General features: G+C 40.2%; 2 protein-coding genes across 2 annotated transcripts; one reads left to right on the top strand and one right to left on the bottom strand.

The window, feature by feature from the left end:
• Positions 1 to 15568: 15568 nt before the first annotated feature.
• PER2 (period circadian regulator 2) lies at positions 15569 to 50167 on the top strand. Its single transcript, XM_059822509.1, has 22 exons — positions 15569 to 15954; positions 16540 to 16608; positions 19699 to 19853; positions 20367 to 20488; positions 22119 to 22320; positions 23914 to 23965; positions 25340 to 25482; positions 25822 to 25900; positions 31507 to 31613; positions 32219 to 32372; positions 32788 to 32896; positions 33239 to 33370; positions 34851 to 34947; positions 35226 to 35382; positions 35465 to 35592; positions 37148 to 37321; positions 37585 to 37845; positions 39286 to 40133; positions 42562 to 42748; positions 43284 to 43476; positions 46527 to 46677; positions 47744 to 50167. The coding sequence occupies exons 1-22, from the start codon at positions 15581 to 15583 to the stop codon at positions 47891 to 47893; spliced, it is 4044 nt and encodes a 1347-aa protein (XP_059678492.1). The 5' UTR covers positions 15569 to 15580; the 3' UTR covers positions 47894 to 50167.
• A 13842-nt stretch (positions 50168 to 64009) lies between these two features.
• LOC132317711 (transcription cofactor HES-6-like) lies at positions 64010 to 66619 on the bottom strand. The gene is given in 4 exon segments (XM_059822781.1): positions 64010 to 66171; positions 66269 to 66355; positions 66427 to 66513; positions 66515 to 66619. Coding segments are annotated over 4 exon segments (879 nt in total). The 3' UTR covers positions 64010 to 65571.
• Between the last annotated feature and the right edge of the window lie 5091 nt (positions 66620 to 71710).

The raw sequence follows: 71710 nt of genomic DNA, 5'->3' as shown, positions 1-71710 counted from the left end.
TTGTTCTGGACTGTGGAGGTTGCTTACCTCATTAGTAAGACACAATGGAAAAGAGCGAGCCTTTTGCCTAAAGTAGAAGAAAAAAGTAATATCATTTGGTTTTGGTGGGGTTTTGGCCATTTCAGGTGTTTATTTCAAGGTATGAGGGAGAATGCTTTAGTTGAGTAGTTGGCATAAGTGTCCAACATTGTGCAGTGAAAGAGTGTGGCCAGTCCTATGCTGTGAAGAAATAAAGTGTAGTTCAGCTTGGCCTAGTCCAGAAGGTAAAGGCATGGAAAGCAGGATTTTGGCTTTTGTGCACTTTCTTCAGATTCAGCAAGTTTTCTGGTTTAATTTATGATTGAAAGACTACATGGTTTTGTTGGGCTTTTTGTTTATTTGTCAGTTGGTAGGACTTGTTGTAGGCTTCCTATATTTGTTTTAACACATGAGTGCTATCTGTGAAAGTCTAACTAATCTTCATTTTTACAGCTTACTCTTACTCCTCTTGGATTTCCACAGAGAGGCATTAAAGAGACAGCATATTGTGGCAGCTCCTGGTGTAGTACCTTAGTTTTCCACTTTTTTTCCCCAGTTGTAAGATTAAAATATGTAACAACTCAGTTTATAGAATCAACTTACTTGAGCCTGTCCCTGGGCAATACATTTTTTAGTAATAAATTTCCCCTGTGAAGAATCACATTTTTTTTGAGTAATCTGAGATTTTGATGGAGTTTAGCCATAGTATGAGAATAGAGTGAAATGGGGAAACTGATTGGAAGTAGAGTTCTGGATTTTTCTTCTACCTCAGACTTTATTATGACCAGGAAGTGTTTGGTTTAGATACAGACTGATAAACCAATTTTCTTTTTCCTGGGTTCTTGCCACATCCTTATTTCTCTAACATCTTTACAATATTAAAGTGTGCTTTACTGCAGAAGAGCTTTTTTAACTCCTTGAAGTCTAAGCACATGAGCAAGTTACTATGGGATGAGGTATATTTGGTGTAGTTTAGAAGCAAGTAGTTTACCACTAGCCAGTAGAACAAGTAAATTATCACTAGTCTAGATCAACTGTAGTGTTTTACATAGGGTTGCTATGGTTGGCCTATGTTAAAAGGGAACATCATGTTCTTAGCAAGGTGTTGTGTAATATTTGGCATGAACATCCTGTAGACACTGTATTATACTCATAACGTTACCACATCATAATTACTAGATAATCAGGTGTTTCTGAAAAGGAATTTTTGTGTCCAGTTTTGGTTGCATGGCCTGGAATTCCTCTATGAAGGATGGTGGATTACAGAGATTTTTAACTGGGTTGTCGTGCTGCATTCATACTTTCCACGTTCAGTTATATCCCTACTGTGCAAGTTTTAAACTGCCTGAATATTTATTATGTTAACCTAGCCTGTCAAGCACTGAACAGCAAATGGGTCAATTAATATCTATATTATTCTTTGTGATAACAGTTTTATTACTCTGAAGGGCTTTGACTTGCACTTTTGGGTACGGATGAAGTTGGATACAGAAAATGGTGGTCTTGAAAGTAATGCTGCTGATGTTTTGTGTACTGTGTAAAAGGTGTCTGTCCCCTCTCCTGCTTTAACTGCTGCCTTAAACTTAACCACTGCTGTTAATGTTGCATGTGTTGTTGGTAGTAAGGCAAACTTTTTGCTTGCCAGTTGTTGGTTAGTGAACAACAACTCCACCTTCTGACATGTAGAGGGTTTTTTTTTGGGATTGTTTCTTTTGTAGGTACAGGTGAGATACTTTCTTCTGTGAAGTGTGTTTTTAAAGGGCATGGGAAAAGAGAAGGCAGCAGACAAAACCACACTTCATGAGCTAATGGTGTTGCGATCTGCTGCTGGGATTTCTTGTGGCCCCAGGCCACTTTTGTGAAATATAGTATGGGAGAAAAGATTAAAATGAAGGGTCAGATGGTTTGGGTATATCTGCAAAGGCTGTGGCAAGGCTCTGAAGCTACTCTTTAGAGCATGTTCTGTTCATGCTGACAGTGAGCCAGCAAACGTATGTAGTAGGAAAACACGCAAGCACATGGGAATCCACATGCCTGAGCATGCGCACAGTGATCTGGTACTCTAGTAAGTGGCTTAGTAGATCACTAGGCATGCTTGTGCGGCATGCTTGTACTCTGCTTGCCAACAGTGCTGGAACATGGGCAGATCAGGCCTCTGTGCTTCTCTGTGTTTCGTATTTCTAAGAGGCTATCCTTTAAGTGTAGATAGGGCCTTCATGTCTGAAGGCCTGCACTGGACTTGTACCAATCCAGTACAGAATCCTCTTACTTGGTCCTCTCTCCCTCTTGAAGAGTTCCTGAGGGACAGCAGCCGTGTACTAAGTTTCATGCAAGCTGCACAGCCAGTGGCTCTAAAGAGCATGTTTTCCCTGCTTATCCACATACACAAGTGAGGTGATGAGAATTTTTTGTCTGTGAAAGCTGTCGTAAGGTCAAGAAAAGTTTTTGTACAGATGTTTTCAGCTGCTGCTGAAGTAGTGTGGTAGTCCTAGAGGAGCCTTCCGATTTCTCCGACTTTTTTTGGTAGTCTGATTTAGACAACTTTGCTTGTAGGATACAAAAAGAAGTGAGGCTAAATTTATCTTCGTCCAGATACGTAATCATGGAGTACGATTTTCCTTTTTCCTTCATTTTCTCCCTTTAGAAATCAAAACCTTATTGGGGGTGCTGAAGGGGTAGAGACTCAACATGCTGTTTATGTAACAAGTGGACTGAAATACACAGAGAGCATGTTTCTTGGGGCAAGAGTATGAGGTTATTCTGCAGATCGTGTGAGCAGGCTGCAGAAGTTCGGTGCAAGCGGTACCAATGTTCATCCTGAAAAAATGTGACAGTGGGAAAGAGAGCTCATTTGTACATCAGAATGCCTGGGAAACACTTTGGCGGTTTGCTTCCAGCTGTTTTTGAGTGTACCGTGGTAGTAATTAATGCTTTATTTTTCTTATGGATAAAATAGTTAGAGATTTCCTTGTATAGATGGCTTTTAAAAGTAGAACTGGCTTTTTAAAGTAGATCAAAAGCTATACTGCCTTTCAAACATCCTGTCCTAAACCAGAAGCACTTTGCCACACCTGTAATTTTTCATAATTGAAGCTTAGGGGGACAAGATGAAGTGGTGAGGATGTCCAGTGCTTCTCTTTTTGTTGGTTTTGCTTCCTATCCTCCTTATTCCTTGCAGCTTTTGTATCTTAGTATGGTTTTTGTGCTTGACCTTGTTACATGTACTTTTATGTTTCTGCTACTTAGTTTCTTTAATTGTACAAAGATCTTCAGTCTGTAAAGCACCTCTTTGATTTCAATTACATCTCTACCATGGGTTCCTCTGTGACTTGAGCTCTTATTTCTCAGTACTAATTTAGCCAATTCATAGGACAAGTACATTGTGTTTGTTAGGTTGCCACACTTTGTGGAGTGTATTACTGATGCGGTGGGGGCCGTATTAGTAATAGTCAGATAATTTGGCGTAGAGTCTTCCAGAATGGGACTCCCTTTCTGAGAGCAATCTTTAACTGGCTATGTACTGCAGCAATGTCTAAAGAGCAGCATTAGCCTGGAACATTTGTAAATGTAATTACCTCATGGTGAAATTCTGCCCCCCTTTTTCTTTTTTTAAGGGAGGGGAGCAGTAGGCCTGCAAATATACTGCTTAATTTTGACTAACGATCTCCTGCTTAATAATTTCTCCAGTTCCACTCAGGAAGAGAATAGCGTTTTCTGTTTACAAAGAAAATGAAATGTCTTTTTTAAACTCATACTTAATACAAATAATTTTAGTTCACCTTTTAAGAAGGTACCTATTGTAAGACTGGAAGGAAGGATATCTAGAAATTAGCATGGGGCAGGTAAAGGAGACTGTTTTAGCTTGTTTGCAAGATGTCTTGGCACAGGCTGCAATAATCTTGTCTGTCAGGGGCCTATGCCTGTGCTCACTTTTCTTCTTCTTCTTTATGGTAAATACCTGACCTGTTGGCAATTAAACTTAGCTCTGGGCCATGGCTTATTATTCAAGTTGAAGGAATAAACTTGAGAAAGACAGTTTCTGTTGGCTCTTGGGGACGATCAGTCCAGATCCACTGTGGAGACTTGAGCACAGGTGCTGGGCTTAACAGAACAAGGAACAATTACCTGGAAGGGTAAAGTAAGCTTTGCTTCTGGTCTGGCAGAAAACAGAACAATTCCTGCTAGATGATGGAGTGGCTCTGACTGCTTTAGCGGGGGGAGGAGAAGGGGAGATTACTTTAGTACTTGGCTTCTTATAGTTACAGGAAAACAAATGAGGAATCGGGAGCTGGCCCAGGTTGGTCAGCACAGCATAGGTGAGATTGACCCTCCGTGATGTGAACTTGATAAGTGCAACAGTGTGCTGGTACCGTGCTATTCATAGCAAAACTGAGTTGGCTTTGTCGTGTTACCTCAGGCTAACTTTTTGCTATCAGTTACTCCACGGGGAGAATAAACAGCTTTAAAAACAACAAACCCAATCTAAAACTGGAAGGAAATTAAATAATAGTGGTGCCGTGGGTGTTTCAGGAATAGAAGTGACTGGTGGCATAAGCTTAGGTCCATTTAGGAACCATCCCTTGAGGACTGAGGGATTTATTTATTTCCTGTTTGGTCCTCTGGGACATAGTTAAGGAAGCTTCTTTCTGAGATTTTTTTTTTTAACAGATATAAGGAAAAGAAGAATAAGTTTTAGTAAGCTGGGAACAGCTTTTGCTTTAAAAATGCATACTTGTATTTTGGAATATGAAACTAGTCTCGTTCACGGTATCAATACTTTTACTCAGTTGAATTAGTTCTCTGAAGAGTTTTTCACCTGCTAAGGCTAGTTTGGAATCTGTATTTCAGTGGTGAAATGTTTTAAGATTGTAATCTGTGGAAGAAGAAACATAACTTGAATTCAAATATATGATCCCAAATTTTATAGTACCTAATACTCATTCTTCAGCTTGGATGCTGTCAGATGAGTGAATAGTTGATATTGAAGTATACTGTGTTGATATCTGTATTATCTCAACAATGTTCTAACAATAAATGAAGATAATGGAGGTGAAATTTTGGGGCGTTTCTTATGTTTATAAAGGGAACGGAATTCAGTGAATAGTTATTCTGTGCATTGCTCAAGGAACCAATTTCGAAGTTAGGTTACAATAATAGTAAATATTTTTATCAGTAAAATTTCGTGCATTTCCTCTCATTTTGTATTTGTAGTTTTTATAACTGTTCATCTGTTGAATACATATTTTACATGGTTGGACTTGTATTGCATTATTAAATGGATTTGATTTATATTTTATAAATTTTTATCTTGCTTATAAAACTTGGTGTGTTTTTTTTTAATAGGAATATATTGATGACACTTTCAGATTTGGAAAGATCGTGATTAGTACGTTCATTAAGGTGAGTGTCTTATGCTGTCCCCGAGGAAGTGATTTATAGTATCAGTTCTTTCTCAGTGAGTCTGAACTGATTTTTTTTGTTGTTGCTGCTTTGTATGCTTACTTTGAGCTGTAATGTCAGAATGCTGAAAAATAAAAAGATATTCAGGGCATTAAATTTTTTTAAGACCTGTTGTACGAATCATGAAGCACGTGGAAATGATGTGGCTTCTCTAAATTTTTAGGAAACTGAAATTTAGTGTAGAGTCCAGTATCAAGTGCTACATCTGCATTGTTTGCTGTGCAGAAGTTTATTAATAAACTTCCAGTCTTTTGATTGCACTTGCAGGTGTTTTAAAAAATCTTAATGATGAGGAAAATTCAGGGGTCCAGAAAATAAAGTAGCTAGTGTTACTCAGATAGTCAGGATGATAGCTCAGGAGCAGAAAGGAAAATGTTATCCTTCTAAGCTTTGATTTAAAAAGCAGGTCATAGCTTCCAACAGTATTTTTTTGTCAGTTGTGCTCTACTTTCTAACAGGCTGATACTATTCTAATCTCTGTTTGAGAAGTTGAACACATGGCATCAGAGATACTGACTTACGCATGTTTTTATGTTTGATGTGCGAGAAGCTGATGACAGAAAAAGCTTATTACAACTCAGATGGGATGTGTGGTAGGTTAAGACGGCAGAATAGATGGTCAGAATTATGGAAATATTTTGAAAATTAAGAAAAGTTGATGGTTATTGCAGCGAAAATAGGAGACAGCTGAGCATTTAAAGGCGAATGGTGGAGGGATGTCATCTGTGATGCAAAGAAAATTTATCCAAGGGGTTTTGTTATGTGATCTGATGATGGGATAATATTGGCCTATACAGAAAAGGGAAGGATAGCAGTTGTAGGTAGTGCTGTAATATTGCAATATAGATGAAATTGTAACTGCGATTTTGAGCATTAATACTATAGTGTCTGATTAGTCTAAATGATTGAAAAAAAAACCCTGTTTTTCTATGGCTACAAAATGTGATCTGAGTAGGTTCTTAAAGCTGACAATATTCTCTTTTCAATGCTGCAGGTGTGACTTCAATTCTCTACAGAAAGTGAATTTGGTTGGGATCTTGTAATACAGGTGTGTTCCCTAAAGCAGGTTGTTCATTCTTTTCTAATACTTGAAGTCTTCTGTGCTTAGAATAGGTATATCTCAGTATTGAAGGAAATGTTGTCGAAGTTTTACATTCTTCATATACTGATCAAATTAGACTTTCTTCTGTGGAAAATACCTTCTTAAGAGGCAGTATATGGATGAACTCTTTTAGTTCTTTGGGATTTGGGCATACTCAGTCACCTGTACGTTTCCTCTGACGAATAATAGAAAACCAGAGGATTAGATTTAACTGCCTCCAATTCTACTAAACTGATCAAATACCTCCTTTGAATGACTTGTATTTAGTTCCAGATAAAAATCCTTTTAGTGTAGATTTGTCTTAGCTTTCAGTTAAATTGTAGAAAGGCTTATCGTGAGAACTAAGTAGTTTACAAGGACTGTTTTTTCTTAATGTCTTCCTAAATGCATTAAGTAGATGAAGCCAGTGATACCCAATTAAAATAGTACATGCTGTTACTGCAAGTATCTTCTTCAAACCTAGACTTTGTTGAACCTTTTTTACTTTTTTATCTACGAAAATGTCATGATGGAGGTCCTAGAGAAGTGCTATGCCACTTCATAAATAGTCAGGCAAGACCTTGTGAGTAATTTCTTGTAGATGTTGATTAGTGAAGGTAGAAACTTAACTCCATTAAGGAAATATAGATTACAGGGAGATGAGTTAGTGTGAGGGAATTGGAAGAGCTGTCTTTAAACCAGGATTTAACTAGTGCTGAAAGACATTCTGCATTTTCAGTGTCCAAGCTAAAAATTGTGAAATCTGCAAGTAGCTCTAGATACGGCAATTTCTAACAATTCTTGTGGTCAGAGATAGAGAGCTTATAATCTAAGTCCTGATTTAACAATTTGTGATAAAGACAGAGGCAAAATGTTAAAGAACCCATGTACACAGATTTGTATCATAATCTGAGACTTGTAGAACTCGTAGCGGCTTTGCAACGTTATGCAGAATGGAATGTTGTGAATAAATTCTTCCCTAAGCCTGGCCAACACAAATATACTTTTAGCAGTTGGTAGACGTGCAGCATTTTAAATTGAAGCATGTTAACATGGGCTGTCTTCCAAAATGGTGAGCTTGGGACTTGAACACTGTTCCAAACTTTTGTTCCAAACATTCCTTCTGCATATTCAAATGAAGCACTTGAAGTGATGTAATTGTTTGCCACGCAAATGTCGATCCTCTGAACTTCTGATTTTTATTCTACTATTTTTTTGTATTACATGGCAGCGGCATACAGCAACAGACTTAGTTTCCTAGCTTTAATAGAAGAGCTTTCAGATTTTCTTTTCCTGCTGAAATTCCCAGTGTCTTTCTTGGGGAAACTGTTTTTATTAGGAAGAATAATAGTGTTGATGGACTTTGTTAGTATGGACTTCTGTATGTAAGGAGACATTTTTACTGTGAGGGCGAGTGAGCACTGGAACAGATTGCCCAGAGAGGCTGTGGAATCTCCATCCTTGGAGATATTCAAAAGTCATCTGGAGGTGGTCTTGGGCAGCCAGCTCTAGGTAACTCTGCCTGAACAGGGAGTTGGGAGCTGGACAATATGACCTCCAGAGGTCCCTTTTGACCTCAACCATTTTATGATTCTGTGAATTGAAATTTTGTAACTGTCTGGTAAACTCTTTAATGCTTATACCAAGCCTACAGTGATGTAGTTGAGTTTAGATCAGGTGTTAAAAATGGTATTCTATCCAAACTTCTTAAGCACTTGGAGCTCCTGTTGACTACATCAGGCATTTTGCTCTATTATCTATCGGAGAGGTTGGCCCTTCATTCTTAGTGGCTGTGTCAGCCCATGCGGACTATGTACATACTATGCATGTACATAGTATGATACCATACCAATAGTGAATCAGAAGGGTTATTTTATGTAGTGTAGAAGATTCTGTTATTTTAAAACTCTAAGACCTCATTTTAGACCAAAAGTATTTAAAATGCAAATTTGTATCTGATTCCTCTGCTGGATGACAGTTTCATGTTTAACCAACATTTGTCTGCATAGGCATGGCATAACTGTGAGCATCTCTCTGGTATCTGTTTGAAGAGGACACTGTTGGGGGGCCCAGGTATTTCTTTTATATTTTATAGTTATAGAGGTGTCCGGACTCTGTAATGGTCAAAGATTTCCCATAGAAGAAGATGAGACAAGAATTAAATGCATGTGGGAGACTCTGGACCTAGGCACTTCATGCTTTTGATGCTAGCTGGGAGGGAGCTTGATAAACACTTTTACCAACTTTTCATAGAAAAAACAGGTAAGAAACGTGTATAATTGTTATGATTCATGTTAGTAGAAAGGTGCTTCCCCTTCCGCCCCCTTAGAGCTTATGCAGAAAATACATTGTTCTGTGTTTGTTTTCTTAGAACTGTGATTTCAGTCATATATATACTTATTCAGAACTATTTTTTGGGTATAAACTGGTATTTTTGGGTATAAACCTTATCTGAAGCTAAAAGGTTTTTAGCCTGAAACCATACTTACTATATTCCAGTTTGAGTTTCTTCACTGAGGAAACCATCTGGTTGGAAGCATCCTTACTATGGATGCAAGGGCCCTGGCCTGGTGCTTATGCTGACCTCTTCCTGTATAGGTGCTGCTATAAATTCAGGGTGGCACTTGGATGGCTCTGAACCAAGGCTATGTCTTGATCAGTTCCTCTGTTGTAAATTGGCAGCTGTAAGCAGTGGTTAATTAGGATCACCTTTGTAAAGATATTAATAACTTTTATTTAAATAACAGTCCTGTGTTCAGGATTCTCTTGAACTGAAAGGTGAATCCTTATCAAAAAATTGTGAACTGAATGCTGTGAAATTCAGATTTTTATGGAAGTGCTTGTGATATTCTAGATACTGTTGATAATTTTATTGACATAAATAGAAAATTCTGAATTACACCTCATTCCTTGTTAAGAAAAAGAACAAAACTTGTTTATGATGATTTGTGGTAAGAAGAGGAATCGATAAAAAAAGTTTTGTTTGTTTATTCAAAAAGTCTTGCAGGAAATTATTAAGCATCTTGTGTTACTTTTTTCTTATAGTGAAGTCAGAGAATAATGCCATCTTTTTCTTTTTTCCCCCTCCCCTTCCTAGAAAGTGTCCTAGTGAAGGTATTCTGTTAATTGTTCTGTCTCTTGCCACAAAAAAAAAATCAAGCTCGCAATGTTGTTCTTGGTGAAGCTGTACAGTTAGACAAGTCACTTCTTGGATTATTGTTTGTTTTTCAACATTTTTTCCTGGTGTTTTGCTACTACCAAGCATTTAATTATTGTCTAATTGCACAGGGAGAATGCATTCATTGTAGATGTTAATTTTCAATTTTCCCTAAAATTGCATGATACGATTAAATCCCTGCTAGTTATTTGGCATACAAATGAGAACTTTTACCACTTCACAAAGCAATCATCCAGAAGATATGTGGAAACTCTTCTTGCTGATAAGATCTTCAGTAAAATTGAATCCTAACCATTAGGAATTTCTCCTCTTGGTGCTAGTACAGTTGAGTCTCCAAATATTCACATGTCTAATGTATAGTCATAAACTGTTGTGTGCCTCTTGCTTCATTTGTGAATATTGCTAAGTTCATACTAGTTGCAAATTTAGACTAAAATTTTCAGATGTTCTCTTCTTACTCAGTTCTTGAATTAGGTAATTTTGACTCTGGATTTTTTTTTTGTTCTTTAAATGCCAGTACTAGACATGATATTTTTTGTGTGAAAAGAAATCTGGAAAAATCTGTTCTCTGAATGTAGTCAGGTCTCTGCTAAAACAGGATTTTTGAGTTTAAATGCCATAGTTTCAAAAGAAATTTGGCTCCTTGGCTTTCTACAGTCCTTCTTAAGGGGGTGTTCTGAAAGCATAAAACTATTATTTCTTCAAGCATTTGTCCATACGTATTTTGGCACGTTTTTCTGGGAAAACTGAAGTTCAGGCTGTTTCCATTGTATTACTGTAGGATAAAGGACCTTTTGTAGCTAAGGAATAACCAGAAGACATTTTCTGCACATCTAACCTGGTATATTAATGCCTACATTTGTCCTTAGTGCTCAGGGGACTAATGTTGCCTTTTTCATACACTGCATCAAGACCTTAAAGTTCTAGTTTTTGCCAGAGTGGCTTTGGGAGGTTTGCTCTGTCTAGAAGAGTAGAACATTTTTGTGAGCCAGCTGCCTTAAAATCAAGCTTAACTGGTGCCAATTTAAGATTAAAAAGAAGTTTTTATTTACAGAGTCAAAATAGACAACATCCCATAAAAGTTTAGAAAGATGTAGCAGAAAATAAAGAAAAAACGGGCTTAATGTACTTCTCTCAAGATCAAACCTAAAAGAGCTCTTCCTCTGTTTCCTTGTGACTGGCTGCACTTGCTTACTGAACTTGGTATGAGATGCAATTACCTTCCTCAAAGGGTGGTAACAGGAGAGAACCTCGGACTGGGAAAGCATGCTAGCTTTTACCCTTTCATTCTTGTTTAGTTATTGATTGGAAATTTATTCAAGCATATAAGTGGGATGAACATGTGCAATTTATTATGGCATTTTGACTGAGATTAGTTTCAATGTTAATTAATCTCCCTGGGATGACTGACCCTCTGTGCTCCTGAAGTGTTTGCATGGTGCTTGCGTATGCATGCAGATGTTCCACTTAAGGTCTTCCTCTGTCTGAGACTAAAGTCTAGCCAGATGCATCAGTTCTTATCTAAAATTACAGGCACAGAGCATGGTGTAGGGTATTTGCCAGTCTGTTCTTTTTTTTTCAGTTATTCCAATCTCTTAATAGAAAAACTCTCCAAACTTATGGCATATATTAACATTGCTGCTCTTGGGTATCTTGGCTATAATAAATAAAAATTTATTATACAAGCTCTTATTTTAGAAACATTCCTCTTCCATCTTTCCCCAGAAGGTCTTGCAAGTCTACCATAATCTTTTTCTTGTTCCTTCCTATTTATTCTTCCTGTATTCTTACCCTGTTATGTGCCTCTGGCACTGAGGCTTTTGAGATTTTGAAACAGAAGAAATTTTGTGCAAGACTGACTTTCAGTGACATTAATCTTACAGTCCTGCCTAAAACACCATTCCACCTTAAGGAGTTGAGCCAGTTTTTATTGAAAGATACCTTTAAAAGGGTCAAACTTGTATCTTCTCCGTTACTGGGATACTCATTTTTGTTTCTGGCACCATTGTTCTTGGGCTCCAAATTGTAGTCACTGTAATGTAGTTACGTAGGAACTGCATAATACTTACTGTGGGCAAAGTTTCAGAAGCTCCAGCATGTTGCTAGTTAGAGACAGAAGTAACACAACTTAAGTGTTTCCTGACACAAGTTTCTGCCAGGTATCAAGAGGAAGAAAATTCACATGTTATCTCCTATAGGCCAGTGCCTATTTCTTTTCTGTTGGTGATTCTCTTAATTTGAACTCATTGCTTAAAATAAAAATAACTTTTAAAACTCTGAAATCTTGACTGTCATTGAATTACTCAACTCTTGTTCAAGGAGGTGCAAGAAATTTCTCAAAAGTTATTGGACAGTTTACGTATATATTGGGAACAATTCCCTCCCACCTAAGGAAGCGCTATTGAAGCTTCCTACAAATAACTGGCAGAAGCTAGCCTAGGTGTCAGGGAAAGAAGAGAGGAGACGAGACAATAGGTGATGTTTGGAGGTGGAAAAAATTACTCATCAGTGGTTTAACAGCTCAGAATTTCAAACTGTAAGACGCTACGTGCTAGCTATCGCACAATCTCATTGACACTTAAACTTCCAAAGATTACGGAAAAGACTTTGGGGAAATACTTTTCCAAGGAAAGGTTGTTCCAAAAAAATACTTGCAGGCAACTCTTGAGGCTGAAAGTACTACAGCATATGTAATACTCTTTAGCTTCAGAATTCGGGAGAAGAGGTTTCTCACGCTTAAAGACTGAAATACAAAATGTTTGCATTCAGAGTAGGAAAGCTGTGGTACAATCATTCCCATAAATAGCACAATTTTCCTGATATATGTGTTACTGTAATGTTGGACTAATTAGAGAATTTAGGGCTATGCTAAGAGTCTTTCTTCTGGCAGTTCATGCTTATGACACTATCAATAGTGATTTATATGGTTTTCTTTAAGGGATTTAAGTACAGCAGCCCAAAGTTGTTGTTTAGAGAGCTTTTTTCCCTACCTCTAAAGAAATAATGTAACATAGTTTACTAGCAGGTAGTGTTGTTTTGGTTATGGGAGTATGTTTTTTTTCTCTTATATCTAAAGCTCTTTCTAAGTAGCATTTGGTCAGAAAAATAGGAGGAACCCCCTACCTTAGGTACAGAATATAGTATGAGGAGTGTTTGATCTCACCTTAAATTCTTGCATGTCAGACCTCCTTTTCAGGTGATGCTATGGCTGTCTTTTGTTCCCTGTCAATCACGATGAATTCATTCATAATTTGTGTAGTTTTGATGTGCATAAGGCCTTTATTTGAAGTGGACAAAATGCTGCAGGTGATCTCCAAGGTTACCTTTAACCTTCCCAGGGAGGGCAAAAAGCCATCCCATTGCTAGCTGAGCAGTTTGCTGGAGTACCTTTATTCACTGAATCCTCTATAGAACTTTACAGCCTCGGTGCCCTCTGAAAAATAGTAGTACAGATGACACATGAGAAGTGGCTTCTTGAGAGCATGTTCAGTTCTTTAACCAGACAGTTGCTCTTTTACCGCTACTGCAAGTACTGCGGCAATGAGCATTTCCTGGGTGAGAATGGATTAACACATTTATAAACCACTCCTTACCTTTGCAGTAACAGGACGTTTGTCTCGTGTGCTGTCCATATAGGTATTCCCAGTGTCACCTTCTACATTCACTCTCTTGAGCCCTTTGACATTTTCAGTCACTGTCAGACAAAATGAGTCATGGCTAGCCCTGCGTTGTTAAGCACGGACCGTGGTACGGCAGATGATAGCATGGGTACCACTAACCATTCAGGCTCATTAGGAGCATGTGTGGCAAGAGTGGACTATGTACAGGGACAGAACTTCATTAAAATGTCTAGCTAAGTAAGGCAAGTGAAAGTGTGAGGTCTACCTACCAGAGAGATTAAATCAGAGATGAACTGTGTGATCTAGTTAATCATTGCCCACCAGAGTATATGCCGTTGTGAAATAATACTAGAGTTTCATCTAAGAGTAAATATTATTTTATTGCATGTTCCAGTTATATAATCTTTAAGACAGAAGTGGCTTACTTAGTCCAGAAAAAACTGTTGGAGCTACTAAAGTGTAATTTACTGTCTCTATACTATTGTTCAATACAGCGGCATAACACGATGTCTGTTTAGTCTGGATTAGAGTACCTGAAGTGAATACCTGCAGAAGTGAAATGTCGGTATATTTTACTCTACCCAAAGGGTTTTTCTTTATTATTACCTATGATGAAGTACTAGTGAATAGTCTTGTAAAACAAATAAATAAAAAATATTTATGTTTACATTCCATTACTGATGGCTTAAATTAATGTCCTTAAACTACACTTCCTCTTTCAAATGAAAACAGATATCTTGCATATAACTTTGGCCAAACGAGGAGATGAGTAGTATTTTCTTCTGAAAAACTCAAAATAAATGTAAAATGTCTGGAAAAACAGCAATTAGGAGGGTAAGAAAATAGTTTTGATTTTTTTTTTGGGGGGAGGGGAGTTAAATCATACTGTGTTTTAAATGAATATTAAGTTAAGGTTTTCTATTACAGGCTTTCTCAAAATACATGTATATTTATTTGTGTTTAAAAGGAAGCTGCTGCAGTTAATATTAGCAGAACTTAGTTGCAGGTTTTTTCATTGACTTTGTTATTCCAGTCAGACGTTTATTAGTCAACAGTTGTAATCTTGAGTATTTTAAAGGAACAAAGAGGAAGGAACAAACATGATTCTGTTGTTTTAAAAACAACCTTTTTTTTTTCCTGATGATGAATCTTAGTTCATGATTTTGCAGTATTGTTATCTCTGTGGGTTGCTGAAATAAATGAGGAAATGAGTCAGATTAAATATTTTATTCATAAAGTTGAACTGCTCTCTAGTACTTCTCCTTTGATGGCTCTTCGATATTAGTATGTTCTTAATTCACTTCCATATACACTCTGATTTTTGAGCCCGGTGCATTAGAATTTGCTTTGAAAGCAGGATTTTTTTTGTTTTAAGCTTACTTCTCTAATAATGCAGAATTTTTACACACACCCCCAAATTGGTGGTAATCAGTGGATAAAATTATTCTCAGGCTTATTTGTGTCTTAGAATTTTTGTTCTTGATAAATAGGCGGGTTTGTGTACTTAGTTTCCCTGTTCCTATTGTACGTTCAATCTATCTACCTACACGGCTCTTGTACAAAGAAAGAAATGAAGAATTGGTCAAAATGGCAGAACTGATCTTAAAAGAAAAAAACACCATTATGTATGAAAAAGAAAAAAAAAACAACCCAAACAAAAAAAAAAACCAAAAACCAAACAACCCAAAACCCAAACAACCTCCAAACAAAGTAAGGAATCCTCTGATGACTGAATGGAATCTTTTTGTTCATCAGGGTAAACTGGAAGCCAGGGGAGTGGTTTTGCTGAAAATAATAATAGCTATTGTCCAAATCCAGGCAGTAAAACTGTCAAGTATTAAGTCGGAGGATAGAAAACAACTGAATATTTAAACTTTTAAGGAGTTTTTCATGTTTATTCCACTTCCTCTTTTTGTGTGGGTTTTTACTAAAAAATAAATACCTTTTCTATGATAAAACATTGTTAGATTTGTGATTATATTTAACTTCAGTATTTCAGCAGTGAAAAGTTTAATATATTAACCATGAATATCAATTTAATTTCATCAGTCAGTGAAAATTCCAGTTTGTAAGCAAAAACAAACAAGAAAATAATTATTTTCTTTCTTCCCTTTCTCCTCAGATTTGTGGGTCTGTACTTCGAAACAGAATTTGTACAGAGAGAAAATTCTGAATATGGCTTGATTTGCTCTTGATCTTGGTGGTGTTTCTAATGAGTGTCCCATGGACTCTATCAAGTTCAGAGGGTTCTACTCTAGCACTGAGGAGCAGAACCCAGAGCAGCAACCTGGTATCAGTGAAAACATTTCTTCATCATTCTCTTCAAAAGAGCAACAGAAAATGAGTGATTATTCTGGACTTGGAAATAACCATAGCCAGATGATAGCTGAAGATTCAGAAATTCAGACAAAGCCTGAACACTCTCATGAAGTTCTTCAGGAAGATATTGAAATGAGCAGTGGATCCAGTGGAAATGATTTCAGTGGAAATGACACAAATGAAAATTACTCGAGTGGGCATGATTCTCATGGCCATGAGTCTGATGAAAATGGGAAAGATCCAGCAATGCTCATGGAATCTTCAGACTGTCATAAAAGGTAGTAGCTAATATTAAATAAATTTCATTTTCATTTTTGTCACTGAAGGCTTTTTCCATTTGAATCTAATTTCTGAATAATAACTACAGTATAAAGTGTATTTTCAGATTGAAGCTGAGTGTTCTTTTCCACTAGTTAACTTGTGCTCTTGTATGATGTAAATTGTGTAATATATTATAACTCGTAAAGAGGCGGTCTCTAGTGTTCTGTGGGGCCAGATTAATTTGATTCTTTCTTCTCATCATTGTGTGTTTAATTGGCCTTACTTATATGTATTCTTGTAAACCAACTTCTATAATTGTACATCAAAAAGTGTTGGTCTGTTTTTATGTGTAAGGATGCAACTGTGCTATTTTCATCTTGTAAATAATAGCTTAGCGTACAGAGTAAAGCTACAGTAAAAGAACCTTCTTAGACAAATGTGTAACAGCTATAGTTTCCATTTGTTGTACCAGGCAGAAGCTTTTAAAGCTTTTTTTTCCCTAGATAGCCAGTCATTAATAGGAAAATGTGAAGCTAAAATGAACTAAAAGTTGTTTGTTAGATTTACTGATATTAACCTCTTTCTGTCTTTCCTGATTCTAGTTCAAGCTCAAATGCATTTAGTCTGATGATTGCAAACTCTGAACACAATCAGTCTAGCAGTGGATGCAGGTAAATTAATGTGCATATATTTTCAGTAATTTGCATGTATGTAATGCTAAATGCTGAAAACGAAATAGTGTTGTGTTTTGGTTTTGTTGTCTTTTGGCTAAACCTGGAGGAGTACACAAGAAAATCCTATCTCTGATTCTCTTCCTGTCCACAGTCAGTAGCATGTCCTATTAACCGCTTGGTTGAATTAGAGCTTTTTGTTGCTGTTCCATGCAAGTTGTGCAATAACCTTTCACATCATCATACTTCGTTTTGATTTGGTAGCTTAACTCTGTAATTTTATTTTTGTGGTTCACTTTGAATATTGCTTCAGCTCTAGAGGTTTGGTTTTTTTGAAGCTTTTCTTTAAATTTCTTGCTCTTCAGAACTTAGTCTGAAGCCCTTGCTGGGGACAACCTAGTAGTGTTTTAACATCAGAATTCACCCACTGAGTTGGATGTGTTCTGATGTCCAGCAGCCATATCATCTGCCTCTCCTGTGTTCCATTCGCCAGGATTCAAGCCTCAAGTCTGTAAGGATAAACCAACATCAGCTGCAGGAATCCCTTTGTATGAACTCTGCTTCTGACCCTGATAGCCTTGAGAAACCTGGTGGCATTGAAGGCTCAAATCTGGACACTTCAGAGTGCCCTGCTGTATTTTTTTTTTTTTTTTTAAAGTCAGCTTCTGATCAGGAGACCAAAACCTGATCCTGAGCAGATCAAGGATATCCAGCCTATAGCATGCTGATATTAGGACCCCTATCTACATGTACCTACCTGAAAGTGTTTCCACCTGATGCAGTTCTTAGAGAAGTGGTAAATTAAAATTACCCCTTTGCACCATTTGGTGCTTGATGAACTTACTGTCTGTGTCTGCCTTGCGGGCACCTGGAGATCTCGTTCCATGCTGTATTTTCAAGAGGAAATTGAGTTCTGGAGTTCATGTTGCTTAGTATCAAAGACAGAGTAAACCAAAGACATTTCTTAATCTTCCTTTCTTATTGATTTTATTTTCTTCACTGCAGGATTTTTGGAGGGTTACTTATTGCAGGTTTTCTGATATGGCTTTATTTTAAATCTCATTAATAGCTCTCTGCTCAGAAATAAATAGGAATCCAGATGATACAGCGTTTTCCCCAGCTGTCAGGCACAGTGCTAGAGGGTTATGGAGCAGAATCTAATCATCTTCTGGGAATAGGAGACTGAGGATATCTAGAGAGTGATCTTTAAAGAGAAAATAAGCTGATAAGCTATATGTTTAGTCTTCGATTCAAAGACTGCTGGGCTTTGGATTCAATATCGGCACCAACCAACTGCTTAATTTAATATCTGTAGGTATCTTTCCAATTCACTGTCTGAATAAAGCAAAATGGAAAGCTCCTATCTTTCTAGAACTTGTTTGGTCTGTCCTCTGCAAGTCAAGCCTCCCCTGTGGTTGGCTACTGTGCCTGATGCTACTGATCTTTGGAAAAACATTTTTGAGTTCCAGGAGGTCCATCTTCTGTATTTGCTGCTGCTGTAGGCTAATTTGGAAAGGTTTCTTTTCTTGCAAAAGAGTCTGACCACTCTCATGAAGCATGCTCGGAGAGTACGAAACCAGCAGTATGCTCAGTTATTTCATAATCTTTCCCCCCTTTCTTCCTCCCTACAGCTAGTGTAGGGGGTTCTTGTATTAACAAGGCCCTGTTTGATTGCATCAGTCCAAACTGTCAAGCCACGTTGTAGATGTGATTTCGATATACAGCATGAACATAATGTTTCCCAAGGGAGTACTATACTCTTTTGTCTTATCCCTTGCCATTATTTCTCAGTACAAAATGACCACTGATTAAGTGAATGCTATGTTTCTCGTAGTACCTTGTGATGTAAGCAAGAACAATGTGTATTCTCTAGCACAAGCCAGCTTTGTCACTTTCCAAGCATTTTTGGTGAAGTACACCCAACACCTGTCAGATGATTGATCTACATGAAGAACTTTTCAAACTTCCCAGAAAAATGTTCAGAAATCCTCTTGAAAATTACCTGGAAGCTGAAGCCACTTTATTGAGCACTTCAGACAGGGCAGTGCAGTTGCTAAAACCATTGTTTCTACAGTGGTTCTTAGGGTGACTTCTTAGAGACTACCAGCCATGACAATCAGGTGCTAAGAGACCACCTTCCTTTTGATGGGGAAGAATTTATTTTCAGGAAGGTTTAAGAAAAGTGCTAGAATTCTTTTGATTGTTGTGACTGATTAGCTTTTAAAATCTACTCCAATGAGAAAAGACAAGGTGATTTTTCATTTTAACTGCTTCCTATCCACCTGCCACCCATCTTTGTCATCCTCCCCCTCCCTTCTCTTACCTCCTTTTCTCTTCCTTTTTGATTTTGTCAGCAGCTCTTAATAATGGGGAGAGATATCAGGAACCGCAAAGGAGGGCAATAATTTTGATGCTGGCACGTTGGCACTGATAATCTCTGTAGTTTGACCTTCTACACTGAGACAGCGCTTGTGAATGTGCACCTGAGAAATACAAATGCAATTTCTCTCTCCAGCCTCCTCTGATTCTTTATCCTACATATTTAGTCAAGTTTCCTTATCTTATTTAATGTATTGTCATGCTTAACTGGGTTGTTCCAAGGATTTCTCCATTTGTTTTGTTAATTTGATGCTCTCCCACTGCCATTCCCTTTTCAGGGACCTTTCTTATGAGAACCTGCTCGAACAGGAGGTGAAGACTTGAATGGACCTCCTGCTTCTCTCCTTTGAAGTCCTTGAACATTTCTATGAGTTTGAATTTGAAAGGAACTAAGGAAAATACCACTAAAAAGGGAGGAGGGAGGCTGTGGCAAAAAAAAAAGTTCTCTGGTGCTTGGGTATATGTACTGTTGCACATACAGGGTACATTTTATAATAAGACTTCAGGTTGTGGTAAATCTTTCATTTTAAATTATTCTAGCTAATTTAAGAATTATTGTAAGATCTGAATGTTGATACTAAATACTGGAAAAGTTAATGTGGCTAGCTGTACAAATTTAGGTATGTGAGAGTATATTTGGGCTTTTATGAGGATGGTGTGTCACTTCAAGCATTCAAGTGACATTTTATTTTTTTGTCTTTAATCTTACAGTAGTGAGCAGTCCACTAAAGCCAAAACACAAAAGGAATTGCTGAAAACATTACAAGAGCTGAAAGCTCACCTTCCCTCTGAAAAGAGAATTAAAGGCAAATCTAGTGTCCTAACAACGTTGAAATATGCCCTTAAAAGCATTAAACAAGTTAAAGGTAATCAATTATGATACTTACCTAGATAATGCCAACCTGGATAAAATTAAACATTTAAAATAGGAAGTTAAATGTGGTTGTCTGTGTAAAGCTAAGTTTATTATGTTTGAAAACTTCACTAAACAGATGTTTTCATTGTTCCCATTTGTTGGCTCTGTTAACTTGTGTTCCTTTGGGAGTTAAAGCAGCTTTCTAGATGCTAGATATTTTACTGATATTTGTTGAGTTAAAAATTAATTTGAAACAACTTACAATTTCATACTACTTGAACTGCCAAATAGACCAAAATATATGTTCACATACATATGGGTATATTAAGATGGGTAAATTTATTTGGGTTACTGATGAGGAAGCTCTACAAGGAAAAACTAATCTGGAGTAGTACCTTGATTTCCCAACTGCCCATTATGTGCTTATGCCAAAAAAGGTTTTGTTCATTTACCACTTCCAGGCTGGATGTTTATTGATGAGATTTTTAATTCTGACTATAAGTTGTTTAATGTTCTCATGTAGCCAATGAGGAATATTACCAGTTGTTGATGATTAATGAATCCCAGCCTGCTGGACTCAATGTGTCATCTTACACGGTAGAAGAAGTGGAGACTATAACCTCAGAATACATAATGAAAAATGCGGTGAGTATGGTGACCCAAGTCTACAGTGTGTACTGAAAATGTTTTCTAGAACTGGAATTCTCAGGCATGCCTTCTTTTTACAAGGTAAGAGTTGGTAGCTAGGCCAGTAAGCTGAAGAAGCTGGCTTTTGCCTTCCAGGGGATGTAGAGTAGAAACTCTGAGCCTTCACAGAGTTTGCCAATAGCACCTTGATCTAAGCTTTTTTCTGTCAGTTAGGTGGGAAGTAAGTAGTCTAAACTCCTTGGTCCTCTGAATTGTACCTCATGCTTAGAGATGATAGTGTGACATATCTCAACACCAATGTGATATAATGCACTGGGAGACATCATTAGTTTTCATTTTAGAACATCTGCTGAAGTTGGAGAGTAACTCTTTACAAATTTTAGTCAGGGCACACTGTGAATCATTTCAGCTTATCCTTATTAGTAGGGGTTATTTGCTGTTTCACGAGTTCTTTGTGTTAGTGTGACTGAAAAGTGATGAAAGTGTTGGAATCGCTGTTTGTTGTGTTCTCTTCTGCGGTATTTGTCTAGTCTTTGCAAGTCGTATAGGCTTACTATGTGATCCAGTGATACTGTGTCGTCTTGTCTAGATAAGAACAGCTATGGCGATCAATGGAGTTTTTATCAGTAAAATGATAGTCTGAATGATATTTTTTTATTATTATTTGTTTTCCGCATTCCCAGTGTTTTAAGGGTGTATTATGGAGTCTTCAAAAAAAGAATTGCATCTAAACTTATTAGACTACCTTCCACTATTTTGTTTTTTCCTGAAGCCTCTGCCTGAATGTATGAAGTTCTGAAATCAATAAAATAATGGCATGATGGGGGATGTTCCCTAGCTTGAAGTAGGTGGGTTTTGCTGTATCTATGAATAGTAAAGGTTGCCCACAAGGTAAAATAATAGGAAGTCTCAATAGAGTACAACTGAGAACTTCAGCCAAATATCATCATCGTCATTGTTCAATTGATCTGAAGCATCTGAGTTTGTGAAACTGGTGTTCTGACGACAGCTCTTAACTTTGTGTATAGTGTTAGTGGATAGAGCACTAAAGGTTATGACGCAGGAAACTCTTCTGTGTCAAGAAGAAAAACAAAGTAAAATGATACAAGTGGAGTGTGTGTATGGTTGTGTGGGACTTTTTTTTTTCCACCTGTCTACTCATTGTTTTACCAAGTGGTGTAGAACACTTTCTTCATTTTTGCAGTGGATGGACAAGCTAACGTAAACAGGCTTTCACAAAACAGTTGAATTTCATGAACGTAAAATATGCCTGTAGCAAGCACAAGGAAAATGTGCGGGTTTATAGCTGGAAGCTCTTTAATTCTTAATTCATAAATTCATTCTGCATCATAAAATTTTAGGCAATGATATTTATAGCTTGTAACCTGGTAAGATGCTAGTGTATTATTCGTATTTCATAGCTCAAAAAGTGTACTGTCTGTCTACTTCATAAGTAGGTTGATTTTTATTTTATTGCTTCCTAAACAGACGTGGTTTAACACTATTTCCTGATTTTTTTATTTTGAACTTATTAATGCTTTTATATCTTAAGAGTTTTTCTAAGAAATACATACTGGATTGAAGAATGTTTTAAACTGTCTAAATAATTTGAGATTTTTGGTTTTAGGATATGTTTGCTGTAGCAGTTTCTTTGATTACTGGGAAAATATTGTACATCTCTGATCAAGCTGCTTCTATTCTCCGCTGTAAGAGGGGTTATTTTAAAAATGCCAAATTTGTGGAGTTCTTGGCACCTCAGGATGTCAGTGTGTTCTATACTTCTACTACCCCATACAGATTACCATCGTGGAATATTTGCAATAGAGCTGGTGAGTGTTCTCAACAGCAGGTATTTCTCTGACCTTATTTCAGTCACGCAAATGCAAGTACTTGAACTGATTTTTAATATCCTTCCATCCTTGTCCATCACTTTTTGAGGGTGTAACACAGATGCATTATTAGAACATCTCTGAAAAATACTAGATGTGTAACACACTTATGAATCAGCAAGGCTTATCTTTTGGCTAAAAGTCTTCTGAATGTCATTGCTTATTGGTTCTTGTGCCCCTTTCGTCCAAATGATGAATGAAAAGAAAGTTAGTATTCATACCAAATGGTAGGTTTGCTTTCCACTTTTACTAGCAATCAAATGACTGCAATTTTTCTTTAAAATTTCTTTTCTTCAGATATAAGGTTGATACTATTCTGCCTTCTTCCTTTTAAAATGGCTATGATTTGAATACTGGACACCTTGATTACAGTGTAGAAAGATGTACTTCAGCTAACCTCACTGTGCATTCAGCAAGTGTAATCATATCTCTATTCTTTTAGCCTTAGAAAAATTACATTAGACATGCTAATGGTGAAGGATCAGACATCTTAGGGCACTTGATACTGGTTTGTGGGAGGATTGTTTCGCTAATGTAGCTACAGCTGTTAAGAACTGAGAAATAGCTGCCAACTATTTTAACCAAATACTTGAAATTCAAGGTCTGCTCTAAATCTTTGAAATTCCAATCCATTGTATACTAAGTCTATTAAGTTAAGTCAGACTGTGAACCATATTTAATCTGAAAAAAATAATTATCAATAAATGTATAGTAAGTAATGCATACATAAAGCAGGTAGGAAGAGACCTTGTGAAGCCTCTAGTCCAACCTCTGGCTCAAAACAGGGCAAGGGTGATTTCTGACCATGTGATCCTAATTACAGATCTTACTCAATTATGCATTTTTTTCTGAAATGTTTTCTGTAATTTTATTATGTTTGTGCATAGCTTCAAATTTCAAAAATGCAGTAAGTAGAACTATGCACACTATCCCATGTATCAGCTGCCATAGAATATAATATCCAAAAGTATTGTGCCATGAGGTCCTTGAAAGACCAGAGCTTGCCTTGAAAAACAGTCTGTGGCTACTCTGGAAAAGGAGGGAAATAGGCTTAAAAGGTGAGAGGAAGCCTTCATGAAAAATTCTCTTTTTTTGGCTGGTGTGGGGGTGGGGTGGAGGTGGGAGGAGGGGTGGTAAGTGGATTTGATGATCTGGCTGTCTGAGTGCCTTTCTAGGAAGAAGGTCCAATTTTAGGGTCCCAGATAATCAAACATTTTTGGTCAGCTCTATAAAGTACAGTGGAAAAGCTGATAAGAGTAAACAGCTCAAACTGGAGAACTGTTTAGATATGTTTTTGGCAGAAGACTTAACAAGCAAGCAGCTGTGATTCACACAGCAGTCTCAGAATCTGAGTGGTATTCAGGTTTAGTTGCTTATGAAGTACGTTGTTTAGCAAATATGTACGCAGACTTCAGGGGACGTAAACTTTTTAAAAGAATTCAGCCTTTGTCATTTAAGGAAAAATTCTTTTTTTAAATATCATAATCTTGTAGTAATTTGTAACTTTTTATGAAATATGTTTAATATTTCTAGAGTCTTCCACCCAGGATTGCATGGAAGAGAAATCTTTTTTCTGTCGCATCAGGTAAGACAACAGTATTATAAAGCTTAGTGTTATATTATGAAACCATGCATTACAAAAGTATTTGACTTTTATAAGAATAATATGGTATGTAAGTTTCTTACTTTTCCATAATGTGAACATAAGGTAAAACATATGCATGTCCCCTAGTTGATTAACTTCTAGAAGCTACGGAGGAAACTGCAAAGTAATTTCAGGAAGTTGTATCTTAAAAGTTAATCAGTGTGAATATTGACCTTTGCACCATAAAGGAAGCTGAAGTATCTCCTACTGCTATGGAAAGTCTTCAGTTCAGGTTAATTGAACTGTTCTGTTCAGCACCTACTACAGAGCCTCCTTCATTCTAGAAGACTAACGTCTAATCTTAAATTTATCTCAAGTGTCCTGTAGAGAAAGATGCATGAGGGTAACTTGACTTGTCTGTTTTGCAGTTGCTAGATGACTCAGTTCCTTTGGTTTTGCTTTTCTTCCTTCTTTTCCTGCCCCCACTCCCTTTAGTTGCTTTTATTTAGGAAACGCTAGCAACTTACTCCATGTTCTTTCTTGTGCAATTTGATTTCATGTTGCTTATTGCCTCTCTGGTAGCATTTCCGAAAACAAAAACTGTGGATCTCATTACTTAATTACTTCTGGAGTAAATAAATACTTATCATTAAGGTACAAGTAAACTTTAAACAAAGTAAAGATAATGCACCACTCCAGAGCGTTGGATTGGATGTAGTGTAAAGATATTGCTGATGTTATTGTAGACTTTTTTTTGTCCAACTAACGTTGGTTCCAAAAGCTTTAGTTTTATAAAGCTGTGTTGTTACAAACTTACTATAACTGAAATATTTTAATTTTTTTGGTCACTGTCTAAATGGTTGTTATTTTCATTACTATGCTTTGGATTCTTGAGTAAGCAACTGTTGTTATAGGTGAGAACTTCTGAGTCTTTGTTCTTTTTAAGTTGGCATAAATATTGAGTAAAAGAAGGTCTTTATGTAAACTGAGGGGATATAGCAGTCTTCATAAAATACAACTATAAACTCATTCCTCTGAAAGGTATAATGTCAAGGATTAAGATTATTGGATCAACGAAATCTGTTTTAGAAAGTGGGTTTTTCTTTTTCCATCAAACTTCCGTTTAAAGTAATTTGTTTCAGGCAATAGAGAGGACAACGTATTCTTTATTGCAGTTGGTATGCAAAGGATGCCATCAGAATTAGGTTCTCTTCTACCAAAAAAAAAAAAAAATTGGAAAGTTAAGTTCTTGGATGCTATTTTAGCAGCTATCATACAGTCCTTGTGTCATAAGGAAATTACAATAGATAAATTAAAACTGTGTTTAGCATAAGATGAATCTGTTGAAATAATTAACTCTGTTTTAATTATTAGTGCGGGAAAGGAGCGTGAAAATGAGATTTGCTATCACCCGTTTCGGATGACTCCTTACCTTATCAAAGTGCAAGATCCGGAAATAGCAGAGGACCAGCTTTGCTGCGTGTTGCTTGCAGAAAAAGTACATTCTGGCTATGAAGGTAATCCTTGAATGCACAAAGACTAATTGGGTTCTCTGAAAGTAAGAACTGTTCTATGTTCTGCTACAGGAATTTCCTTGTGGTGTAGCACAACTGAATTTCAGCCTAAGAAAGCCAACTATATGAGTTATTATCAGTGATCTCTAGTTTTATTAAAGTAAAGATAATTCGTTCTGTTCTCTGTCCTTGCTGAGAGGCTGTGAGCTAGCAAGCTGCTTTCCTATATACTCTTAGGCAGACTTTTAGACTTTACTCAGTATTTAATAGAAACATGTTGCTTGAAGTATTTTATGTAGGCAAAAAACCCCACTTGTTAATCTGCTTTTATTTTTCTCTCAGCACCTAGAATTCCTCCTGACAAAAGAATTTTTACAACTACGCACACACCAACCTGTTTGTTCCAGGATGTAGATGAAAGGTAACTTAAAAAAAATACTCTTTTTCAATTTACTGATACGCAAGCTATCCAGTGTCTTTTCGGGTATTTTAAGGATTTAATTAAGATGTCTGTGTGGGGTTAAAAAATTATGTGACTACTGAAGAGTGTTTAACCCAAGAAAAGTAAATCCCCCAATTTTCAGTAAGCATGAAAACACATACTGTGGTATTTAAGTGGAAAACTGTTGTTTGTCTGCTAACTACGTGTTCTTCCGTTTTCCTTCCATTTGGGCTAAATCTGGACATAATGAATGAAAACCATGGTCAGGAAAATTCCCGTGCTAATAATCATTACTTATATGAGGTTTTTAGTTTTTAGTTTTAAGTTTGAGCCAATTAATAACAAACAATATGCTGCTGTCACTTTCTGCTGGCCCAGATACAACTAGAGGTGTATCTTTTAAATGCAACGTTAGAACTTTTTAAAAAAAAAAAAAAATTTCTGTGTTCTCAGTTCAAACTACAGTCTTCATAGTTCTTGCTGGTTTTGTCTGTATTAAACTGCTCAAATTCTACTGGCTGAAGACTTCACATTGCTTTGACAATCATGGAAGCTGATTGGAGTGAGTATTCTCATTACAGAGCAGAACCAAATATGCTGCCTGTGATCTTAAGGCATATGCAGAGGTTCAGGAACTAAGGTGTAAAGCAAGCTTTCCTTTAGTCTTCTGGATTGCTTTTGCCTGGGGCCTTTCAAAGGATGTTTAGATGATGGAAACGTGAGATCTATGAAAAGAATGGCAGATACTTCAGAGTTAGGAGCATACTTGGCTGAGGAGGAGTCTTAACAAGCTTTAAGGAGAGGGATGCACTTTGGAATATTGTAGTGTTTTGAAGACTTGGCTTGACAAGAGAATTCACTTGTTCCTGAGTTGAAAACACAGGCCACCTTTTCCCTTTCTTTCTCTTCCTCTTCCCTTGTTTTACTTGATGTTTTCTTTATGATAGTTTCTGATATGCTGTATGTGGGATTTTGATTTTTTTTTTTTCTCCTTAGTGAAAACTAATTTGGCTGCAATAGTAGCATCTGACTTCTGAGATTCTCCCCTCCTCTTGTTTTTAAGCATTCCAAGAACGCTAAAATTTTCTTTGTAGGTCTAGATGGGGAGGATGTCTGCAGACTGAATAGCAGTATAATAGACAATTTTAGATTTCTGTGGTATCTTTTGGGTGGGAATCTTCTTGTTTCTGAAGAAATATGCTGTTCTTGGCAAAATCTTTAACTACAGCAGGAGAGAGAGGGATTGGGGGAAGGGAGGTTATTGGGAAGTTTGGCTAAGCTGGAGTCAATAAAGTAAAAAAAAAATTACTGTTTGACTTTTGAGACGATTTATCTGCGGAGAGGTCAGGCACATCAGTATTACTGCAGTGTTTTTATTACAAGAGAATTGCAAAAGGTAGGTGTTGGAGATTACTGTAGAAGAAGACAATGACTAATCAGTGAGGATAAGTTTGGACTTTAAGGTACAGCTATTTTTGACTAACTTGTGCAGACATTGTGGCTTAGTGTGAAGGCTTCCTGCAGGATAGAAGACAACGTAGTGCTGACAAACTGTTTTTTCCGTGGTATGCTTTATACAGTCTCTCTAAACAGCTTAAGTTGACAAAAGAACTACTTAGTCCAGTATAGTTCTGTCCTTTTCATGGATTTTTCTCTCTTCCTCATTCCCACATGTCCTCCAAGCCAACTGCAACTTCACAGGGTGGGTTTATCTTTTCAGATAGGTTAATGGCACAATGTAAAGCTTCCTTTCCTCCACGCGCCCCCAGCTCACTTATTTTCCAATAGCCACTTAACAGAAATGGCAAGATTACTAAATGGAGAGCTTTGCCCTTATTCTTGGGCTTGGGTGGAGTGAGCACGGTAAATCCCTTCTCTATGGCTACTATGGAAGCTTCTTTCCTGTTAGTCTGGTGTTACCACTTATTCTCAAATACCATTTTTGAACACTCACGGTCAGGGTTGATTACATCTTGGTCTGATGTTAGGACTTTGTTTCATTTATTTCTGTTTTTGTGATTTGTGTGGTTGATTTTGCTTTTAGTTATTTAACTCCTGAGAGCACTGGCAGCCAGATAAATGTTTACCAAGATATGCATATGCAATTTATTACTCCTAAGCTCTCCAGGGTTAGGTGGAATACACAAAACAATAGATGCTTAGAGAAAGCGGAGTCTAATATTTAAAAATACACAACTGAACACCTGCTGTTGAGTGAGAATTGTTCATAATATAATGCTGAAACTGTTGCCTGACTTGCATAAAATAAAGTTAATTCTGTAATCAGTATGTGTTCATGGGTTGGAAAAATGCTTATTTGTCCTAACTCTGCAAGTGGATCTCTGTACAGAATATGTTAAGTAAAAATAAATATTTTCCTGAAATTAAGTAGATCATTCCTGTATACATTTGTCTTTGAAATGTATTTTGTTTCTTGACATTTATGATGGCTGTAAGGAGTTCTATATAGTTCACAGTGGAGCGATCTTAGTAAATGAATTTAAAGCAGCTTCCTATTTAATAGGAATAAGAATATAAAGAGACTTATTCACGTTGTTTTGACACTTTAAATGTCATTCTATAAAACACAAACTAAACTTGCTGCCTCTCCTCATCAGCCATTCTTATGCCATATGTGCATTTGCATTCATGAAATGAGTTTATTAACTTAAACTCTGAATTATTTTGAGTTACTTGTTATGAGGAAGCATGATGATGCTGAGGTACTGCCTCTAGTAGTAGACAGTAAATGAAGTATTCTCAAATACAGCATAATGTGATCACAGAGATGATGGTTGGAAGGGACTGCTGGAGGTCTCTGTTCCGTCCTTTTGCTTGAAATGAAACCGTTGCCCAGTTCTAGGTTAGGTCAGCTGTGACCTTGTCTCAATAATGCCTGAAAACATCCAAGGAGAGAGATTGCACAATCTCTGTGGGAAACTGTTCCTATGTTGCACTACTCACTTTGTTAAAAAACTTTTCCTAACATCCAGCATAAGCTTTCCAGACTGCAATCTGGGGCCATTGCCTATAGTTTTATTGTCTGGCATCACCAAGAAAATTTAACTCCATCTTTGCAACCTCGTCTCTCCAGAGTTGAGGGAAGCTCCTGGATCATCCCTTAGCCTCTTCTTCATTGGAACAGGCAAGCCCAGCTCAATCTCTACTCATTGGTCTTATATTCTAGATCCCTCACTCTTCCAGTGAGCTTCGTATCAGTATCAAAATGCGTAGGGGATTTTTTTTTTGCATATTAGTGACTGAATTTGCATCTTTCTTTATAACTAGGTTAATAAATAACAGTTTAAAATTTGATCCCTTTTAGGTTAGGTGTTCTGTCACAGCACAAAGAAATGTAGAGTTTGCCAGGCTTTCGTAAAGCAGGGGGCAAAGAATAGGAAAAATGCAAACCAAAAGTCGTGTTTTCTTCTACTTCTTACAGTGTTATTTGATGAAGTCCTAACTGAAGTTGTTCAGAGTTGATTAGTATTTTAAACTCCTCTAGCAGCATAACTTTTCTTACGTGCTTTGAACTTGGAAGTGTTTTTAAATGTCCATCTGTCAAAATGGTATGATTTGATGAGTTTCATGCCAGTTTCAGCTTTGTAAAATTGTTGCTTTAGATCATCCATAAGCTCTTAAGACTCATTATTTAACTAATTGCTTCAATAATAAGGCATTATTTGCTATCCTCATTTTCCCCTGAATATCTCAGCCTCTTTGCCAGAAGGGTATGTTTGATGTTTTGGGGAACTGATCTAATTCCAGTGGGTCATTGGAAGTGCAATGTTGAAGGCGTTTGTCCCACAACACTTTTGAGTTCCAACGCAACACAGAACCTGTGTCTGTGGTGCACTGCAGCTAAGTTAGTCATTAAAGCTATTCAGATACCTGAGTATCTTTCTGCTCCTGGGCATTTGTCAGTGAATGGGGCTGGGGGGAAGGTATGCAGTGCTTTGAGTTTACAAGATAACTTGTGATCTGGCAACTTCTTCAACATTACTGAGTAGTACTGACTTAATGCATTATTTTTTTTTCCAAAGCATATTTTTGGTGGTTAGCTTTCAGGGTAAAGTACAAACTGACATTTGTGAACTTTCACTCTTTCTCCTTAATATGAATGCTTTAAGTGATTAATGAAAATGATTTCATCACATGAATTAGTTGTTCACATCATCAGAAGTGGTCATTGATAATGTACAGGAATTCAGTAACAATTAATTCTCTATTTTAATTAGTAAGCTTGCTTCCTTGCAGCTCTTCTATGAGTTGAACTCTTAACCTGCCTGTGAGAAATTTTTCTTGAGTCCTAGTCAACTATTCTGTTGCTAGTTCAGCTATAGCAATCCTGTGATACTTACCGTTGGCTTGTAGCCCATAGGTTGGGGTACTATTTACCTTCATGAGAGTTTTACAAGATTAAACTTCATTAATGTGTTGTGGGTAGAGTGAGAGTGCACTTCACTTGTAAGAGAGAAGCAGCAATGTACTTTATTGATATAAAACAGTGAGTTAACAAAGTTCAATGGTAAATGCGACAGTGTTTTAACAAGATTTGGTGGCAAGGTACACTTGGACTATTTACTGCATAGAGGACAGGGTTAGGCAAAACTGTCAGGGAGACCCTCCCGTTGAGTCGTGAGGTTCAGAGAGGACCCCCTTGCTTTCTAAACTCCTCCTCCAGAGAGGAGTCTAGGTGTGGCTGGATCCAGACTTAGTCCCAGACTTGGTCAACAGTTTATGTCTAAAGGATTATATATGCGCAATCAATCCTTTATATCACTTAGCTAAGGTTTCAAAGTTTCAGCATGCTATTAGTCACTTGCCGAGAATCTGTTGTGGCAAGGAATCTCTTAACCTTGAGAGGCGTTCCTACTCAAGGGGAGATCCGGGCGTGCAGCCTGCTGCCGTGCAGGAGAGCTCAAAGGGCTTTTGGGCTGCTCTCTATTTATGGGGGTAAGACGATTGACTCATAGTCATATTTACATACTGACTGCAGATGTTAGTTTATTCCAAATTTGGCTTGAGTCGGACATTGACCAGCACTGTGGTTAGGTGGACGCATTGCCATAAATTAGCCCTTGGCTATCGTGTTGTTATCTGTCTCCTCCAAATCCACTCTGAGCTGGATTCATCCATCATGACCAGACACATCCATTAAGACCACCATTGGTGGCTATTGCTTGAGTAGGATTATGGGAAAAGGTCTGGTCGGGGGCCGGGGGGGCAGCGTGCACACTATCACATAATGCTCAGTTAAAACTAGGGTAAGTATTTATCCTCTGGAGCTAGGCAGCATAGAAAAGACAGAACTGCTGTAGCAGACTGCTTGATTTGGTCTGATCGTGGTGTTCTATAAAGTTACCAAAAAAAACCCCCACTCCACAAACAAGCAAAACCCCCCTTGTTCAAAGAGTACTACTGCTATTAAGTTGGCACTGCTGTTTCCCCAAATTTAAACTTAAAATTATTCATTCTCTTTATAGGAAAAAGAGCAAATAAAACTTAAAATGGAAACATTTTAAAGATTAAATATACATTTATTCCACTTGACTTATTTTTTTTCTTTGTTTTTCTTTCCCCAGAGCAGTACCTCTGTTGGGATACCTACCTCAGGACTTAATAGGAACACCAGTCTTGGTGCATCTTCACCCAAATGACAGACCCTTAATGCTAGCAATTCACAAAAAAAGTATGTAGTCTCTTACTGTGGCAGAAATACCATTTTTTTTCCTAAACATTAATAATAATGACTACAAAGACCTCAGCAAGTAGGAGGCAAAAATTAATTGTGACTATGAATTTTACTGTGAGTAAATACTTTACAACTTGATTCTTAACGCAAATAGATGAAAATGAGAAATCACTCAATTTCATATTTGATATGAAGCATATGTCTGCTGTAAACAAATTGACTGTAAATGAATATTTCATACATAAAGAAAATTTTCTTGAATGCAATGACAGAAGTTGTCATACTTCAAATGGAAGTATTTCTTATTTCATGGAGAAGAAAATAAGAGCCATTCTGGCAATGTTAACTTGTTAAACTTTGAAAATGTAAAGCTGTTTCTTCAGTCATCTTTAGCTTGTTGTGTTCTGAAGGTGGTTTTCTTGACATAGTCCAGTAAATTACTTATTCTGCTAGCCCAGCATTTCTAAGTGTATATACGTATCTGGTATTTGTTCCTTCAAGTATCATCATCTTCCTTTGCAATTCATTGTAGAATCCTGAATCATTAAGTAGAATTGTGCAAATACTAATCTGAAATTTCCTTTTTGAATTGTTCGTTACAGTACTTCAGTATGGAGGACAGCCTTTTGACTATTCACCAATCAGGTTTTGCACTAGAAATGGAGATTATATAACCATGGACACTAGCTGGTCCAGTTTCATCAACCCTTGGAGTCGAAAAGTTTCATTTATTATTGGAAGACACAAAGTTAGGACGTAAGTCAATAAACTGCTGGGACTTTTAAAGATTTATTTATTTATTTATTCCCTCCCCTCAGATTTACATAGTGATCGTTAAGAAAGACATAAGGAATTTTCAGGGGGGAAAAAGAAAATCACACATACAGATTGCTTCCTTTTTAAATTTGGGTTTTGTGATGTAGTAACAGCTTTAAAAAGAAATTTTAAGTCCTTCAAATTCTGCCAATACTGTCAAGATTGCTTCAGAAGAGGGAAGTCATGCTCCAAGTGAGTAAAGGTACATATTTTATCAGATTCAAAGGTTGTAGATGCAATAGAATAAGCATCAGATTCTGTTTATTATATATAGATGGTACATTGAAGTTGTGGTCTCTCTGTGATTGAAGTACTTGCATTTTGTAATGAGCTGGGATATGTTTGGTTTATGCAGGGGTCCCTTAAATGAAGACGTCTTTGCTGCTCCCAACTATACAGAGGATAGAATCCTTCATCCCAGTGTTCAGGAAATCACTGAGCAAATATATCGGCTATTATTGCAGGTACAGCATGTTTTAATGTTACCCTTTTCATTTCCCACTGAAGAAAGGGCATTTATCTTTGTGTGACGTTTTGTTTAGCTGTCTACTACTGTACTGGAATTTCTGGCTACAATCCTGGAAATTACTTACACTCATGATTACCAGACAAGACTCACTGAAGTGTGTTAAAGCTCCAATTGGTATTTTAAGGATTTCATGCAGCTATGGAGTCCTCATAAAAAACCCCAAATCTAAAATAAATCCTTTGTTCCTCACATGGAATTACTGGTAACAATTTCAGTTTTGTTTAAAGCTGGTGTGCTGAGATATGTGTGTGTACATATATTTTTTTGTTGTTAACAGCCTGTACACAACAGTGGATCCAGTGGCTATGGAAGTCTAGGTAGCAATGGTTCACATGAGCAGTTAATGAGTGTGGCATCCTCCAGTGACAGCACAGGAAATAATAATGAAGACACTCATAAGGATAAACCAGTAGGTTTGGGTTTTCTTATTCAAGTATGTGGCACAAAACAAACTAGTAAAAGTGGGGTTTTTACTTTTAGCATAACTTTCAAATTAGGTATGGAAGCAAGTATAAGGAAAAGGTCATCTTTCTTTTTTGTTTAACATGGAAAAAGCCTTTCTGTCTAGGGGAATAAACATTTCTGGTGTAGATGAAGTCTCAGGGTACTGAAGCACAGTTATAGGAATGAAAGTTAATGTGTATAATGAATTTAAACCTGCACAGTGTGTTAACTTATTCTAACGTCCATTATATGTTATATGCTATGTTTCTGGGAAAACTAGCTGGATATTTGAAAGCAGTTTCTTTTGGGAGGGGGAAGTCTGTAGTTACTGTTTTCCCAAATGAAACTAAGAAGACAAAATGCAGTAATACCTGCATAACCAAGTGATAGCTTGACCTTGATCCCTTTTTATGTTGCAAAAAATGCACTATATAGTATTGAATGAAATAAATGGAATGGAATAAAATAAGTTTTAAGCTTAAAAAATTAACTTTACCATAGATTGGGCTATCCCTACATCTAGTTAATAGTGAGATGTAACTTTTTAAATCCCATTAGTCTGAATAAAACAGCAGCGTTAAATTTGTGCCTATGCTTAACAGGACTATTCCATAGGCAAAGTAAATCAGACGAACAGTAATGTGGATGCAGTCAAAGGAACTGCACCTTTTAACGTCTCTAATCATTTTGGCTTTCCTGTTGTTCTTCCCAAATTTTTTGTAGCTCACTGAGTTGCATTTAATTCTGAAAGCCAAAATTTTCCTTCACTTAGTTATATTGCTTTTAGGCTAATTCTCCCAAATACGATTTCTCCTTCTGTGATCAGGCATGGCAGACTGCTGCTCTTGTCAAGGTGGTCACTTTCCTGACTTTCAGTCCTTAAACACTAGTGGCTTAAGCAGCTGAAGTCTCTGGATTTTTTTGTTTAACAGATAACTTACTACATTTCAGAGCTATGCAGAAAAGTAATGTTTACAGAGATCTTGGTTTTGAGGGAAATGGTTATCTATCTTCCCTTCACTATTTCCACAGATAGAGAAGACTGTTACAGTATAGTTCTATAACATCCTGTCAGTGCTTAGTTAGACTTCTAGCACAAAAAGTTCTCAGTCTTAGCAGCAATATTTTGTTTACCAAGTGATACTGTTTTTTTTCTGAAGTCTTCTTTGTAATGTATCTTTATATGTTCCTAAACAAGTCATTCAACCATATTAAACAAAATAGAGTAATGGTGTACAAAAAACATACTTCAAATTTCTTCTCTTTCCAATTCCCAAAATTCTGCTGCTGCACAATAAAATTTTATACAGCAGAATTTCTCTCATGATCAGACTAATTGTAAGATAGAGATTAATTAAGGTTAGATTTAGTCTACTGAGGAATCACGATGCATGATGTTTTATATCAGAATTTTGTAATAACTCTTTTTAATGACCTGCTTTCAGGAGGTTTGTCAAGATGCCCGTAAGGTCAAAAATAAAGGACAGCGTATTTTCACTGACAATAAAGCAAAACTGGAATATAAGAGAGAGCCTTTTGCAGGTAAGACATTAGCAAGTTAATTTAGTATTAGTCTATTGTACTGGTGCCTTGTATAATATGGCAGTAGGATTTTTTCTAGTTTAGTTCTAATCAATGCATAAAACCAGGACAATATTTACACAATGTTCATCTATTAGTGTACAAAGCTCTTGCTTTACAGTGCTTAACTTGTGACCTGTTAAGAAATATGTGTAAATGAGAACTTTTACTGTTGCTTTTAGGGGTCTTTGCAAGGATTTAATGCCATAATTGCATAATAGCAGTATCTCTTTTCACAGAAAAACAAAATGGTCCTGGTGGTCAGGTGAAAGATGTAGTGGGAAAGGATACTGCAGTAACAGCTGCTCCTAAAAATGTGACTACTGAAGAGTTGGCTTGGAAAGAACAACCTGTATATTCTTACCAACAGATTAGCTGTTTGGACAGTGTCATCAGGTAACCAACCAGTGTGTAAATTACTTTTGACCTCTAGTCTTAAGACTTGCATATCTAATATTGTTAAATCATTGTATTTTAGGTACTTGGAGAGTTGTAATGTGCCTGGTACAGCAAAAAGAAAATGTGAACCTTCATCAAGTGTTGCATCACTAAATTCTGGAGTTCATGAACAAAAACCAGCTGATAATGCTATACAGCCCTTGGAAGGTATGTCTACATAACAGCTCTTTCTTGATTTATTTTTGCTAGCAGCCAGTTGGATGTTACTACTCTGCAGAATAATGACAAGTGTAGCTTAGGCATGACCTCAGAGCAGTTTTCTCAGTGTTAGATATTGGTGATCTAACTTTTATTATGAAAATCTTCCCTACAATCAAAATACAGAGTAGTTGATTGAATATCTGGATTGTAGATGCAATAAACTTACTTAAACTGTACAAAATACAGCAGGATTTTGAGTTGTAGGACTTGAATCATTATCAAATGCAAGAAGTTAATTTTGCAGTTGGGACTTGTAAGAGCAACCAGCTGAAGAACCTGGCAGCTAATTAACTGCAACAAAAATATGCATATTACACTTCTATTTCTTTTTTGTGGACATTAAAAAAGTAACAAGAGAGGGTAAAATGCGGCATCGGACTGCTCTGTGTTGTGTGAGGCACAAGAACCCATTTGAAAGGAATGTCCAGCCATTACTGAGGATAGCTATCTGAAAAGTCTGCTGTAGGCAAAAACATTAACTTAATTTGTTAGGACTTAGGTATAGCATTTGATATAGTCCCTGTCTGGATGGAGGGCTGAAGTGAAGAATGTAACTGTTCGGTTAGTACAAGAATTGTGAGATTCTTGCTGATTCAACCTTGTCATTATATGTGGCTGAAGGGGAAGTGTCTAGTGGAGTTTCTCAAAAATTGGTCTTGGGAATGCTCTTGTCTGTGTTTCCTTTTGATGAGCTTCAAAAAGAAGTTCCAATGCAGCTTTTAGAATCAAATTGGAAGGTATCAGTGTACACAGGAACAAAGTGTCCTATAGAAGGAATTGAAATGCCTTGAACTAGAGAGGAAGAAATGGTTGGAACTAGCATGATGCAATTAGGAACACAATTTCTGCTGTCACTTGTAGTCTATGCAGTTCCAGTTGACAGGAGAAGATGTGGGTTTACTAGCTTTTTGATGTGCTGATGACTGAGAACAATGAAGCCAGCAGCTTACTCTCAGGAAAAAGGCAAACTTTAGGTCTTAAATATGTGTTACGCTAAGTATTCCTACTAGAGGAGGAATGTTTTAATGCTGTTTTATGAGGCAGTGCTGTGACCTCTGCTGTATTATTGTGTATAGCTTTCAGGTGAGAGAATTTAAAAAAGTGGATGCTCAGGGCAAAGCTGTTGGGATAACCAGCTAGTGACAGAGGTTAGTGTACAAGAATATGGGAGCTGGGCAGGACTTAAATCTTAGGCTGGAAGAGGCTAGAAACCTTCTTCCAAAATTGTGCCATGAAAGAGTAGTGAAGACCACGAAGGGAGCAAAAAGTCCTTCATTGAAAAGATTTGGTTTGGCTGTATGTGAAATTAGGGGATTGGATTTGGTTGCTCAGAAGTTGTTCTATTCCTAAAACTTTCTTGGTGGAATGCATAAAGTAAAATGTCCATTTTGTATCTTGTCAAGCACAGTTTAGCCTCTACTGTTTTGCAACCCTGGCAGCATGTAACTTGCATTCGCTCTTGTTTATGTTCAGTAAACTACAACTTTATTTCTTTTAATAGATCCTGCTGTGTTGAAGGCATCTGGTAAATCAAATGGTCCCCCTGTGGTTGGTGCTCACTTAACATCTTTGGCTTTACCTGGCAAGCCTGAAAGTGTTGTCTCTCTCACAAGTCAGTGCAGCTACAGTAGCACCATTGTTCATGTTGGAGACAAAAAACCACAACCTGAATTAGGTATGATTTTTGCTAATAAATTTTCTCCAAAATGGCATTTGCTAGCAAGTTTAAACTTCAGACATGTGAACAGCTAGTATCTGCTTGTGACTTACATTTTCTTACAGTGAAAAAGTATTTCTATGGAAATGGAATAAACAGGGACAGAATTTGTATCTTAAACTTACAGCAAAATTATTACAGAATTGTAATAGCTTAAAAATGCATATACAGAGCTTTTTTTACTTCATCTTGATTTATTTTTTTTCCTTCTGTTTCTGTAGAAATGATAGAAGATGGTCCAAGTGGAGCAGAACTCTTAGATGGCCAACTTCTTGCTCCTCCATCCAGCTCTGCACATGTAAATCAAGAAAAGGAGCCATTTAAAAAACTGGGACTTACAAAGGAAGTCCTTGCAGTGCATACGCAAAAAGAGGAGCAGAGCTTTTTGAATAAGTTTAAAGAAATCAAGAGATTTAATATTTTTCAGTCCCACTGCAATTACTACTTACAAGATAAACCAAAAGGACGGCCTGGTGAACGTGGTATGGCAATAGTTTTCACGACAAAACTTGTATTTATATAGGAAGTAAATCCTGTTGAGAGGGCTTTTCCATTTTTAGCTGTATTGTGGGACCACTGTGAATAGTGACAGTTGCATGCTATTTTAAAAGTCCATAGAAAAGTTCTTTCTGGTAAGTCTTGCTTGAAGATTGAGGGTGGAATATAGCTTTTAATGTAACTGACATCTTAGTAACTAATGTTTTAATTTTTATCTGTTCGCTATACTATTACTGTTATGCATTACTTTCAAGGGACAAAAAACATTCTTTAGCATGTTTGCTTTCCTGTATCTATGCTTGTATTCCCTTGCTTTTCTTTTCCTTCTGTCTTTCCATCTGTCTTTTTTCAGGTATTTGGGTTTTTTTTTTGTTTTCAGCCCCTTTGCTTACATCCAGTTTCCCCCATTCTACTATTGTGTAATCGGTGAAACAATCTGATAATTCTTTGGTTGCCTTTAACTTAATAATGCGATCAGTGGGATGGAAATAGCACAGACTAGCTGTAATAGTGAGATTGTTTTATTAAGACTAGGAACTCTGGATGGCATTTTCAGAAATGCTTGATACTGATCTGACTTTGTTCCCATTTCAGTCCTGACTTGACTTGGAACAGAAGTCAGACACTGCTAAGCGTCTTTTTGCAGATTCTTATCTTTCATTTTTTGTTTAAATAGTTATGCAGGTCCTCGATTTTAGGAAACCTGTTTTGGAACCCTTTAATCCCCTTGCATTCTTTATACTTGATAAACTTTCAGCCTATCTAAATAAGCTTTAGACAGACTAAAAGTTTGAGCAGCTTTTAGTGCCAGAGATATTTTATGGATTTCCTCATGTCTGTAATCAGATGAACTGACAGCCTTCACCTAGGGAAGAGTCGCTTGGTGCAGACTTCTCCTAAAATAAGGTTGTGAAGGTAGCATGCTTTTCTCCCCTCAGGAAATTCTTCTCTTTATGTGTACTTTCTCTCCCTCTGCGCTTTTTTTCCTTACCTTTTCAATTACTGACCTGCATGACCATAACTCTCTAGAAATGCTTTCAGTCATGTCTCATAGTGCTTTCATTGTAATTGCTGGAGTAATTAGAAGTTTGCTCCTCTGGGAGCCACTGTTCTGCTGATTTCTGCTGTTTGGGTGACACACATTTGAGCCTGAATTGATCCACTGCTGCTCTCTCTTCTTCCATGATGTGTCAGCATGGTTTTCATTGCCCAGTTAGCTCAGCTCTTGTGCTAGAGGTAAAATTGAACATGACCCCTTCCCAAATGCTTCCATTTGGGTAGGCTAAGTTCAGACCTGTGGTTTTGAGCAACTTTCAAGGGATGACGAGGTGAAAGGGATCCATTAGATTGCAAGTATGATCCTGCAAGTAGGATCCTTCCTGATGGTGTGGCATTTTTTTTGTTTGGTATATTTTTTTTTGCAGGTGGCCGCGGACAAAGAAATGGCACTTCTGGAATGGATCAGCCTTGGAAGAAAAGTGGAAAGAACAGAAAATCAAAGCGTATTAAACCACAGGAGTCTTCGGACAGTACAACTTCTGGAACTAAATTCCCCCACCGGTTCCCTCTTCAAGGTTTAAATACTACTGCTTGGTCGCCGTCAGACACTTCACAAGCGAGCTATTCAGCGATGTCTTTTCCCACTGTTATGCCTGCATATCCACTTCCTGTTTTTCCAGCAGCAGGGACTGTGCCACCAGCTCATGAGACTTCACTCTCTGGTTTTAATCAGTTGCCAGACTCTGGAAATACTTGCCCTATGCAACCACCTCAGTTCTCCACACCCCTCATGACACCTGTCGTAGCTCTTGTGCTCCCCAACTATGTCTACCCAGAGATGAACAATAGCTTACCTCAAACACTTTACCATAGCCAACCCAACTTCCCTGCCCATTCCACTTTCTCTTCACAGACAGTATTTCCGACACAGCCACCCTTTGCTACACCCAGCCCTTTCCCCCAACAGGCGTTTTTTCCAACGCAGCCATTCCATTATAATCCGCCAGCAGAGAGTGAAAAGGCTCCTGTCACAGAGCCACGAAATGAGCCATCCCGTTCCTGCACTCCACAGTCAGTGGGTCCTCAAGACCAGGCTTCACCACCTCTGTTCCAGTCAAGGTGCAGTTCTCCTCTGAATCTTCTACAGTTAGAGGAAACCACAAAAACTGCTGAAACTGGAGCTCCTGCAGGTTTGCATGGAACTTTGAGTGAGGAAGGAGCCATAGGCAAAATCATGACAACTGATAACTGTAGTGTAAAGGGATCCTTACCGGTAAGTATGCTGATGGGTGTTGGGGTTTTTTTTTTTTTTTAAAAAGTCTTCACATTCTTGAACATACTGAAGTTGTTAATATGTAGAGGTGCCTAAAATGGATTCACCGTCCCCTGCTCTGTGTTTTCCTGTCTCTGCTACATCGTTTTCAATCCTTTCACTTGTGGGACCTATTTTTTAATGATAGACAGTAATTGGCCAATATAATTCTAGGAGATGAAATAACAATTGTAGTTAGTAAATTCAAACTTCATCAGACTGAATAAAAAGTGAAATCCAATCGTTAGAATAGTCTTGACCTTTAAAAATTAAGACCACCTTGTTGTTCTTCTAAAGTTACACTAGGAAGCTTGGAAATACATCCTGAAACAGTTTTGTTCCACTTTTTTAAAAAAAAAAAATATGAATATGGATAAACCCATTGAAAAGCATTGAAATAGACTTAAAATAATATGAGCACTTCAGCAAAAAGTTTCGGGCTAATGAATTTGTGCAGGGGGGGAAACAATCTATAAGTGGTCTGAAAGAAGCTGATTTAAAATAAAATCACAACTTCGTTTACAACAAGCAACCAAAGTAAAGGAAGAATGTTGCAGAGCATAACTTTATATTTGTTTTTATTTGGTGCACTAAAACTATGCTGAGCTATTTGGAAACTTCAGGGTTTTTTTTATTTTCTGGCTCATTCAAATTTGATGAATCAGTTTAACAAATAGCCTTACAGAAACTTCAGATGGAGTAATATGTCCATAAAGGTTTCCGTGACAGAAATACGTAGACTAATATTAGTGTTTTCTGAAGGCGCCATAGAGTGTCTTTTGTAAAGGCAAAGTCGCTGATGGCATGGAGTTGCAACCTAAACCTTTTAGACTGGCTCCTTCCTCCCTCCTGCTTTTCTTGTGCTGTGGTTGGTAACTGGTCTCTCCATCTAATGGTGCAATTATAAAGTAGAACTTGGGTTCACTGCTGATAAAAGGAAAGCAGGCATTGGAAGGGCTGGCTTTTACTTTTAGGCATGTCCGAGATCTAAACTACTCTAATTGGTAAAAAGCTTTGTTAGTGTTGATGCTTAGCAGCTGATAAGATTACTTTGTGCAGCGAGTTATAAGCATGTTATCTACATTAGAAGTTATAAAGGAGGAGGAAGGAAAAACTTCTGAAAATGCTTGTTCCCCACAGCGTGGGGAACATTTCGATCTCCATGTTAAACTTTTCTCCCTGCTTAGTTGCCAGATGATTTATTTTACCCAGTATTCTTGATTTTGATCCTTAAGGGGGATGAATGGAGGGAGAACAGAGAGAAATGGATTTTGTTATATCTGTTTTTCTAGAGAAACTTCTAAACTGGATTGATACAGTGCAAAAACTTGTCACATTCTGTTATTACATGCTTGTTATGATCTTGAAAACAAATACATTTGGTTTTCATTTAAAAAATTCTCTATCATACTAGTTGTGCAAATGCCACATATGGAGAAATTTTCAGGAGTATAAGCATCCAGTGCCATATTTGGACTACTGTATTTTGTGCACTACATAACATCTCTGAAATCTTATCTCTATAAGGACTTCTGACTTGTGCTGTGGTGTAACAGTGGATCTGTGACAGTCTGTAACTTACAGTATGCTCTGAGATGCCTCTGCTGGATTAAAAGAAGCTTGATAACAAAACTTAATAGTAATAATTTTGCTGGCATTTTTTTTTTAATTTCCTCCAACTGTTAGTTCCTATTCTTTAGAAACCTGCAAAATCTAACTTTCTGTAATTTCCTCATCACTTACTGGAAAATGAGGACAATACAGGCATTTGTTCAGGAATGTGTTAAGGATAAAATTAGTTCCTTTCATCATTATGTATTTTGCTAAGGTCTGTCAACCTTAATTTCTAACATTTAATCTTCAAACTGACTTGCAGTGAGGTTTTGCTTATGTTAGAAATGAGCGTAGTTAGTGCTCTTTCCCTTAAAAACATACAAATAAATTATCTTGCCTAGGAAGCTTGCATCTGGGAATGCCTTCTTCCTTATCATCATGCATTGAGAGCAGTTACAGTGATGGACTGTTGATGCAAATCCCTTTGAGGTAGATTATAGTAGGAGTAACTGCTAGTATGTCTTAGGTGGCTTGGGTAAGTTCTGACTTGTCCAGGACAGTAGGGGCTGTCAAAACTGTTTAGCAAATGCCTTGCTTACTTCCTCACTAAACTATATATTTTTTTAAAGAGAAATTGAACTGAAATCTCAATCTTACTGAAGGGACTGCTTGTCTGCCTATCAGTCCACTTCATTATTCCTCATTGGTCCTGGCATATGTTATTGGTGGTTGTCTGTCTTTGAATAACTGTAAACACATTAGTTGTTTGGGTTTGTTTTGTGTTTTCGGGTTTGTTTTTAATTTTATTGTTTTCCCCTCCCCTTCTTATCGCTAGGCTGAATCTCCAATGGACGCTCAAAATAGTGATGCACTCTCCATGTCTAGTGTCCTGCTTGACATCTTACTTCAGGAAGATGCGTGTTCAGGCACTGGTTCAGCTTCTTCAGGGAGCGGTGTATCTGCAGCTGCTGAGTCTCTGGGGTCTGGATCCAATGGCTGTGGCATGTCAGGGAGCAGAACAGGTAACACTGGGAGTGAGTACTCTCTTAGCATTTTGGATTTTAGAGTTGGAGCATGAGGTATTGCGAATACCTCTTGAACATAAAGTGCTTTATGTAAAAATCTCTAATGTCTTTAATCCTTATAGCATAGCTTATTCAGGATTTCTTTTTTTAATTACATAATATTTTTTCTATTGTGTTTGATTTACAGTGTAGAACCTTTTTAAGTATGTGTAAAACAGCCATTAAGATATCGTGTAGGTATGACAGAATAATGAAGAGAAAATACCATACTCCTTCATGTTTTATTTCAGAGTTTTTAATTTAAGTAAGCTAATTACTCTATTGAAATTTAATGGAGAATTTAGCTTGAGAATTTGAGTTTTAAAAATACTAATGCAGTTACTTAGGGGTGGAAGTTCCCTCTGTTTAAAAAATGAAATAAAATAGTGGTTGTATCTATACTTTCAGTTCTCTCTAATCTTTATTTTCAAAAGCATTCAGATGATCTATGTATTTGACAATTTATAATGAATCTTTAAATTTCTTTTTAAAGGTAGTAGTGAAACTAGTCATACCAGCAAATACTTTGGGAGTATTGATTCCTCAGAAAATCATCATAAAACCAAAATGAAGGCAGAAATGGAAGAAAGTGAGCACTTCATTAAATATGTCCTTCAGGATCCTATATGGCTTTTGATGGCAAACACAGATGACACTGTTATGATGACTTACCAGATACCTTCACGGTAATTCAATGTCGTAGTCCTTCATGAACTGTATATACAGTTGGGGGGAGCAGGGTGTACAGAGAGAAAGGTATATAGGAATCTCTGTTGCAATAGAAGTAAATTGGTTTTAATGTTTAGTTCAGCGTCAGGAAGAATTCTTGCTTCCTTTATATCTTTTGTATACTACACAAGAAGTTCTCAAAGTAAAAATTATTTGTTTAGGCTTACCTGTATTTTTAGATCAATTACCTGAGTTGAACTTAACTACTTATAGAATCATTTAAGTTGGAAAAGACCTTTAAGATCATTAAGTCCAACTGTTAACCTAACCCAGCCCAGTCCACCACTAAACCATGTCCCTAGGTGCATCATCCACACGTCTTTTAAATACCTCCAGGGAATGGTGACTCCACCACCTCCCTGGGCAGCCTGTTCCAATGTCTGACAACCCTTTCAGTGAAGAAGTTTTTCCTAATACCCAGCCTGAACCTCCCCTGGTGCAACTTGTGGCCGTTTTCTCTTTTCCTGTCGCTAGTCACCTGGGAGAAGAGACCAGCACCCACCTCACTACAACCCCCTTTCAGGTAACTGTAGAGAGCGATAAGGTCTCCCCTCAGCCTCCTTTTCTTCAGACTGAACAACCCCAGCTCCCTCAGCTGCTCCTCATCAGACTTGTGCTCCAGACCCCTCACCAGCTTCGTTGCCCTTCTCTGGACACGCTCCAGCACCTCAATGTCTTTCTTGTACTGAGGGGCCCAAAACTGAACACAGCATTCGAGGTGTGGCCTCACCAGGGCCGAGTACAGGGGCACGATCCCCTCCCTACTCCTGCTGATCACACTGCTTCTGATACAGGGCAGGATGCCGTTGGCCTTCTTGGCCACCTGGGCACACTGCTGGCTCATATTCAGCCGGCTGTCGACCAACACCCCCAGGTCCTTTTCTGCCAGGCAGCTTTCCAGCAACTCATCCCCAAGCCTGTAGCGTTGCATGGGGTTGTTATGACCAAAGTGCAGGACTCAGCACTTGGCCTTGTTGAACCTCATCCAATTGGCCTCGGCCCATCCATCCAGCCTGTCCAGATCCCTCTGCAGAGCCTTCCGACCCTCAAGCAGATCCTCCCGCCCAACTTGGTGTCGTCTGCAAACTTACTGAGGGTGCACTCGATCCCCTGGTCCAGATCATCGATAAAGATATTAAACAAGACTGGCCCTAATAGTGAGCCCTGGGGAACGCCACTTGTGACTGGCCGCCAACTGGATTTCACTCCATTCACCATGACCCTTTGGGCTCAGCCGTCCAGCCAGTTTTTTACCCAGTGAAGAGTGTGCCCGTCCAAGCCATGAGCAGTCAGTTTCTCCAGGAGAATGCTGTGGGAAATGGTGTCAAAGGCTTTACTAAAGTCCAGGTAGACTATATCCACAGCCTTTCCCTTGTCCAGTAAGCGGGTCACTTTGTCATAGGAGGAGATCAGGTTAGTCAAGCAGGACCTGCCTTTCATAAACCCGTGCTGGCTGGGCCTGATTGCCTGGTTGTCCTGTACGTGCCACGTGATGGCACTCAAGATGATCTGTTCCATAATCTTCCCTGGCACTGAGGTGAGACTGGCAGGCCTGTAGTCCCCTGGATCCTTCTTCTGGCCCTTCTTGAAGATGGGTGTCACATTTGCTAACCTCCAGTCCCCTGGGACCTGCCCGGTTAGCCAGGTAGATGATATATTTTTAAGCTGTTTAATAATTTGTAACTACTTGCCTAGAAATACTTGTAGTCTGATTAATAGATCCTGGCAAGTATGCTTAGATCTAATGACGGTCTGTAGCATGGAAAATCTGTACTCTCTGGCTGTTGTCCTTGGGATGCCACATTCAGTGGCATGCTGCTTTCTCTGCCTTGTGGTTTCTTTTCCTGGGTTGTTAACTTCCCCATGTTCATTCTCTGTAAAGTCCCATGCAAATAGGACAAGGAAGTAGAAGGTAAAAATCCTAAGGTTTCTAATATAAAATATTTAAAAAAAAATATATATTCCCTGCTTCAGTAGCAAAGAGCAGCTATAGGGGGAGAGAGGGTGACAAGTCTGCAGATTTTTTTTCATCTTCTTGTTTACATTTCTTGAGAGCAGTGAATGGTATTTTGAAAGGAATAGGAAGTTTCAGTAAAGACAAGCCTTTGAAAGGGAAGGGGAAAACAAGCTTTCAAAATACAGAAGCACAGTGTAAGAGTTTTTCCCTAGATTTAAAAATACCTTGGTATTTCTCGGTTTTTGTAGCCTGAAGGGTTGACAACTATAGATGGGAATTCCAGTAGACTGTAAGAGTAGCAAAGCCTGCCAAAGGGAACATAGTATAAAACAGAGTATTGTGATAAGAAGAGTTAAGCTCACTGTCAGAGTGAGATACCCAAGAAGAGAAGTGTAAAGCCAACCTGTGCTTAGGTATGCTGTAAGGAATAGAAATAATACTGGGTTTCTTGGAACTTGCTTTCTACTGTCATCTTTTATAGAGGTATGCAGCTTGTACATGTTTGGTGTCGTGCGGGGTTTTTTTTAAGTTTCTGAATCAAGGTGGGGCATTTTGTGGAGAGAACTTTAGCTGCTGAAATAGAGCAGTGTTTTCTAAATCTCTCCATCTCAGTCCTGACGTTTAATCCATTCTTGATGACCTTCTTAAAGGTATCTTACTTCTTCTGCTTTAGTGTCTCATATGTGCATCTAGTGTCTTGTTTTGGGTTGTCTTCCCAGCGAAGAGGAACTTGGAACTTACTGCAGCAGAGGGAAACTGCAGTTCTCGGTGGTTTCACTGTTGGTGCTGCCTGAATAGCTCTAAGAAAACTGTTTTCACTGATGGGATTTGAAAAGACAATGAGCCAGCAGAGATGTGTTGAAGTTGTCTGCAAATGCAGAAAGCTGCTGAAATAACCACACTTAATTTTCTTCCAATATAAGATTTGTAAGCGTAACATTCCAGAACAAAAATAGTCTTTAAAAATGTTAGTACTTGACTGTATAACCTTATATAGGCATAAAGCCCAGAAACTGTTGAAGCTCAATTTCTAAATGCATTTTATTTTAGAGATTTGGAAACAGTTTTAAAAGAAGATAAGCAGAAATTAAAGCAAATGCAGAAACTACAGCCAAAATTTACAGAAGAACAAAAAAGAGAGCTTATTGAAGTTCATCCATGGATCCAGCAAGGTGGACTGCCAAAAACTGTTGCTAATTCCGTAAGTTTAAATGAGTTAGTTACTTTTGCATGTATAACAGTACTTAAATTATTAGTTGCCTATGTTAGACTTTTCCATTCCCGTTGCTATGAAAGCTTGGTCAATTATGCTGAGAAAAAAATTAATTCAAACCTCCATGCAGTGGTTTCTGGCTTGACTTAATTTACTGTAAGTCTTCTTTCCAGTGGGAAAGTCAAAGTGGTGGTAAATACAGTATAAGATATTTCCTACCTATTTCTAAATTTCTGTATATCTGTTTGAAATCCTTTATCAACACAGCCAGAAACTTCTCTACATAAAAAAATTGCTATTTTCTGCGTAGTAATTTATGCCCATTGCTTCTAGAAAGTACCAAATTAATGGGTGTACACTGTTCCTTTTTTCTATGAAACTTCTCATGCAGGATCATCTCTTGCCTTGATTCTATAAGTGGATTAATGGCTTGAAAAGCAAAAAAGAAAAAAAAAAACCACAAACCCAAGCATCCTTGCAGTTTTGTTGTGTATTTTACTTATTCACATGCGAATACCTGATTGCATTCTCTTTTCCCTAAGCTTTCCATCATGTGTAGCTTTTTTGCATATAAGTTATCAAATGCAGAGGCTCTCTTTGCACATGAGCATTTCAAAAGTCAGTGTAACAGAATTGCAGTGGAATCCTAATCCTGATGTTAATGTTACTGCAACATTAACACTATAGCATCCAACTTGCGTAAGCACGCAGTTGCTTCAGTCTTTTAAGCACTGCAGCTGATGTGAACATACTGCTGCAGGGTTAGCAATCAAATGGAGGAAAAGGTGATTGGAAGTGCATGTAAAATGGCAGAATTATAAATTATCTATGACATAACTGCTTCCAGTAGAGTTCTGAAGTACTTGTATTGATTTACTACATGTTATAAAATGATTGGGGGCAGGGAAAGTTGGGGAGTGGAATATAGCTGGTAGTCGCAGCACAGATGTAAAGGTTTCCTTGGAATCGGGGATTGCATGCAAATAGACTGTTGTTTAGAAAAGCTTTGTCTTCTTCTTTGACTTACGAGTGTTTCTATAATTTTCTTTTTTAGGAATGTATTTTTTGTGAGGACAGTATACAGAGCAATTTTTATACATCGTATGATGAAGAAATCCATGAAATGGACCTTAATGAAATGATTGAAGACAGTGGGGAAAACAACTTAGTTTCCCTGAGTCAAGTCAGCGAAGAACAAACATAGCCTTTGAGCCTGTTGTTTTCAAAGCTGCTTCAAAACTACAGTGATCCATAAAGGTTTTAATCTTGTATCCGGCAAGATGAATCCAGTTCATAAAAACAAATGTGTTTTTCTTGCTCTAGAAGAGTCATTTGTGAATGAATCTCTTTTTAAATGGTGGCAATCTCTTCCCAGTAAGGACATTGTTGAAGATGGTATAGCTTTTCTTTAAAAAAGAAAGACTCATATTTTGCACTTATATGCCTCAAGTATTTCTTTATAAACTATAGAAACTTTCATTGATGCCTACTGTTTTTTGTAGAGTGGGTTAATGAGTACTGAAAATCCCCTTACATACATATGGTTCTTGAAATCTCCTTTTGGTAATGAGTCAGCATTATAAATTGTTCTAGCAATTTTGCTTAGTGGCTCTTTAGCATTGTTCTTAATATTTGAAGTGGTCCAGCATAGTAGAAGAAATAACCTTCAAGCAAATCAATTCACACTTGCCCTTCTCATACCAGTTGATCCATCCTCTTTGTTTCCTATACTTTTGAATGTAGGAACCTTTTTTTGTCTAAGAGAAATGTTGAACTAATTTTGTAAGGTGGTCTTGGGTTAAAATACTTAATGTGAATGTGTAAGAAAGTATCGACGAGTACTGACAACTCTGTAGCCTTTTACTTAAATGGACGCTGCAATACTATGAACTGTTTATTACCTTGAAGCATCATTTCTGAGAATTTATACACAAGAAATCTTTATGCTTAAAGATTTTAAAAACTAAGACCACAGAGGATGATTGTGTATGCTCCAGTGACTGTTAGACAAAGCTTGGTAGAACTATAACCTTTATTTCTGATTTGTTCTGTCAGGAGGTTGGCCATCAGTTTTTCCTGTGCGGCTAAACAGACATCAAACTTGCACGTGGCAAGAGAGGATTAGACGTATCTTGTCATTTGAAGATAGTTCATACAAAAAAAGTGATTTTGAGAATAGCATTGACTTTGAATATATTTGAATTGCATAATCTAAAACTTAGCGTGGCTGGAATCCTTTGCTGTCAAGGATTTAATTTTAATGCCTCTGAGATTGTATTGACTTGAATATGTGTACTTTATTTCTTGTGCTGTTTATATGTGTTGGATGTGGGAAGAGAACACAAGAAAGCAACTTTAATATATTGGTTAGTTAAAGGACATTTAGTTGCACTATTGCTAGATGTCAGTTGTAGGTCTTGGGGTGAAAAACATATGGAGAAATTCAATTAACTTTGATATGTTTGTCTTAAAATATTTTTCATGGAAGGCATTTCCTTTTTGATTAGGGTAACACTTCTATTCACTGAAACTTAAGGTTATTTTCTTTCTATAAAAATATTTCTCTTTGCACACAAAGAGGATGTGAAGTTAGATCTGACACCACCAAAAACATGCAGAAGTGACTGGTATTTGCTTAGTGGAAGAAATAATTTGTGTGAAGTAATTTGTTATGAATTGGACAGTGTCATGAGGAAATCTGCATTGGAGACAGGTTCTGCAGATCGCAGAGTGTGTGAACTTGTGAAACAAGTAGAATCACAATATAAAAAATAAGTATCTTAATGTAGTGTGAAACACTACCCAGCAAGATCTGATTCCTGTTTTTAATAGTTTAGCAAAGTCAAACTTAAATATATGTAAATATAAACTGAATGAGAAATTTTAAAATGTTGGTGTTCAAGTCCAATGTATTAAATGTTTTAATCATAAATGGAACAGTGCAGCTATACCAACATATTAAATATATTCCATTTTTACATGTAAACAGAAATAGTTTTAATTGGACCAGGGTTTGGGAAAAATAAAGCTTTATATAAAAGGAGTGCATCATAATTATACAAATTATTTTCAGGGACTTCTCAACCACTTTGAATGTCTTTGCTTTAGCATGCTTTTTTTCTGTTTTTTTTATTTGTTCTCTTTTTTTTTCCCAATGACCATCTTGGAACCATAACTTAGTGAAAGGAAGAGAAAAGTATATTTAGAGCATTTTGTGGATGTGCTTACTTATGGACTTAATCTTGCATCCTTAAAGTGTTTGCATTTACAGGGTGGTATTAAAATATTTTCCTGTAACTTTAAATCTACATGCCTCCATTTATAGATAAGATTCTGAAGCTGTAATTTTTCCGAACTGTTGTAAGATGATTTATTTGTGATGACACTTTGTCAACATGTCAACAATGTTTTCTGTACACTGTGCAATATATTTTGGTTTTGCCACTTGTGACTAATTTTTATGACTTTGCTTTTTAGAAAACTGGTAAATAAAACAGATATATTTTTAGTTGCCTTTTTGTTCCTTGAGCCTTCTACTCCATGTAAGAAGCAAAAATATATGCATTACTGATAGTGTGTGAACTGGTATTTCAAACTGAAGAACTTGCAAGCTATGAAGTTAGTTGTGGCTTACTGTCCTGAAGTAAAATTATTGCCAGCTTGTCTGACCTCTAAGTTTAGTGGTCAAATAGAAGCTTGAATCTTTATATTGACTAATGATTCTGAAAACATGTACAAGTTTACTACCTGGCAGAGCATATGCAGCTGGGTTCTCTGTGTGTGGTGTTCAAAACCACCAGAAGACACATTGTCTTTTTTGCTTTGCTTAATGTCAGCTATGGATGCCTTTTCTCCTGCAGCCCTCTGTGGTTTTATACTGGTAGCTTAGAGGTAGAGAATTCCAGTCGTGCCCCTTGAATTTGCTTTGTATAGTGATTATTAGTCTTCTGTTGTGGTGTGAAGTGTTGTGTCTTCTGAAGATTGTTGTAACTCATCAAGCTAGTGTACTTCCCTGTTTGATGTTCTTGTTTTATACTCTGAGGGGAGGAAGGCTTGAAGATTTCTCTGTTCTCAGGTCGAGCAGTGATGTAGTTTAGCAGGTGTGGGGTGCTGCTTTGGACCGCCCCTCCAGTTTAGGAGGTACTCTGGTTATGAGCATTAGGCCTTTTTTTTCCATGACTGTGGTTTGAGAAGTTTGTGGGTTTTTTAGAACAGAAGAAGCTAGTGCAAACCCTGGTTTGGTCATGAGGGACCCAGATATTTCTGTGAGCTGCAAAATCAAGGTGTTTCTGTACCACAAAACAGTTCACCACACAGGTGAATTGCTTTCACACCAAGGGTAGAATTGTAGTGTTGTGCACTTGTTGCTGAGACATGCATTTTAAAGCATGCTTTTGTTCAACACATCATCCAAGTCCCTTTGAAGTCTTCTGAATTGACCCTGAATACATGAGCAGTTCTGTGTAGTCTGAAAACACTTCTGTCCTAATAGCACCTTGGTTCCTTGCTTAGCTAAACATGCCCAGGAGAGATGCACTGATGAAGCAGTTCACAGAACTACAAATGTGAGTGTCATGCACATACACAGGGTATATGTGCAACTCAGTAGAGAAGGTATTGTGCTAGCATTTGGATGTAAGTTTTGATAATTGTTACATAATGTTGGGAGAACTGAAGTGCTGCTGATGCAATAAATTACCAGGTAGTGTTTCACAGTTATTTCTGCTTCTGGTAATTTTTTGCAGTTGTGAATGTAATAAGAGTTTGAGTTAAATGTGGCTTCAGGTATTCTCGTACTCCTCCTTGGTGATGTGCCTTCTGTCAGCACTCAAAGATAATGGCTTGCTTTACACTGCAGAACTGTTGGGAACAGACTTTTGTCAGAGTTTCTCCCACCTCAGTAGCCCCTAGGCGTCACTGGTGTCCTGTGATTGCATTTGGCAGTTTTGCCACCCCTGTTTTTCCTCTATTCAGTTTCTTGTATTTTGGGGCTATTGAGTTTACTGTGACATTATTTGATGTAAAGGGGAAGATCTGTGGCCTGAATTTCAAATAAGATGATGAGAAAATTAATAATGAAGAGCTGTTGCCCAATGATAGTGAATGCAAATACAAATTTTCTGCTTGGAAAAGGGAGACGGACTACGGAAAAGCATCAGATTTTAGTCCACTTAACAGCTGTTGTGAATTTGGAGGGTGGAAAAAGAAAAAGTTCTCCTTACTGACAATTAAGATCCGTGATTGTTCTTCTGTCTCTCTAACAAGGATGGAAAGAACCTAATGCATTGATAAGCCTCTGACTCAAAGAACATGGTGAAATGAGTTGCATGCTTCTGGCAAAGTGATAAACGGATGACTTAAAAGGAGAATAATGTTTGTAGGTGTAATTTCCAGAAATTCCAGTGTTTACTTCCTGACAAGTGGTTAGGAGCTTGAGAAATAGATTCAGTCTCTTGAACAATGTAATGAACGGCTCATCAGCTCCTTTTTCATGGGGGCTCTGGAAGAGGGCAGTGTTTTTAGGGGTGGTACACACGGTGTATAATAACTTTGGCAGTGTGGTTCACTGGTGCAACTTAAAACATGAATACAAAACCTGACTTCTGCCAGGCTTCCTAAGTGGAAAAGAAGTATAAGACTGGGTAGAAATTGAGATAACTGAACTCTTAATCATGGGTATTTCTCTTGGCATCTGCTGAAAAAGTCTGATTTACATCAGGCTGCCATGTGCAATAACAGTGTGTGTGATGGAGTTTCATTCTACAGTATTTCTGGCTCTGCATTATATCTAGTAGTTGCAGACAAAAAGAAGCTGCTGTGGCAGCACGTGAATACTGTTTAACCTTAGTGGACAATATGAAAGTAAGAAAACACTTGCCCTTCACTAATAAGATGCTTTTTAGCTGAAGAACAAATTGTGAAAGAGGTGCAATGTCCTGAGGTGTACTATGAAAGAACAGTTTAGGTGGCAGGCTCTTTGCTTCTGGTGTTACTCACAGGACATGTGTTTACACTGGTTAAAAAACAAAACAAAAACCCACCTCAAAACACACAAAAACCCACCACCAAAATGTCATAACAGTTGTCAGCACTGGAGTAACCAAGATGAGCAGGTGCTGTGGCATGACTGTGATGCATTTCCAGTGGTGGGTACAATGATTTCTGTGTAATACAGAATGGGGAAATTAGTAGTGAGGCAGTTCTCACCCACCTGCCACAGCTGGGGTAGATGGCTTGGTGGCGGAGCTGTTTCACCACCAGCCCTCGAGGGCCATACTGCTTTGTACTTCATTCGTTTTAACTAGATAAAAGGAGACAAATCTAAGGATGGATTAAAATTTCCTGGTGTTCCAGGATTTGTCAAGGTGTACTTCTGTCTCTGTAAGACAGAATATAGTGAATTTTTACCCTCTTTAAATGGTTATAATGGTTTAAAAGTAAACTGCTTGTGTTGCTGTTGCACTGTCAACTTCAAAAATGCTACTTCTGTCCAAGAAAGTATTGGCTGTACTTTTTTTTTTAATGTGTTTGGCCATCGCTTGTCTAAGGTAAGGTCTACTGCTTTCCCTTCTGCTGTCACCAGCTGACTCCCTTTGAAATCTCCTGTGGCCTTTTTGCATAGTGGAAACAAAAGAAAACCAAACCTAGAAACCAGAAAACCCAGGAATCCCATCATAAAAGTGTTGGATAGATTTAGCAAATGCATTTCTCTAGTTGGCTTTAATCTGTCATTTTCTTAGCTGCAGGAAGCAGAAGAAGGGTTGGGTGGCCTGTGCTTACCTCTGCTCGGATTTAGGCGAGCGCTGGGACTGGAGTGGCTCAGTTCTGCGGAGCCCTGGAGAGACAGACTCAGTTCTTTCAACTTCCCAGGTAAGAGCCACATCCCTGGTGTGGGTTGTACACGGGCATTTATACCAGTGATTTAATCTGAACCATCTGTCTGCTCTGTATGCTGTGACTTGTGCTCCTGCTGACTGCATCTCTCTAGCTTTTAAGTGTTTGCAGTTTTGTTGGGAGCATATACAAAATTACTGGAGCATACAAAGACTGAAGCCGATATGTAAATTGGGCTCGGTGCTTTTCTTGTGCTTGTGTTAATAACTTCTCCAACCTCCCTTAACTTCCAGTTTGAATTTTGAATACTGACAAATCTGTCATCCCATATTTTGGAAAATGTTTTTTCATGGTTCATTTGCATTTCTAAATCTGGTAAAAACAGAGGTTTATGATGAAAATGATTAACTAGATTGCAGACCAACTTCTTTGTGCTAAACAGTGAGGAGTGGCAATAGCTACAATGCAGAGGTACTGTTGCTTTTAGAGTCCTAAAATGTGTGGTTTGTTTCTGCAGCAATACAGAATTCTAAGAAATAAAATTAAAGCTTGTTATTTTTCTCTTGCAGCAACAGAACACGTGTAATTTACTATACCAAGCAGTATATTTTAGTATCAGATGGTATTTAAGTGAACTTTGTTGTATTCTTTTATTGTGCAATGTAACAGCTATCTGCTAGAATTGTTTCTCTTCCTGTTTGGGCTAAATGAGGCTTTAATTTACTGGAAAAAAATAAAAATCTCTCTCCAGGAAATAGTGGAGTTGAAAAATTGTCTGTATCCAGGGCATGGAAAACCCAAGACTGACCTGAAACCACTCTGGGTGCAGGATGACCTCCGGAGTGGTGTGGAAGGCTCGGTAACAACCCCAGCCCTCCAACTGAGCTCTGCAAGCTCCGGGGCTGCTCTGCCTGTGCCTTCGGGCCTTGGTACAGAGACTCAGTTACCAGCCTGGGGCCAAAAGCAGCATCTTAAGTATTGCAGTTTGTGCATTTAAGAAAGCATATGCTGTGGCACAATGCATAAGGAGGTGACAACGTGAAGAATGTGGCGATCTGGAGTAATTTCCAGTGTCTATATGCAGTTGTCTTTACAAGCCCCTCCTTTTTTGTGTTCTGAAGAGCTGCTGCCTGCCTGTGAATAGTGAAGACTGTCACAGCTGCTCTGTGCAGGGCTGGGAGGGGAGGATGGGGAGGAGTGCCTTCTGTTCAGATCTGATTTCTAGGAAGATGCATACCTCTTCCTAAACTCCACCTCCCTGCCCGCTGCTGAAGGCTGGAAGACTTTTGTTCACTGTTGGTTGCCTTGAAGTTCTCTTTTGCCTCCCTGCCTTTGAGACAAATCCAGATACAAATATATGTATTTCAGAATGGTGTTGAAATTTGTAACTGCTGAAATCACATGGCAACAATGAAGGAGTCCCACATAATGTAAAGAACTAGGAAATCCTTCTTCCATTGCCTTTTTTATGCATATACAAAAAGATGGTTACCAAACTGCTTCAAATGGAAGCTCCTAAAGCTTTGGATATAGTCAGGCAGTGTATTTAAGATTCTTTTAATAATAATTACCTTGTGTTACATGAGCAGTGAATTTAAATGAGATCAACTGTAAAGACCTGATTATGAAAGCACTTAACGCACAACATTGTTTTGTAAGTCCTACCAGTCCACCTAAGATCCCTTCCCTGTATGTACTCTACCAGTATGAGGTGGTGCTTAAGTCTTAAATTTAAAGAATAGAATTTTCAGAGATTTCTGGTTTGGATTTTTGAGGAAAATCTGTTTGGGTGGGTTTTTTGTTGTTGTTGATTTTTTTTTTTTCTTTTTTAAAAGTTTGCTAGTCTGTTAGATACCTTTATTTTGCTAATCTGTTAACTATATCCTAATCTGAGTAAACCCTTTATAGTCTTGAATCAATGTCACAGCAGAATGATTGAACCAGACTGCATACTGTAAATGGTTTTACAGATTTCACTTACTGACAGAATTAGTTTGAAGTGATATATGACTGCCCTTGTCACCTAATTTAGTGTTCATAGGCCTGTGAAGTTTATGGTGCTGACTCTTACTCATTACGCTGACAACAGTGGCTTTACAGGTAGAGTCTTTTTGAATGTATTTGACAGGATCAAAGGGTCCAAATGCTCAGGAAGTTGTTGAACAGTGGCGCTGCCCATAGTGCTTTCCGAGGGGACAAACTGAAGTCATGCAGAGGAAGGTCGTGATGTCTTGGCCACCGTGATGTAAATCCTCCATGTGTCTGAAGGAGCCGGCAGTAAATTAGGTCCAGGAAGCGCAGCACTGCATTCGAATGTGTTTTAAGAAGTGTCTATAAATGGAGATGGTATTTATCACCTGGTGGATTTATACAGTCTAACTTGCTTATTCAAGCATTTCCAAAGATGACTTTTAAAACTTTCAAATATAAAATTTGTTTTTCAGTTGAGAGAGGGTGTGAGAGAGAAATCTGTATTGTTTGTTCTGCAGGAGTGTTCCCAGGAGTATGGACGCTAACAGCCTTCCCCAAACTTCACAGACAGTATCAACGCACATAGTAGTGACTTGAAGCTGACGGCCAAAACTTACTGTGGGTAAATTGCCATAATTAAATGTATCCACAGCCTTCCAAGCATTGTGTGTTGCCATACCTCTAAGCCTGTTAGATAAGACTAGAGTTGAACTGTGACACCTGGGATATATATAGAAGGTGACAGTTTGCTGCTCTGGAAACATTTGGGTGGTTGCACTCTGGTTTGTGACTTTCATGAAAGAATTGGAGGAAGAGGATGATAACATGGTTCCAAAGGGCACCATCTCTTCTTTGAAATCGCTTAACGCTACCTTTTTAAATAGTTTTGTCAACAGCAAAACACAGTTTTATCTTTCTCTGGGCGAGATGTAGTGGTCCCTTGTCAGAGAGAGAATTTGAGAAAGAGATGAAGATGAATGTCTCCTGAGTCACGTGAATATTTGGACATTTTAGGAACAGTTTAATTGAATGGAGGCACGGAGTTGTTAAAATACAGACACAAAAGGAAGGCACAGGGTTAAATCTGTGTGCCTCCATGAGCTGTGACCAGAACAAATGAGAAAGTTGTCAAAACAGGGAAGGTTGGAATTGCCCTGTGTCTAGACAAAAAGAAGTGGGGGGGGGGGGGGGGGGGGAATCTGAGGAGGAGAGAGAAGTGATGTTTAGAGCTTTTGGAACCCAGCCCCATGAAGGGCTGTGTTCACCTGGGTTCTCTGCTAAGCTATGTTCCTGAATTGTCAGAGTCTCAGTACAGATCTGAACTCTAAGGTAACATTTAGAAACTGAGTCAAATCAAAATTATGTGTCCAGACACTTCAGATTTTGGTGTCTTTGAAGATCGAACCCCAAATAAGTAATTAGGCCACTTGAATCCATCTATGGCTTTATTCAGAGCAATGTATAAAATAACTTTGTCTAAACACTTTCTTAATATTAAATGTTCTCTAAAAACAAAACCAGTAAGTACAAAACATTCAAAAAACGGTACTCTTTTGTTCCAGGGGAAGGACAGGGGAAGTGGAAGCCCTTCCGCTTTTGAAGGTGTGTGTGTTTTATTTCTTGCTGCTCAGATGCCATGGTTACAAGCACTATGGAAAACAAACCAGTGGTACCAGGTAGGCTCCCCCGCTATTTTCCAGCAGTCACAATTTCTCTGTCCATTAGTGGGATTCTAACAGGAAAAGGAGCAAGGCTGAACGCTGATGTCTTTCAGCAACGCAAAGGACCAGATGTCAAAATCTTCTCATTTCAGCCAGAGAGCCGAATCCTCCCCATTACATTGTAGGATTCTGCTACACTTCTAAGGGGAATGTATTGTGAGCAACGGGTTTTTTTGTTTTGGTTTCTCATCAACAGGAATGAAGGAAAAGTGAAGGCAACACACTTAGCAGGAGACTTCCCCACAGACCGATAGGTTTTCCCAGAAGTGGTGAAACTAACTGGGATCGGGATCTATGGTTGAATCCGTTACTTCTTGCTTGGCCAACCATCTGTTTTCTTGTGGCAAGGACCTGTTTGTTACAGGTGATTCAACGTGTTGAATGACTGTGTAGTTAGTGACTGTCTGCATATGCTGTATGGTAAAAGTAACTAACAGAAAGATTGCCAGCCTGAAGAGTCCACCCGTTTGTGTATGCAAGATTTAAAAGTACTTGGCGTGGCATCTGATGTATTCAAGGAGGGAGATAATACCTGAGGATTCCCTTGGTATTGCCAGCACTGCTGGGATCCATTTTCCCAAAGCAGGCAGGCGGTGTGCTTGGAAGCATGCTCTTTGGGAGCAAAAGGGGAAAAATAAAAAACCCCCAACCAAACCAAACAATGCTCGAATGCATGTAATTTTCTTTCCTGATCTACTTATTTTACATGACACTGATTATATTTGTTTGCATATTTCATTTCCCATCTGGCCTGTGTTATTTACGTCTGTCGATCTTTACACGTGTGTGTGTGGCTGAGTCAGAGCAGTCATTGCTAGGCTGGCCAAGGAGAACGCGTCTCTGAAGTGTTCAGGGCTGGATGGGTCTTACAAAACCTGTTCGGGTGACCAAATAAAACAAGAAGATGGAGCATATGCATCTGTCATTCACCCTAGATACATCAACACTTGCTATTTATGCAAAATCTTAGTGTTTCACCCAATACCTGAATCTCATAATATTTTAGTCATAGGAGACTTCAGAACGTAAGTTTTGAGGACGTTGGGTTTTTTCAGCCGAATTTGCCAGTTAGGCAATAAAAACCTCTACCTTGAGAGATGTGTGAACAGTTCTTCATTAATGTAATTCTGGAGTTAAATCCAAACCACATGAATAGAGAATAGAGGGAGGAGTGTCCGGCAGCAGACTCCGTCCTAGGAAACAGAGAAGACTTTGCTTGCTTTGAGTGTACTTACTTGAATTTCATGTATAATACAAATTAAAGCACAAGAAACCATTTGCTACATTCAACAGCAGTCACGCCTGTGACTGGCAGCAAAAGCCTTGATGTCAGGGCAGACTTCATGGTTTTGAGATACGGGGAAATGCTCTGGCCTTACGGACTAGTTCATTCTCCCTCTTAGTCTAAGTAAGAGTTCTTCACTGTAGTCCCCTTCCTTTTTTCCTCTAGCAAATAAGAAAGCTTTTTCATCAGCTCCTACGAGCATTTCTCCCCTTCTATCTGTGCTGTTAAATGATTCATTAGGCCAGCTGTAAACTGCTGTGTAACTGTCTGAACCCACAAAAGACACGGGCAAGTTGTTGGCAAATTTTCTTTGTATCTCCTCTTTCCCCCTCAAAATACCCTGAGATAATACTTCTCCCTTCATTGTGAAGCCTTGCTAGAACTATACAAGAGCAAAATGTTACTGGTTGTCGTTATAACAACTGGCACATCAGTATAATAATATTTTTGTTGCATCTTTTAAACTTAAGAAATAAATAAATAGATTCCAAGGTGTTAAAGCAAGCAGATAGATGTTACTACTTGTCCTCCCTGGAAATGCAGCCAATAGGCATTCTAGCAAAAAGCTGAGAGGTAAGAATCTGGTTCGTGGTTTTGGTGGTTTTTTTTTTTTTATTTTAAAAGGGGTTCAGGGAGTAGATTATAATTTCACAAATAGAAGAGTGGTGCTTCTTGGAAGGAACAGGGGTGAAAACAGACTCCTAAGTAAGCACGGAGCATCAGGATCTTGGGGTTTTGCATTGTATTTTGAAGACTCCCTTTGTCACTGGAGTTTTCTAGCCTTGGAGCAATGCTCTGGTTCAGCGTTGGCTGAAAGGATGTGAATCACTTTTCCTGCTTCCTGCAGCAACTGAAAGTGCAGTCTGTCCTGCTGTTACTGAGTCACCCTGACTGGCTGTGCTCTGTCACAGCCAGCGTGGTCACCTTTAAGCAGCCAAGTGCTGCTGATAACACAACGCAGCAGAAAAGCAGCTGTGTAGGCCTGTTGGTTGGCTTCGTTGTCCCTGTTGTCCGTATGAGAGTGCTGCTCTGGGCAGCTGCTTCTGTGCATATGAACAGGGGCATCTAAGGTATGATGTGGGAGTAACTGTGCCCATTGGGTCTTAAAATCCTCTTTTTGAGACCAAGCACATTCAGGAGCTTTCCAAACTATGTGTTGCTTTGCATAAAGCTTTCCGGGAACCAGAGGACATCCTGGGCGCTCTGTACGGGCATCCCAAAGCTCCCAGGAGCACATTGTTGTTTGCTTGTAGGTTGCTGTCATGGACTTCTCTGGAAACTTGTGTTGTCTTATTAAGAAACTGCTGGTTCAGTGGAGGGGTTAATGAGTGGGAGGCTTGCAGCTGCTGTGAGAGTAGCAGCTACTCAGTAGAGATTTGCTCCAGAATCCTAGATTTTGGTAAAAACTGTGCACTCCCTCTGCCTGGATGAGGGGATTCAATTACACTTGTTTTCTGACTGGTTCATCCGCTCGTGCGAAGGATAGAAAGAATCTGGACCATGCTCAGATGCATGTAACATAGTCTCGGACTCCTCATACTCTGCGGGCATCTGCTGAGCGTCTGCTGAGTGGCAAAGGAGTCTGTGTGTTGTTTTGGAAGGGGGCAATGTGTAGGTAGATACCACCTGTGTTTGCAGTCAGCTGTGAGTAACGAGGGCACCCTTGTTTTATGAGGGCTGGTCATACACACCAACCAGGCCCAAAGGAGGCAAATTTGCTAGAAACTTGTGTGATTCAGGTCTTGGTGAGGCATATGGGTGCTGTGAACAACCTCTCTGAGTTGGTGGAAAAGTTTGATGGGACTGATAATGGAGTTGATGTCTCTTCTGTTCCCCACCCCCCAAATCTGTGGGACACCAATTGCAAAGGCTGTTGCACAGTGACAGTGGAAGGGATTTTATGGTGACTGTGCCTAGAACACGTTGGTTCTCGTGAACTCAGTTTAGGGAGAATGAAATTCTAAAGTTTTGCTAGCGTGCCTCTGTCAGGAACAGTCCAAACTCCAAAACCCAGTGAGGCTTCCACAGGGGGCCACTAGAAGCTGAAACCCATTGTGAAACACATAGCTAAGGGGATATGCAGGTTCCAGGTGATGCCCAGTAATTTCCCTTTCCCCTCAATGGGCACATGATTTTAAGGATACTTTTAAAGTGTGCCGCTTTGGTGATTTTAAATTAGACTGCTTCACTTTGTACTTAAATGGTCTAGAATCTTTGCAGCGGTCAGCTGAGGGAGACTGAATGGGAGCAATTCCTGAAGCTATCTGCAGATGTGTGCTTGAAGATGCCCTAGGTCTGCACTTCCTCAGATGCAAAGGAAAACTACTCACCATGCTTTCAACCTAAATTTTAGCCTGAGATCAATGTGAAACCTAAAAAACCACAAATTGAGGTAATTTTATACTTAAGAAATCTAAGGCCAGAAGGGAATCAGCTAATATAATTGCTTTTATGTTGTTGTTTTACTAAGTAGTTTGTAGTTTGTAACCAAAGCAACTTGTATTTGCTTCTGGAAAGATACTGTCTCACTTGACCTGATGACATTAAGAGAAAGAAAATTCATGGCTTCTTCCAGTGTGTAATTTCAATCTTTTTCCTTCTTATTTCAAACAGCTTGGACCCACTATCTAGTTCTTGGCATTTAAGGCTCTACTGGATTAAAAGACCTTTTGAAGCCATGACTTCCTCAGCTGGTAAGTGAGCAATATAGCATACGTATAATATAACACATGCAGTATAGCTAATCAAATCACCCTCAGTCATCCTCCTCTTTAACTAAATTAAGCTTAAAGTCTCTTGCTGTAAGCTGTATTTTCATGTTTGAATGTTTTCTGCACCAGCTTTCATTTTTTTATTTTTAACCTTCTTAAAATGAAGTGCCATGAATCACACTTGCTGAAAACAGTAATGAAATGCTGATATTGTATAGGGAGCTAAAAATCCCATGGAAGGAGAGAGACTATTTTCTCCCCTTTTCTTTTTCTTTAGCTCAGCTCATGCAGAAGCCTGAGAGGCTTAAAGCGCACAATTTTGTGACACTATTCATTTAGTAACTGTGAGCTCAGGAAATCTCTACCAGAAAAGAGTATAAATGCAACTTGGAACCAGGGATCTCATGCAAGAAAATGAAAATACGTCTTGGGAAGCAAAGGAAGAATAGGCTTTTGGTTAAGCCAGCTAGATTGGTGGATTGATTTGATCCTTGAGTTTTCCATGCGCTTCCTGCGTGACCTTGTCCAAACCATTGCGCCCATCTGTGGAGCAAGATGATGTTCTTCTCCTGGGTCCCATCCGTACTGGCTTGTGTGTTTCTGTGGTCCAAGTGAGCATGGCCCAAGCTGTGGCTGGTGGGCCAAACTCAGCAGGGGACATGCTGTTTGGCCCAGTTGTCTTCGTCAGCGGAGAGAAGGCAGAGCTGCTTGGGCAAAAGTCTCAGTATGTTCCAAAAGCTGAACACCAGATTCATAAACCCCATGTGTCTGCACCCATGTCCCTGCAGGGCGGAGGAGCAGTGAGGGCTGGAGACCTGCTTCGTGTGTGTGTGTGTACGTGTGCACAGAGCTGATGCTTGGGGATGGGGCCATAAACTGGGAAATCCTAAAACTGGGCTCCAACAGAGAGATGTCAAGACTGGATGGCTCCTTGGGGATTTTATCTGTGGAGAGTTTGCTGTACTGTGGCAAGTCCTCCCAGCTGACCTGGTCTAACAAGGAGCAGTTTTCCCCTGCAACAGGTGTGAGCGACTGACATGCAAAGAGAGGGGAAAATGAGCCCTTCTTTCTATTATTCTCCAACTGCATATCAAACGAGAGTCCTCCTGTTAGTGTGCTGCTCCTCTCTCCTTTTACAAGGCGGTGCGCTGTCAGATCAGATAGTCTGTTTGTATTACTTTGGAATGGAAAAGAATAAAGCCAGTTTCTATAAAGAAGGACTTGAAAAGGCTTCACTGGTTTTTCATCAGAGCTGCTGGAAACCTTCCTTCCCCCCCACTGCCCCTTCCCCAGTCCCACCCCTGAAATGCTCACCTCTCCCTGCCTTTGTCAGGGAAGTGTCAGATTTGACACCTTTGCAGTAAGGTACAGAAATGCAAATGGAGAAATCCAGCAACACCTAATCAGAGGATGTAAACTTTCTGTGAACCTAATTTGTGGATTTAAAAAAAAAAAAAGCCTTATTGCTAACACATTTCCAAAACGCTTTTGACACTTTTTAAAAAACTCCTAATAGGCCTGCTTTGACCTGGCTTTTTCTTTTCAGCTAATACAGGACTGAGAAGTGCACAGGGAAGAGGCCTGTTATCCCTCTGCTGTGGCTATTCTTAACCATCCCGGCTTTGGGAGAGCAGGCGGCTGTGGCCAAGCAAGCTCGCACCCCTCTGCCTGTTCCCTTCCGCAGCAGCGGGGATTGGATGTGCCCGGGTCTCCAGCCCTGCTGTGGCAGATGTGCAGGGAGCTGTGTGGGCCCACCAGCCTGCGAGGGTTACCCCAGGTGTGGGAGGTGCAACAGCACTTGCAGCAATATACACAGGAATGGGAAAGGGAGCAGGTAAATGGGAAGGCCAGCTTCAGCTCTGATTCTCCAGGGCCAATACGGGAAAAGTCAAACAGCACGTCTGCAGTGCTGCTTAACAGAGATGACTCTGCTGCTACTCCCTGCCAAATCTACTGCTGAACTAAAGCTGGCACTTTCATGTTGACTCTTGGCTGTGTTTCTGTCACTGAAGTGTCAGGATTTGCACTTGCTTTCACAGGAGCGTCCAGAAGAGCCCTAACCCGGGGGTCTTTCATCTCATGGAAATGAAGCCAAGCCGAGCTGCCTCCGGTGTTCCTGCAGCAGCAGAGGGGCCAGAGGGGCTGTGCCAGCCCAGGATCAGCTGGGGATGTCACACACCTGAAGACAGCCAGCCCAGGCAAGTCTCTGCAGCCTAATGCTGCTGTGTGCGTGCGCTGTTGTTGTGTTAAGGAAACAGGCTGTGGCTTTACCTCCCCCTTGAGAGCACTTTACAGAAAGGGGTGTTTTCTAGATGGTAAAAGCAAGGGACTCTGTTTTAGAGAGTAACATACTGTAATGTGTGAACTGCCCTTGGTGATTACAGTGAGGTATCATTCTTTAGGCTAATTAATCAGAAGTGGAGAGTGAAGTATCAAACACTATGTGTGATACCTAGGCGAAGTAGCTTTATAAAATGTAAATCTGGCCTAGTGCTGAGGTTCAGTCTGAGAGGTCATCTTGTGTGTAGGGTGTTACTTTTAGTGCAAGTGTCCCAGGCTCCTCCTTCATTTACACTTCAAAACGCTAACCTCCCTCCCTAAAGCAGAAAGGTCACTACAGAAGCTCTCACCTCCCTCTGCTGAGCTGGTTTTTGCCCTTCTCCCCCCAGTTCAAAGGGAATTTAGCATAAAAGGGGATGAGAAGAACCAAACAGATCTGATGACCATCTTTGAATAAGAACACCCACCTCAGGTAACTTAAAGAAAATTACAAAGGAGAGGTCTTACCAATATCTTAGTTTCCATTTTTATTATTCCATAGGGTTGTTAACAAAAGTAAGTTACATGTCTAGTCCCTTGGTAGTTAGGTTGCTTCCTTTCTTGCTTGTTCTATGTTTGGGAACTTCCAGGTATTAAGCAACTTTACATTCCTTTTTGTTTTTCTCTTTACAATGTTAGCTATCTGAAAGGTATTATCACAGCATAATTGGCATCTCCCAAAAGTAGGAACAGGGGAAGCATCAAACCTCCTGTACAAGAATGCTAAGGGTGTCCCCCCCCAGCCCCCTAGAAACATATTTTTTTTAATTTTAAAGAATGCTTTCCAAATCCATTGCACACTCTCTTCAGCTTTGCATTCAAGAGCAAAAAAACCCCCACTCCAAACAACCAAAACAAACAAACAAAAAACCCCAAAACCCCTGTGAAGTCATGCCCCAGGACAGGATTTGCCTAGCACTTCTGAAGTTAGGACTGTAGATGTATGAGCAACACCTTCAGAGGGAAGATCAAGTAGAGTAGATTTGAGACTGGCATCCAGATAAACTAGCCCAGAAATCTGTGGCCTAAGATCAACCCTACACCAGTATGACCTTGCTCACTGCAATAACTTAAGTGTCTTCTACTATTAAACAAAAGAAACATTTGAATTCCAATACTTGAGCTAACAATGCTTAGTACAAGAATTAAGTGCTTAATTACCAGCATTGTTTCCACAACATACACATACTTTTGTTAATAGTTAATAATCGGGAACTGTATTTGTAAACTAGTTAGAAGTGCATCACACTCCACAATACATGCAAGCAGTTGTGAATTCAGTATTTTTTATTAAAGATTAAAAATAAAAAAACATTTGACACCCTAATATACATAAAGTCACAATAAACTCAAATGTGCTAAAAGCAACATGTGCATAAAAGACACTCATTTCTAAAAGGCACCCTGCCACCAATATCTTTTCAATGTCCATCTAATTCCAACAGGTTTCTAGTTTTCTCTTCCTTCACTGAAGGCGAGACTCTAGGCTGCTACCACGTACAGATGCTAACCACACCAACCCCTTTCAGGGATCTTTGCTATAACTAGAACACTTAAAACTGTGCATGCACACTTATCTGAGCTTCTCATGGAGTTAACCGTCATGATTTAAAATGCACAAGGGCTTTTTCTTAAGAGAAAAAGGTAGCGATATTTGGGCCACTTATAAGGGCCCAGAGAAAGAGGCAGGGTTATAAAATATCTGCTGTGTATCCACCGAAGAGCTTTGCTACTACAGGCCAACTCCCTCCTCCCCCCCTCCCCTCCCCAACCTCTCATAAAAAGAACCCCTAAAGTTACAAAACGCCGCACACACACACGCACATACACACGGATGAAATGTTAACACGTTTAGCTATTAGCCTGTCAGGGCCTGACAGCGTAAGAGTGCCATTGATGCAGTCCCGAAACGCAGCCGTGCCAGCTGCACGCACGCATGCCGGCGGTCCCCCACGCCGCTCGGAGGGCCGCAGGGGAGCACGGGGCCCGGCTGCTCTCCCTGCTAGGTAGGTCTCCGTTGACGCCTGCCCGCGCTCCTCTGTTACCAGGGTCTCCACATGGACTTGGGTAAGGTAGGCGAAGGCAGGCCGCGCGTCCGGGAAGCGTCCAGTCCGTCGGTGGAGGTCTGGCCCGGCTCCGCCTCGTCCGAGTCGGAGCAGGTCTCTTCACTGGGGGAGGGCGAGGGTGCCGAGGCGGGGAGAGCCAGGCCCAGGGTGCCCAGGGAGGCCTCGGCTGCTGGGGCCAGTGCCTCGCTGCCGGGCCAGGGGCCGAGGGCGGGATCTGCCAAAACGTCCGCGATCAAGTCCGGGAAGCCGCCCTCGTTGAGGGGCATGGACTCCAGCAGGTGGTTGAGCAGCTCGGCGGCCGTGGTGGCGTCGATGCCGGGGCAGCTGGAGACGAAGGTGTGCACCTCGTGCATGCACTGGATGTAGCCGGCGGCGAAGCGCTCGCTGGCCTCGCGCTGCAGCCGCCCGCCCTCTGCGCCGCGGGAGACAGAGAGGGGAGCGGGGTGAGGCGCGGCCCGGGCCGGGCCCCCGCCGCCGCCCCGCCGGCACTCACCGAGGGAGCGGCGCTCCAGCACGGCCTGCACCCGCCGCACCGTCAGCTCCAGCACCTCCGCGTTCTCCAGCTTCGCCTGAAACTGACCCGGGGCGCCGCGGCCGTCAGCACGGCCCCGGGCCCCGCCGCCCGCGTCGGCTCGGCTCGGCCCGGCCCCGGCCCCCGCCCCGCCGCCTCACCTCGCTGTCGGCCAGCAGCAGCCGCAGCTCCTGCAGGCTCTCGTTGATCCGCGCCCGGCGCTTCTTCTCCACCAGCGGCTTCCTCGTCTGCGGGGACAACAGCGCCGTCAGCGCGCCGCGCGCCCGGCCCCGCCCGCCGCGGCGCCCCTGTCGCTCACCTTCCTGTCGGCCCTGGCCTCCGGGCAGTCCTCGTCCCCCCGCGGCGGGCGGCCCTTGCCGGGCCGGAAGGAGGGCGCCATGGCGCGGCCCGGCGGACCCGCGCTGCTCCGGCCCGCTCCGCTCCCCTCCGGCGGCTCCGGTCCGCTCCCCGCCCCGCCCCGCGCCGCCCTACTTATACCTTCCGATTTGCATGTCAATGAGCCTATTGGCCGCGCCGCGCGGGCAGCCGCCGGAGCGTTGGCCGAACGGGCCAATGGAAGGCGGGCGCTTTGTCTGCGCCGGGGCGGGGCGGGTGGTGGGGGGCGCGCGCCGCCGAGCACCGTGGTTGCCGCCGGCCCCTGCCGGCATTGTTGGCCCGGCCCGGCCCGGCGCGGTGCGGTGAGGTGCGGGCAGGGCTGCGCCGCCTGGGCCGACCGTCTCTTCGCTCCCCGGCGCTTGTGACGGCCTGGGCAGCAGCACCGAGGCCGGCAGGGCCCGGGGTGCTGGCGGGGGGGGCGTGCCCCCTGCCTGCAGGGCGACAGCTCCTGCTGCGGCCTCAAAGCGCTGGGGCATGTCGGTCACCCCCAAAACCGCCGAGCTCCCGCCACCTACGTGCTCAAAGCCTTAGAAAACGGGCGTGGGGCTTTCCGTGGATCAGCCGGAGACCGTGCTCGAGGCCATCGACGGCCCTGGCTGCGCGTGCAGCTACGGCTGCGGGCGAGGGTGGCCGGGCACGAGCAGCAGCCTGGGCGTGAAAGAGGCTGATTTATCCCTGAGCGGGAAACCGGGGGGGCTGAGCGTGCACAGCTGTCGACGGGTCCAGTCCTTTTGTCTTGTCCCCATCCAAACGGATGGGGAGGCTTGAAGTTGGGCCCTCTCGCGACTGGGTGGGGTTCGGGTGCCTGCCCGGGACGGCACGCTCGTTTCGGGCTGCGTAGCTCTGCCACGTTAGCACCGTGGCCATTCTCTGGCGGTTGGCCGAGACGGGGCCGTGCGGCCCTTTCCCAGCCCGGGGGGGCTGCTCGCCTGCCTGGCGGCCTCGGGGAGCTGCACCCCGAATGCTCAGTGCTGTCCCTGGCGCGTCGCAGCCCTCCGCCTCCCTTGGCTGAAAGAGCCAGGCAGGCCGGCTTTGTGCGGGTAACTTGATGCTGATGACAGTTGGCAGCTGCAGTTCCCCCGGCAGACTGAGGCAAATAAAAGCATTAGGGCTCGTCCCCGAGGAGAGCGACAGGTGTTCGCTCCCGCTCCTTTGTTTCCCTCCTTTTATTCTCCTCGCTAATGCGTGTCATATTTTTACCACCCGAGGAAACAGGAGATGCGTCCCCCGCTTGAATTGGCATTGCCATCGCAGAGCTGCATGCTTGCCTCCCTGTACGTGTCCGGCGTGGCTCCCCTCCCGCTCTGGCATACCCCTGTTCATTTTGCCATTAAAAACCCCAGGGAAGACCTGCTGGTTTTGGTGGTGCTGAGGTTTTCCTTGGTGAGAGGTCCGGTGTGAGCTGGTGTGCCCACAGCTGTGTGGAGAGCCCTGGGACCCCCAGCTCCGTTACTTCTTACTGATCCGCGTCTCTAGGTTGGCGTCTGACTCGTCCCGCGTGGTCCAGCGGGTAATGGCACGCGCTCTGAAAAAGGCTCTTAGTCAGTCCCGCTATTACTTAACGCCGCTTTTCATCTTCAAAGCGCCGTATAAATATCCGTGCCCCCAACACGCTAAACCGTGTCTGACAAAAGAGCGAACCGGGATAGAGATGTTCAGCACCGTCTTCTCGCGGCCGTTGCAGGGAGCGCGTCTGAGATAAAGCCGGCATATGGGATATCTTCGCTGGAGACCTAAGCTCGGCCCACTCTGCTTTTTGTAGTGCAAAGGACAGGAGATTTCATTTTCAGGAAAGTGCTTCTGTTATGTTTCTTTCTTGTATTTTAAAGCAACGATGCTTGGATTTTGGCAGAGAGCTTGCTCCGTAGGTGACACGTTTCATTGCACCAGGCAGGACAGAGCGGGATGTACCTAGGGCTGGATGACTAAATCTGTCCTTCCGCTTCTGATGCGCCCAACGCCCCGTGTAACACAATGTGGAAACTGGCTCATCCTTTTCATTGGTACCATTGGTGCAGACTAAGCAGAAATGCTGTTTAGGCCAGGCCAGGTCCATAACGTTTTTGTCTTTAAGCAAGTAGAGATACCTGTGACTGCATTTTGCATATCGTTTATTCATAGTTAGCCTAAATGAGAGGGAAAAAAGACAATTGTATGGGTGCAAACTACAGGGAAGTAGTGGGTGGCATCATTTTGCAGGAGCCGTCTTTGTTCTGAACCAAAACTAGGCATGTAAGTTCAGCAGACACGTATAAAAACACATGAATACACACACGCACACACATTTATAAAATGTGCAGTAACACACTGAATGTTTGTAATCACGTGGTGAAAGATGAACTCCAAGAGTTCGTGAGCTTGTTTTCTCCTCAGAGAGAGCTTAGCTTTTCCTAGCGCACGTAATCAGAGATGCTCAAACAGTGGGTTTTACACTGGTGTAAATTCTGCTGATTTACACAAGAAACGGAAATTTCCACAATGCAACTGCAGACGCAGTCCCCGAATCTGTCGGGCCTCTTTACTGCAGTTGTTTGTATTGGTTGTGTTTCAGAGCTAACTTAGGTTAGAGATGCTGCAGTGTTGATCTAGGAAAATGTGAAGTGAAGGAGCTCCTGAATTCACCTCAGTCGTGGTTCAGATGTGTCAGGACTTGGGTGATGAAACGCTGATGGCTGCTGAACAGCAATGATTTCTCACAAGCCTCAGATCTGCGTGTTTTGGAGCAGTGAGGAGCCGCAGGCACAGGGTGAGGACTTCTGGAGGCACAAGAAGAGGAGACTCCAGCAGCAGGCTAGCAAAGCTTGCCCAGGAATGGCCAGAGAGAGTCAGCCATGGCTGTAACATCTGATTTCTGTTCTGTTCTGGCAAGGTATTTTACACATTGCTAGCTCTTGCTCTGCAGCATGTCTTTTTGTATTTTCCTTGAAGAGCTGCAGGTCAAATGAGTTGATAAATGCTGGAGCCGTTTGTGCTGGACATTAAAAATGTATGTGCCATAAATATCAGGGTATTACTAGAGCTGCCATTCTGGAGGAAGAAGTCACTGCAGGCTATCTGCTCTAGCCCACAGGGATAATGTGACATTTTTGTGCCACTTTAAACAAGCTCCGTCACATCAGGTGAAGCGGTTCATGATAACCTCATGCATTTTAATGGAAATGTCAACTGCAATCTAGTAAAAGAAAATGTTCCTTAGATACCTTGTCTTATACCTCGGTGTTTGCCCATGCATGGTGGTTCCTGAAGGAGATTTCAGTAAAACCATCAACTTAGCCATATCGGTCCTTCCAGGTTAAACCCATCCTGCTGTCTGCTGATGGGGAGGTGTACGGGCACCGCTTTCTCCTGCGTGGAGGGTGGGAGTTTAGCCCTGCTAGAGCAGGGAACTCTGTCCTGCCAGAGGCTGGTGCTCCCACACATTATATAAATTACGGTTTAGCCGAGGAGCAGCATAGTTTTAGCAGAGATAATGGGATGAGTGCATGTGTTTTCCTGCAAGTCTGTGTGTAGAGCAGTATAATGCAGCATATAATGACAGGTTTTAGTGGTTTGTAGATCATGTATGATCACTAATGCAGCTGTGGTGACAGTGGCAAAGGCAACTGTGGGAGACAATACTCCGCCCTCAGCTACTTGCCATGTGTTTTGGAGGCCCAGGTAAGTGGCAAATCCTCATGAGATGGGGGAGTCTGCCACGTAATGCCTCACACCTTTCTCTTTGAGTTATCAGGTGCATTTGAAAGGTCTCCAGCTGCCGGAAGGACATCCGCAGAGACATAATGCAACTCTGAAAAGTTTTAAGGACTCTACAGGCAAGTGTGCTGCTGCCCGTGTTCTTGGGCTTGAGTCAGCAGGTCACCCAGGCTCTCCGTGGATAATATAATCAGAGCACGGGATAAAGACATGATGAGCATGGACAAGGTCCATTGGAAATGCTTCAGTAGTTTCTTTCATAAATGGTATAACATCTGTTGTCGTCGGAGGCACAAGTTCCTGTCAAAGAGACACGTCATCCTTATAAATATTAATGGTGCATATAAATGGTGGTGGGTGTGAACTGTGGCGGATGTTAGGTTAATGGGTGAATTGCTCCTTAGGCATCAGTTTGCTGTCATCCTATGTATTTCTACACTAACAAACACAAACTGTTTAGGTGGCAGAGCAGGCAAAGAGCTATCTTCCCCCTCCTCCTCTCCCTGGGGTCCCTTCACAAATGAAATGTGTACTGTAATTAGTCTCCTGCCTTGTCTCTGATGAAAATTAGTCCCTCTCGCAGAACCGAGGTGGAGAGGAGCATGCCTGGAGCTGGAAGAGCTGAGGGCTGTAGGTGATAAATGAAGTGAATGAGGAAGGCTGTTTGGAGAAGTTTGCAGCATTCCCCATCAGCTTGATCCTAGCTGCCTTTAGTGCTATCAATTTCTCTGCCATTAAAAGCAAATGTGTAAGAGGAAAATCGGGTTGAATATCATCACTGAGCTGCTCTTGGACTTGAATCTGTTTGTTACTGCAAATTGTGTTTGCTGCTTTGAGCGCTGAGTTTCTGTTGCCCCTTTCAAAAGCCATAAGGCTTTTCCTATCCTTTTTTATTTATCAGCAGACTTGGCAGCAGCGCTCGTGCTCATCAGCTGGGGCACAGAAGAACAGTTCATGCCAGCTGCAATACTAATGAGCAGCGTTCAAAAGAGTCTTATGGCCATTCACAGAAGAGCCCCAAGACTACGCTTGCCTCCTGTGAAGGCTCGGGTTCCCCTTTGAGTGAGAGGATGGGCCCTGCTTTCTGCCATTTCAGAGGTACTTGTGGTGATACTCAAACACAACAAATGGTGGGGGGCTGTGCTGAGCAAGTAGTGAGGACAGCAGAGCCTGTCCCCGCAGGTGAGTGATGGATGGGTGTTGTGCACTGTGGGGCTCCCGCCAGCAAAGCCCTGTGTGCCGCTTTTATTACCTTGTCATTCTTTCCCCTCAACCTGTTGGGCTCCAGTGGAGGTATGTCTACACTCCTATTTCATTGCAAACTGCTTCAACGCGTACCACGTACCCTGTGGTCCGTTGTCAGTGACCGTGGCAGGGTCCCATGTCTTGTGAGGTTAGAGAGACCATCGCTTGGTCACATTGTGTTTGTGGAAGTTATTTCAGGGAGGTGAGAATAACTATCTGAAGCAAGTACAGAGTTTCTTTCAGTTGGATTAAAAAAAAATAATCTGCCT

The sequence above is a fragment of the Gavia stellata genome, chromosome 11 (assembly GCF_030936135.1).
Source record: "Gavia stellata isolate bGavSte3 chromosome 11, bGavSte3.hap2, whole genome shotgun sequence".
In the NCBI taxonomy this organism is placed as follows: domain Eukaryota; kingdom Metazoa; phylum Chordata; class Aves; order Gaviiformes; family Gaviidae; genus Gavia; species Gavia stellata.
The sequence above is the reverse complement of the archived record's forward strand: the minus strand, read 5'-3'. Positions and strand labels throughout refer to the sequence as shown.

Bases quoted from the DNA above. Each gene is read 5' to 3' on its own strand.
- PER2 (XM_059822509.1), top strand. From the start codon at position 15,581: ATGGACTCTATCAAGTTCAGAGGGTTCTACTCTAGCACTGAGGAGCAG. The intron at 25,483-25,821 runs GTAATCCTTGAA...TTTTTCTCTCAG, and splicing joins AGTACATTCTGGCTATGAAG to CACCTAGAATTCCTCCTGAC. The intron at 31,614-32,218 runs GTATGTAGTCTC...TGTTCGTTACAG, and splicing joins GCTAGCAATTCACAAAAAAA to TACTTCAGTATGGAGGACAG.